The sequence below is a fragment of the Amblyraja radiata genome, chromosome 15 (assembly GCF_010909765.2).
Source record: "Amblyraja radiata isolate CabotCenter1 chromosome 15, sAmbRad1.1.pri, whole genome shotgun sequence".
In the NCBI taxonomy this organism is placed as follows: Eukaryota; Metazoa; Chordata; class Chondrichthyes; order Rajiformes; family Rajidae; genus Amblyraja; species Amblyraja radiata.
The window spans coordinates 57,601,815-57,673,903 of record NC_045970.1 but is presented as its reverse complement, the minus strand read 5'-3'; the positions used below and the strand labels follow the sequence as shown (position 1 = coordinate 57,673,903).

The 72,089-nt window shown below is 47.9% G+C and overlaps 1 protein-coding gene across 1 annotated transcript; it reads right to left on the bottom strand.

Moving 5' to 3' along the window:
• Window positions 1-38,592: 38,592 nt before the first annotated feature.
• Window positions 38,593-48,890, bottom strand: LOC116981471 (zinc finger protein 850-like). The gene is made up of 3 exons (XM_033034523.1): window positions 48,791-48,890; window positions 46,791-47,956; window positions 38,593-40,163 (listed from the first exon to the last, which is right to left on the bottom strand). The coding sequence occupies exons 1-3, from the start codon at window positions 48,888-48,890 to the stop codon at window positions 38,796-38,798; spliced, it is 2,634 nt and encodes an 877-aa protein (XP_032890414.1). The 3' UTR covers window positions 38,593-38,795.
• Between the last annotated feature and the right edge of the window lie 23,199 nt (window positions 48,891-72,089).

The window sequence follows — 72,089 nt, the reverse complement described above, 5'->3', positions numbered from 1 at the left end:
CCTATACAATGCCACGCCGATTCATTCTACACGCACTCCTGTTCCGTGCGCAGCAAGTCATCAGACCCTTCTTCAGACGAAATTAACTTTGCACTTATTTTTTATAAAATTAAAGTATCCAGTAAAACGTATTCTGTGTGGCCGTTGACATCACGAACAGCGCGGAGTAAAACTGTGTCTTGAACTTCCATGAGAAAAATTCTGACTCCCTCCTCAGGAGGTGGAAGGCAAGAACAATAATAAAAAATATAGAAATCAGGACATCAGTGTTCACAATGAGCAAAAACTAATTCGTGGTAGTGCAAGAAGTGGTCTAAAATGTTCCGTTGCCAAGTCAGGGTTAGGGTTATGCAGGTTGGTTCAAACACCTGAAAGTTGTGGGGAAAGTAGCTGGTCTGAAGCTGGTTGTGTGTGAGGCTTCAGCCTGGCGGAAGCAGTAAGAGGTTGGCATGAATGATAGATGGCACATAGAAACATAGAAAATAGGTGCAGGAGGAGGCCATTCGGCCCTTAGAGCCATCATTGTGATCATGGCTGATCGTCCCCTATCAATAACCCGTGCCTGCCTTCTCCCCAGATCCCTTGACTCCACTAGCCCCTAGAGCTCTATCTAACTCTCTCTTAAATCCATCCAGTGATTTGGCCTCCACTGCCCTCTGTGGCAGGGAATTCCATAAATTCACAACTCTGGGTGAAATTTTTTTTCTCACCTCAATCTTAAATGACCTCCCCTTTATTCTAAGACTGTGGCCCCTGGTTCTGGACTCGCCCAACATTGGGAACATTTTTCCTGCTAATTTTCCAAGCTAATGATCAGCTTGTCCAGTCCTTTTATAATTTTATGTTTCTATAAGACCCCTCCCCATTCTTCTAAACTCCAGTGAATACAAGCCTAGTCTTTTTAATCTTTCTCATATGACAGTCCCGCCATCCCAGGGATCAATCTCGTGAACCTACGCTGCACTGCCTCAATCACAAAGATGTCCTTCCTCAAATTAGGAGACCAAAACTGTACACAATACTCCAGATGTGGTCTCACCAGAGCCCGCCAGACTTAATGATACAGTTAAAAGTTAAAAGATGTCTAGTTGTGTAAGAGAGTACAGAGGTTTTGCCATTTAATGTCACGAAAATAAATTTGTCAAATTCAGATTAGTCAAATTCAGATTAGTCAAATTCAGATTAGTTTCTGGTTATATTGTTATAGGTTGCAATTCATTTCCTTCTTCAGATGAAATAACACAGCAATGACCTATAAATATGACAACACATGCAAAGCATCAGATTGGGGAAAAGATCGCTGTACTCTTTGTAGTAGAGCAAAGGCAATCAAAGTGCAATCGTGGAATATCAGGTGGTGTTAAGATTTAAAATATCAGCACCCCTGGAACCTCTAGGGAGTGTGAAATAGGTGGTTGGTTCAGGGGATGAAGCTGTGTTTAAGTCTGTACGATAGGCTTTCAAGCTCCTGTCTCTTCTCCCAGAAGGTAGAAAAGAAACAAAAATATTTCCGGTTTATTATTGTCACTTGGACTAGTGACAAAGTGGGGTTAGGTTAGGTAAGGGGGAGGTGCAGCGAGACCTGGGTGTCCTTGTACACCAGTCACTGAAAGTTGGCGGTACACAAAAATGCTGGAGAAACTCAGCGGGTGCAGCAGCATCTATGGAGCGAAGGAAATAGGCGACGTTTCGGGCCGAAACCCTTCTTCAGACTCCCGGCCCGAAACGTCGCCTATTTCCTTCGCTCCATAGATGCTGCTGCACCCGCTGAGTTTATCCAGCATTTTTGTGTACCTTCGATCTTCAAGCATCTGCAGTTCCTTCTTGAACACTGAAAGTTGGCGTGCAGGTACAGCAGGCAGTGAAGACAGCTAATGGAATGTTGGCCTTCATAGCAAGAGGATTTCAGTATAGGAGTAAAGAGGTTCTTCTGCAGTTGTATAGGGCTCTGGTGAGACCACATCTGGAGTATTGTGTACAGTTTTGGTCTCCTAATTTGAGGAAGGACATCTTTGTGATTGAGGCAGTGCAGCGTAGGTTCACGAGATTGATCCCTGGGATGGCGGGACTGTCATATGAGAAAGATTAAAAAGACTTGGCTTGTATTCACTGGAGTTTAGAAGAATGGGGGGGGGTTCTTATAGAAACATAAAATTATAAAAGGACTGGACAAGCTAATCATTAGCTTGGAAAATTAGCAGGAAAAATGTTCCCAATGTTGGGTGAGTCCAGAACCAGGGGCCACAGTCTTAAAATAAAGGGGAGGTCATTTAAGATTGAGGTGAGAAAAAAAAATTTCACCCAGAGAGTTGTGAATTTATGGAATTCCCTGCCACAAAGGGCAGTGGAGGCCAAATCACTGGATGGATTTAAGAGAGAGTTAGATAGAGCTCTAGGGGCTAGTGGAGTCAAGGGATCTGGGGAGAAGGCAGGCACGGGTTATTGATAGGGGACGATCAGCCATGAACGCAATGATGGCTCTAAGGGCCGAATGGCCTCCTCCTGCACCTATTTTCTATGTTTCTATGTTTCTACAGTGAAAAGCTTTATTTAGATGCGATTCAATCAAATCAGAAAGTACACACATCAGTACAATCGAGCTAAACTCAAGTACAATAAGTAGGATAAAGAATTGGCTTCTCCAATTTAATCTAACACATGTTCCAGAGAAAATTGCATTGTCCAGATTGGCGTAGGTTGGAGAATTGGAACTGTAATCTAGCTAATGAATGGACCGTTCAGAAGCCTAATAGCAGTGGGGAAGTAGCTATTTGTGAGTCTGATGCTGCGCGCTTGCAAGCTTCTATTTCTCCTGCCCAAAACAGAGAGCGGGGCCAGGGTGCTTGATTATGTTGGCTACCTTCCTGAGGTATAGTGAACTGTCGAGTCAATGGTGGGAAGACCGGTCTGTGTGATAGTCTGGGCATCTTCCACAACACTTTGCAACTTTTTGTGGTCTTGGGCAGAGCTGTTCCAAACCAAGCTGTGATGGAAGCCTCCGACAGTTTCATTGGTGCATCTGTGGAAGTTTGTAAGAGCCATTGATGAAGCAGAGGTGTTATTGTGCCTACCTGGTTGTCACTTCAATGAGGTTGGTCCACCACAGCTTTTTGATAATATTTACCCTAAGGAGCTTGAAGCTCTCAACCATTTCCACTTTGGCATCATTGATGCAGATTGGGACATCTACTTCACCACGCCTTCTGCGGTTGATAAATATTTTTTTTGTGGGGATTTCAGAATGGAGTAGTGAAAGTAATGAAAGCTGGTCCATGGAGGCCCTAACAATGTGACTGGAGACTTCATCCAGGCCAGTGGCTTTCTGCTGAATCACTCTCAGGCCGATCTTATGAAATAAATAGTAGAGACATGACTAGTACACAAATTAAAGACAGAATTCAATTCAAAACACAATATGAGGCAATTCAAGCACAGATGAAAAGGGAGGGGGGACGTGGGGCTAAGGATAGGCAGAGGTGAAGAGATGGGTCTTGAGGCGGGACTGGAAGATGGTGAGGGACACGGAATTGCGGAATTACCTTCAATACATTCTACGTTCACTTTGAACAGTGGAATGAATGACCTGCCCACAGTTTCATGAGAACCGGTAAACTGTCACCACAGTCAGCATCAAAGATTATAGAGCAGAGCAAGATGCGCCACTCTGCGGGAAAAATAGTGTAGTATGACATGGGTATGCCATGACGCCATTTTACTGAGCTGCAATATACAATAATATTAATAACATCTACAATAATAACTAAATATGTGAAGTGATCGATGCTCTATAACAGTGGTTCCCAACCTTTTTTAGCTCATGGCCCCCTTGGGATCTTTTTTTATTTTTTTATTTATTTTTATTAGAAGTACAGTAAATTACAATAATACACATCAGATATATCTTATTACATTTGTTGTACCACTTCATTTTTCGAGCTTTAAAAAAGGTAGAAATAAAAGAAGTAAGGAAAGTGAGCAAGAGTCGTGAAGGTGCAGGAAAGTGTTGGGAGAAGAAAGCCCCTTAGGGAAGAAGTTAGAGAAGGAAGTAAAGAAAGGAAATAGACCCTAGAAAGAAAAGAAAAAAAAAGGAGAAACAATCGCTCTATTGTAACACAAAACTCCGCAAAAAAGGATATACCAACCGTGTTTTGTTTTTTTTACCCCCGTTACCAGATCCTGGTACCTTTTTTTTTTTAAATTACTATTGCACCTTATGCTTGTAATAGTTCCATAAATGCAGACCACGTCTTTTGGAAGTGGTCTGCTTTGCCTGCTAGGAGGAGTCTCATCTCTTCCAGGTGTAATGTTTCGAACATGTTTGAAATCCACATTTTTATTGTTGCTATTGGAGCGTTTTTCCAGAATTTGAGTATAAGCTTTTTTCCCATTATTAGCCCGTAATTAAGTAAGTTCTTTTGAAACACGTTTAGTTCGGGGTTACCTTCCGATATTCCAAAAATGATCCATTCTGCTTTTGGTACAAGTTTTATTTTAATTAATTTTGTGAAGATTTCAAATATTTCATTCCAGAATTTTTGGATTTTTATACAAAAAACAAAAGAGTGCGCTATGGTAGCTTCTTGTGACTGACATTTATCACAAATGGGTGAGACATTGGGGAAAAGTTTATTTATTTTGGTTTTTGAATAATATAGTCTATGTAATGTTTTGAATTGAATTAGAGTATGTCGTACGTTGATCGAGCATTTATGCACATATAGTAAGTGTTTATCCCAGCTCTCTTTTGAAATTTTTATAGCTAGTTCTTGTTCCCAGTCTCTTCTAATACCATCAGTTGTAGGTATTTCTATATTTAAAATAATGTTGTATAAGTATGATATTAGATTTGCTGATTCAGCCTTTGTCTTCATGGCTTCATCCAATAAGTCTGGAGCCATGTTATGATAGTCTTTTATGTATTTTTTCAGATAGTCACGGATTTGAAGATATTTAAAATATTGATTATTTTTCAAATTATATTTCAGTTGTAATTGTTGAAATGATAATAATTTTCCCAATTCATATAAGTCTCCTTGGGATCTTTTAATTTTTCTGTGCCCCCCCCCCCCCCCCCTTAACATTATTAGCGGAAAAAAAGTACTTCAATATTATAATACCTTCCATAAGTTTAAATATCAGTGTCTATTAATTGCACATAGGTCTTGTACAGGGTCTTGGTGAGACCACACCTGGTGTATTGCGTACAGTTTTGGTCTCCTAATCTGAGGAAAGACATTCTTGCCATAGAGGGAGTACAGAGAAGGTTCACCAGACTGATTCCTGGGATGTCAGGACTTTCATATGAAGAAAGACTGGATAGACTCGGCTTGTACTCGCTAGAATTTAGAAGATTGAGGGGGGATCTTATAGAAACGTACAAAATTCTTAAGGGGTTGGACAGGCTAGATGCAGGAAGATTGTTCCCGATGTTGGGGAAGTCCAGAACAAGGGGTCACAGTTTAAGGATAAGGAGAAAATCTTTTAGGACCGAGATAAGGAGAACATTTTTTACACAGAGATTGGTGAATCTGTGGAATTCTCTGCCACAGAAGGTAGTTGAGGCCACAGTTCATTGGCTATATTTAAGAGGGAGTTAGATGTGGCCCTTGTGGCTAAAGGGATCAGGGGGTATGGAGAGAAGGCAGGTACAGGATACTGAGTTGGATGATCAGCCATGATCATATTGAATGGCGGTGCAGGCTCGAAGGGCAGAATGGCCTCTACTCCTGCACCTATTTTCTATGTTTCTATATATTCTCTTTTATTCTATTCCACAAACATCAAAACTATTTCAACTACATAGATTTAAATTTATTAAACTGAAATTTCGGAGGCAACAGGGTTGTAGCTCTTTGAACCTCTGGCCCCCTAAATCCCAAATCTTTTCTGTGGCCCCCCTGAAATTTGCCATGGCCCCTTTGGGTTGGGAATCACTGCTCTATAAAACACTGTTCCCTACAACACTGATCACACCAAAGATGTTAGAGTGGATCAATCTTTGGAACGGATTACACCAAAGATACTAGAGGAGCATTGCCCGCTGCCTCCCTCGGGAGCGCCGACCACGGGCAGACGCTTGAGGCTCTCCCGCCGGCCGCCTTCATCTGGTATCGGGGGGACCGACGGAGAATCAGTCCTGGATCAACTCAGTAGTGGAGGAAACGTCCTCTTGCCCCAAAGATACTAGAGCCTCTAGTATCTTTGCTATTCCCTGCGACCTGATGTAAGAGCAGATTGTATAACTGTGGAGTCCATCCCCGCTACTAAAGATGTGGCGTTTGGCATCAACAAATGGCGGCCGTAACGTTCCGTTATGTACTACACGTCAGCCCATTGGATTTCGGAGGAGTGGCCTATCTTGGTCTGCTCTATAATCTTTGGTCAGCATCACGGATATCAAACTGGCCTTTCTGATCGCGGACCTACAGAAAGCAATTGGCCTCTGATGGAACTCCAGCTCTGTCCTCAGAGCCTGCAAGGACCATCTGACAGAAAAAATCATGGAAATCTTTACCTTTCCCTTTTCCATTCTGAGGTTCCCACCTACTTTAAGAAGACCATGATCATACTGATGCCACACTAAAGTAGCATATCTTAAGGACTACCAGCCGGTGGCTCCAGCATACTTTATCGAGAAGTGCTTTGAGAGGCTTGTCACGGAGCACATAAACTCCAGGCTCCGAGAAGGCTTTGACCCACTGCAATTCACCTGCCGTCATAACAGGTCCATGGCAGGCACCTTGTTCCTGGACCTACACTCAACCATGGAACATCTGGTCACAAGGACACCTGTGTCAGACCCAGTGCTGGAGGATTTCAGTAGGTCAGGCAACATCTGTGGAGCATGGCCCTCTGGGTTCCTCCAGCACTGTTTTACTCAAGATTCTAGCATCTGCTGCCTCGTGTCTGTCAGATTTCTCTTTATGGACGATAGCTCTGCCTTCAATAATTCCAACCAAACTCAGCTCCAAATTCAGCTCAACCACCCACCCCCCTACCTGGATCCACAACTTCCCTACCGATAGACCATAATCAGTAAGGATAGGGGCAAAATATCCTCCATAATAATTCTCAACCCTAGTACTCTAGATTGGCTATAGCATGTTAGCCAATTAGAACGCTTAGTAATTATAACCCCACCTAATTATAACATTCATACCAGTCTACCAGTTAGTGTGAACATGTGATGACCTGCTTAGTAGTTGATGACCTGAACAATACAATACAATACCGTTTACATGAAGTTCAAACGAAATTTGGTTTCTGCAGTCATACAAGAAAAGAACCAAGACACACAACCAACACAATTTACACAAACATCCATCACAGTGAATCTCCTCCTCACTGTGATGGAAGGCAAAGTCTTGTCTCTCCCCTGCTCTCCATTCTTCTCCCGATGTCAAAGTCAAAGCCACCAGCGGGCGCTAGCAAGTCCCGCGGCTGTATAAGCCGCCCCGGGCGATGTGAGGCCCCGCTCCAGGTCACCTTCAACCCCGCAATTCGGGCGGGAGAAGTCGCCGTTGCCGGTGCCCCGCAAAGCGGTCTCCCACCGGGGACCCGCGGGCTCCCGGTGTCACCATCCACCGGAGTCGGGTCGCAGCCACGCGCCACCGCAGCTCTCCACGCTCCGAACTCTCCACACTCCGGAAGCCAGCCAGCTCCACGGTGGTAGGTCCGCAGCTCCGCAGGCTCCGTGACTTGAGCCCCCAGCTCGCTCCGGTTGGAGGCCGCTCCACGGTGCTAGGCCCCAACGGCAACGGAGACCCGACAGGGAAAAGGTCGGGTCCCCGTACAGGGAAGAGATTTAAAAGTTTCCCCCATCCACCCCCCGCCCCCCACACATACACAGTCAAAAACCCACAACAAACTATACCCTCAACAGGACAATAAAATTAAAAAAGACAGACGGACTGCAGAGGCCGCTGCGACGTCGGTCGTGCCGCCTACCTAAAGATGCTTGTATTTCAACCTGTGTGAGTTTGACCTCCTTACATGGTGTCAGATGATCGGGTCTACCCCGCATCTGTTTACCGCGATTTATTTTCGTTAATAAATAACAGAGAGCGTTGGGTGCGGAAGGAGGTGTCGGTAGCATCAACACGGTACGAGGAATGCTGACCGGGCCCCATTGATTTAGTGTGAGACTCAGTAAGTTCAGCAATGCGACAAGCATGTTGAGCTCTGACCAGGGTTAGTTCAGTATCACGGAGTAATTCATCACGTACTTTGTCACTGAGGATTCCACCCACCAGTCTGTTACGGACGAGTTAATCACACAGATTCCCAAAACGGCAGCGTGCAGCGATATGTTTTAGACTGCTGATATACGTTTCCACAGGTTCTCCTTGTAGCTGATTACGAGCAAAAAATGTAGTACGTTCCAGTTCTGAGTTAGTGCGAAGGTCAAATAACTGTCTTGAATTTGTTGATCAGGACTTTGGGATCATCTACAGTTTCAGCAGGTACCACAATCTGATTGCTGTGATCCAGGACTGCAGGAGCAAGGTCGAAACGCTCTGCTCATTTGATAACTTCTGGGCCAGCGATGTTGAGAAGGATAGAGGCACGGTGGTCCGATGAGAAGCACAAATGTAAAAGTTAAAGTCGCGCTCGAAAATGCGCCAACGTTCAGCGAGGTCAGAGTCAAAAACCAGAGGATCAGGTTTACGGAATGAATTGGCCATAGCAACACGAGATATGGGACAAAACGGGTGAAATAAAACACTGGAAGGGAAATAAAAACCAATACACTTAAAGGCGGAGTAGGTTGACCACATCTGACACCATGTTGAGTAAGTCACACATACTCACGGATCTGGTACAACAGTATTTATTGAGTAACACATAAAACAGTCAGCAGCAAATCAATTCTACCGTGCTGCATCACCAACTAACATAACCATATAACAATTACAGCATGGAAACAGGCCATCTCGGCCCTTCATGTCCGTGCCGAACACTTATTTCCCCCTAGTCCCATCTACCTGCACTCAGACCATAACCCTCCATTCCTTTCCCATCCATATACATATCCAATTTATTTTTTAATTATAAAATCGAACCTGCCTCCACCACTCCCACTGGAAGCTCATTCCACACAGCTACCACTCTCTGAGTAAAGAAGTTCCCCCTCATGTTACCCCCTAAACTTCTGTCCCTTAATTCTCAAGTCATGTCCTCTTGTTTGAATCTTCCCTACTCTCAATGGGAAAAGCTTGTCCACATCAACTCTGTCTATCCCTCTCATCATTTTAAAGACCTCTATCAAGTCTCCGCTTAACCTTCTGCGCTCCAAAGAATAAAGACTTAACTTGTTCAACCTTTCTCTGTAACTAAGTTGCTGAAACCCAGGCAACATTCTAGTAAATCTCCTCTGTACTCTCTCTATTTTGTTGACATCCTTCCTATAATTAGGCGACCAAAATTGTACACCATACTCCAGAATCGGCCTCACCAATGCCTTGTACAATTTTAGCATTACATCCCAACTTCTATACTCAATGCTCTGATTTATAAAGGCTAGCATACCAAAAGCTTTCTTTACCACCCTATCTACATGAGATTCCACTTTCAGGGAACTGTGCACAGTTATTCCCAGATCCCTCTGTTCAACTGCATTCCTCAATTCCCTACCATTTACCATGTACGTCCTATTTTGATTTGTCCTGCCAAGATGTAGCACCTCAGGTGTCGAGTTGTGATAATATGAATGGACTAGTAGTAAGCAGAGCTAATATTAATAAAGCACCACATTGGTTACATTACTTACTAACCAATCTACAGTATGTTTACCACAAATAGTATACAAGCAGTATACTTTTACACTTACATGTATGTTTTTTTTATCATCAACGACTAGGATGTTCCTGTACTCCTGTGACAACAAGCTTCTCAAACCGAGGTTCAATTTCCTTCTCCAAAGCAACCCACATTGCCGCATCAACATCCCCTCTCTTGAGTCCTGTTCATTTCACTTTATTTCACATATGAACTATTTCCTCCAGAGCTATTTGAAAGCCAAAAAAAAATCAGCAAATTCGAGTCTATATGAGCTGAAAGAGTTCTACTGCAGCCGTCACATACAACAAATAATCCTCCATCAGTTTTGCCACCTCCAACGTGACCCCACCACTCGCCACATCTTCCCATCTCCCCCCATGTCTGCCTTCCGCAAAGATCGCTCCCTCCGTAACTCCCTTGACAATTCTTATCTTCCCTCCCGTACCACCCCCTCCCCGGGCACTTTCCGTTGCAACCGCAAGAGATGCAACACCTGTCCCTTTACCTTCCCCCTCGACCCCATTCAAGGACCCAAGCAGTCGTTCCAGGTGCGACAGAGGTTCACCTGTATCTCCTCCAACCTCATCTATTGCATCCGCTGCTCTAGATGTCAGCCGATCTACATCGGTGAGACTAAGCGGAGGCTGGGCGATCGTTTCGCCGAACACCTCCGCTCGGTCCGCAAGAACCTACCTGACCTCCCGGTGGCTCAGCACTTCAACTCCCCCTCTCATTCCCAATCCGACCTCTCTGTCCTGGGTCTCCTCCATGGACAGAGTGAGCAGCACCGGAAATTGGAGGAACAGCACCTCATATTCCGCTTGGGGAGTCTGCATCCTGCGGGCATGAACATTGAATTCTCCCAATTTTGTTGGCCCTTGCCGTCTCCTCCCCTTCCTCAGCCCTCGGGCTCCTCCTCCTCCTTTTTCCTTTCTTCTCCCCGCCACCCCTAATCAGTCTGAAGAAGGGTTTCGGCCTGAAACGTTGCCTATTTCCTTCGCTCCATAGATGCTGCTGCACCCGCTGAGTTTCTCCAGCATTTTTGTGTCCCTTTGAGTTCTACTGCAGGTTCGATAAACAGAAACTTAACACTGGTACCCCCTCCCCACCTCCCCGACCATGTATGGTATCCAACCTTCTCATTTGCATGCAATCAAAAGGGTGGAACTGTGGCGCAGCTGGTGGAACTGCTGACCTTGGTGTGGATTCAGATTCAGACTTTATTGTCATTGTGCAGTGTACAGTACAGAGACAACAAAATGCAGTTAGCATCTCCCTAGAAGAGCGACATAGAATGTGAGCAATAATAAATATATTACGTGCATAGTCATAGTTGTGCAATTAATGTAACAGCCGCAGGGAAGTAGCTATTCCTGGACCTGCTGGTCTGGCAACGGAGAGAGCTGCAGCGCCTCCCGGATGGTAGGAGGGTAAACAGTCTGTGGTTGGGGTGAGAGCAGTCCTTGACGATGCTGAGCGCCCTTCGCAGACAACGCTTGCTTTGGACAGACTCAATGGAGGGGAGTGAGGAACCGGTGATGCGTTGGGCAATTTTCACCACCCTCTGCAGTGGAGTTTGCACGTTCTCGCTGTGACCGCATGGGATGACTCCCAGCGCTGTGTTTTCCTCCCACATCCAAAATATGTGCAGGTTTGTAGCTGAATTAGTCTCCGTAATTGTCCCTAGTGTGTCGGGAGTGCATCGAACTAGTGTGGGAATGGATGATGGTTGGTCTCAGTGAGCTGAAGGGCCTGTTTCCATGCTGCAGCGTTCTAAAACTAGACTGAATCACTTGTTCCTGAACTACAAATGAACTACAGAACAGTTTAAAAATGAAGAGATTCACCATAGATTTTGGATCTATCAGTTGCTGGATAATTTCATGCGTATACATAGAACATAGAACAGTACAACACAGGAATGGAGATTCACCAGGATGTTGCCTGAGGTGGAACATTTCAGTTATGAGGAGAGGCCGGAGATGCTAGGTCGGTTCTCATTTGAATGGAATAGGTTACAAGAGGATATGTTGCGGTACGGCGCTCCGGTGAGAGCGGCCCGGCTCGGGGCTGAGACGGCGCTCCGGTGAGGGCGGCCCGGCTCGGGGCTGAGACGGTCCTCCGGTGGCTGAGGCGGCGTTCCGGCGGCGGTGACCTGAATCCGGGGCTCGGCCGCGGGCCAGTGGACGACATCGTCGGGAGCTCGCAGGTCACAGGTTGGTGACCTGTGTCTCCGGAGCTCCCGCGGCAACAGCTGCGTCCGCTGGACTGGAGGGCGGCAGCTTCGACCACCCCGGGCCGCGGAGCTTGAACCGGCCCGTTCGCGGAGCTCGGTTGAGCCGCGGGACTGGCTACCATCGCCCGGTGGGGTAATAACATATCGCCTCAGCACAGAGGGAGAATGAGGAGGGAAGAGACAGTAACTTTAAGACTTTTGCCTCCATCACAGTGAGGAGGTGCCTGGTTAACTCACTGTGGTGGATGAGAGGAGGTTTTTTGTTAGCCCTTGATGTCTCCTCCCCTTCCTTAGCCCTCGAGCTGTCTCCTCCCATCCCCCAGCCCTCGGGCTCCTCCTCCCTTTTTCCTTCCTACTCCCCGCCCCCCCCCTATCAGTCTGAAGAAGGGTTTCGGCCCGAAACGTTGCCTATCTCCTTCGCTCCATAGATGCTGCTGCACCCGCTGAGTTTCTCCAGCATTTTTGTGTACCTTCACTGTGGTGGATGTTAATTTGTGTTTATTGTGTGACCTCCAGAACAAGGGGTCACAGTTTACGGATAAGGGGGAAATCATTTAGGACCGAGATGAGGAAAACATTTTTCACACAGAGAGTGGTGAATCTCTGGAATTCTCTGCCACAGAAGATAGTTGAGGCCAGTTCATTGGCTATATTTAAGAGGGAGTTAGATGTGGCCCTTGTGGCTAAAGGGATCAGGGGGTATGGAGAGAAGGCAGGTACGGGATACTGAGTTGGATGATCAGCCATGATCATATTGAATGGCCGTGCAGGCTCGAAGGGCCGAATGGCCTACTCCTGCACCTATTGTCTATGTTTCTATGTTTTGTTGTTTACTATTATATGTATGGCTGCAGGCAACGACATTTCGTTCAGACTGAAAGATCTGATTGACAAATAAAGGATCTAATCTAATCTAATCATAATTTATGCTGATTGTAGAACGGGTAGATTACATGAAACCTTTCCCCGCATCAGAATTGAATAAAACTAGAGGGCATAGAGTTAGGGAGAGAGCTAAGGCATTTAGGGGGAATCTGAGGGAGACCTCTTATTTTAACTCCATGACACCAAGTTTTAGGTTGTCCTCACAAAAGGAAAAATCTCTCCACATTCACCCTGTCCAGAGCATTGAGCATTTGACATGTTTCAATCAAAATTCATGTTAAACACCGGCATCTACAAGCCTAGGCACACAAAAATGCTGGAGAAACTCAGCGGGTGCAGCAGCATCTATGGAGCGAAGGGAATAGGCAACGTTTCGGGCCGAAACCCTTCTTCAGACTGATGGGGGGTAGGGGGGGAAAGGAAAAAGGAGGAGGAGGAGCCCGAGGGCTGAGGGAGAGATAGGAAGGGGAGGAGACAGCAAGGGCTAACAAAATTGGGAGAATTCAATGTTCATGCCCCCAGGATGCAGACTCCCCAAGCGGAATATGAGGTGCTGTTCCTTAAATTTCCGGTGCTGCTCGCTCTGGCCACGGAGGAGACCCAGGACAGAGAGGTCGGATACGGTATAGGAGGGGGAGTTGAAGTGCTGAGCCACCGGGAGGTCAGGTTGATTAATGCGGCCTACAAGCCTAGCCTGTCCAACCATTCCTCATAGAGCAACCTAACCATTCCTGATATTGATTTGGTGAGCATTACCTGAACTGCTTCAAAGGAATTGGCCTCTACTGCCACAGAAGGCCAATTCACTGGATACATTTAAAAGAGAGTTAGATAGAGCTCTAGGTGCCAGCGGAATCAAGGGATATGGGGAGAAGGCAGGCACGGGTTACTGATTGTGGATGATCAGCCATGATCACAATGAATGGTGGTGCTGGCTCGAATGGCCAAATGGCCTCCTCCTGCACCTATTGTCTATCCTTTCGTAAATATGGAGACCAGATCAATGCGCGGTATTCCTGATATGGTCTCACTAACCCCTTATATAACTGAATCATAACCTCCCTTTATTGGTGCTTAATTCCCACAGCAATGAAAAGTGGCAGACTGCTAATTTGCTCATTTACTTTACTCAAATTAGCATATACAGTTGTCCAAACTGTTCTGTTTGCATGTGCTATCGACTCCTGCCGCCCAGAGGCATATGGGCATTGATCCAACCAACATCTAACCAGTGATTTACATACAGTATCACACCATATCCTAGTTTTAGAACAATGGGCCTCAGTTATAAATGATTACATCTGCAGATGCTGGACTTGTCAATATTTACTGTACGTATCCATTTGGAAATATTTACGTATCTGTTAATATTGGCTAAATTAAAGAGGTCACAAAATGGAGGATCTCTGCTTGGCTTCTTTCTGTGAAAGTTGCAAGCTGGGAGTCACGGCTCCAAGGATGGAAGTTGAGGATAAGGTGAGGTCCAGATGTCGTTCCTTTGTTAATATGCATGAGTGTTTTTGCAGAAGAGCTGAGCAGGTCTGCAAATGCATGGTTAGGATTGGTTATAGAGGGGGGTGTATAAAGGTTTTGTGTATTATTTTGCAAAGTGTTCTTGGTTCTTGGTTTCTTGGTCCTCCAAAATATTCCAAATGGAATTTAAACTGGAGGAGTTGGAGGGAGGACTTAAGCCAGAAAGGGTTATTGGGAAGAAAGAGCTACTTTAAATTTAGTTGCATCTGGTTGGGTAACTATAGTTGGGTGGAGATTATTCCATGCTTTAATTGTGCGGGGGAAGAACGAATTGCTGTACACATCTGTCTTTGTAGCTGGGATCACAAATTGGATCGAATGTCCTCGTCTGCTCCTAATTGGTTGGGTTTGGTGTAGGTTTTGTAATCTATGTCGAGCTGACCATTTAACATTTTGTAAAAACAGGTCAAACGGTGAGCTGCACGTCTGTCTTGGAGAGGGTTCCACCCCAGAGAATTCAGAAGTTTGGTAACACTCGCTTCTCTCTCATAGGTGTTAGTAACAAATCGAGCTGCCTGTCTTTGGACACGTTCGATGGAAGAAATGTTTGTGCTGTTATTTGATGATTGGTTAAAGTGTGAAGCCGTGTTCAAATTGTTTATACAACCGAGGAAAATGTTTCTTTTCTTTAGTTAACTGTCTTCTTTCAAGAAGCTTCTGTGGAAACATTGTAATGGGGTACTTTGTAATTGGGTTAGGGAACTGTCAATAACTATAATATGATTGATATGTGTGATTGGCTTGTAAGGGCTGCCCCTCCCCCCCCCCCCCCCCCCCATATAATTTCACGCCACGGTTCCAATGCCCGATAAAAGAAGTTGAGGGCTTAAACTATGTGTATCCATAACACAGTAAATTAAACATTTTCACTAATGCCAGCTTGTTGTAGTCTAAGTCTTTAACATCTAATCTCGGAGCTGCCTGCGATAACTTACCGGGAAAAAGTGCTCCGACCGCAGGGCCTAGGTACTTAATGTAGATCAGTGCATGCTCCTTTAACATAGTGACCTCACCACTACTAACCACTCCCTATTATCTTCAGTATAACTGTAGCCTCCCCACGTCTCTCTCGCTCCAGTAGCAGACCACGGAGAGCTAGGGCACAGTGTGTGTTTTATACCAGTGTCTATAATAAAACATGTAGTGAAGACCACGCGTGTTTGGAAGTCATTACATGGTGTCGAGAAGTCGTACTTCGCGCCTCCTGTCTATCGGGTTTTTTTTTGCTTTTCCCCCAGTTCCAATTTCCCTGTTATTTGCCATGGCTAACTCGTGTCGTAAACCTGACGTGCTGGCGTTTGACTCAGACATCGTGCACCGTTGGGCGGTCTTCAAACGCGATTCCGAGCATTACATCGCGATCGCCCATGCCAATGCCACCCCGGAGGTGCGGGCACATCTGCTACTTAACCTGGCTGGCCCGGAGGCCATGGAACGTTCGGAATCGTTCGAGTACGGTGCTGGTGAGGATGCTGAGGATGAGCGGTTTAAGTTTTTCACCAGACGCCAAAACCCCGGGGAGCACATCGACTCTTTCATTGCCTCGTTGCGTCACCTGGCTCGGCGTTGCCGCCTTGACACGGTGACCCCTGACCAAATGATCAGGGATGTCCTGGTTCACGGTCTACAGGACGAGAAGCTACGGGCTGAGCTCTTAAGGAAGCCCGACCAGGTGGATACCGCGGTGGAAGGGTCAGGGTCTCTGCCTGCTCGACCTGCAACTGCCTCGCTCCCCACCAGCAACGCCAGCCGCTCCTGCAGCAGCCTGCCCCCGCCCTGCCGTGGATGTCGGTCGCCACTGACATTTTTGAGTGGCGTGGCAAACATTTCCTGGTCCTTGTGGACTCCTACTCCAGCTGGTTCGAGGTGGATCAGCTGCCCACCCTCACATCTGCTGCTGTCATCGAGAAGCTGCGCCGCCACTTTGCGACCTTTGGCTCCCCAGTTACTTTGCAGTCTGACAACGGCGGCCAGTTCTCCAGTGCGGAGTTCAGCGCCTTCGCTGCATCCTGGAACTTTCGCCACATCACCAGCAGCCCCGAGTACCCGCAGAGCAACGGCCTTGCTGAGCGCGCCGTCCGCAGTGCTAAGGAGTTGCTGGAGCGTTGCAGACTTTCGCGGTCGGACTTTTACCTGTCCATCCTCAACCTCCGCAATATTTCCCGTGACCCTGCCCTGGGCTCGCCTGCTCAGCGGCTCATGTCCCGCACCACTCGCCCCCCGATCCCTGTCTCCCAGCGATCTCTGCAGCCCGCGGTCCTCAGCCCTGCCACCGTCCAGGAGCTTTTTGCCCAGAAACAGGCCATTCAGAAGCGCTCCCACGACAAGTCCTGTCGTCCCCTTCCGCGTCTCTTCCCGAATCAGGTGGTCCGGATGCGGTCCCCCTCCGGCCACTACCGGCTAGCCGTGGTCGTCGGCTCTGCGGGCTCTCCTCGGTCTTACCTCATTGACTACGAGGGTACCATCTACCGCCGGTCCCGCCAGCATTTGCTCCTGGTCAACGAGCCCGCTCCACCCCCTGCAGCCCCTTTTGCCCCTCCGGTTCCTTCCTCTCTGCCCTCCACTCTTCGCATGCCCAGGACTCTGCCGTCTCAGCTCTGTTTGCCCCGTTCTCCCCCGGCCCCTCCCAGTCCGCCTTCGCCTTCCTCGCCCGCTCCCGTGCCCGCTTCTCCCGCTTCACCTCCCCGCTCTCCTCGTCCTCCCTCTCCCGCAAGTTCTCCTGCCCGTTCCCCTGTCGCCGCCCCGGCTCTCGTCCCTGCTCTTCCTGCGGAGGGAGGGGAGGGTGGGCTGGGCACCCGCTCCGGCCGGTTGGTCAAGCCGCCTGTACGTTACGGGGAGTTTGCGTGAATGTGGTTAACTGTTTCCTGCCGGTGTACGCGCGGAGGGTGTTTCTAGCGTATGAGTCGTGGTCGCACTGTCACTGCCATAATACTTTGTTTCCGAGGGGAAGGATGTAGATCAGTGCATGCTCCTTTAACATAGTGACCTCACCACTATTAACCACTCCCTATTATCTTCAGTATAACTGTAGCCTCCCCACGTCTCTCTCGCTCTCTAGCTCCAGTGACAGACCACGGACAGCTAGGGCACAGTGTGTGTTTTATACCAGTGTCTATAATAAAACATGTAGTGAAGACCACGCGTGTTTGGAAGTCATTACACCTAATATAGTGAAGCCGCGGTCTCAATTAAGAAGCGGCCGATTCACGAACGCGGAGCCGCAGGGTGTGTTTGGATCATCTCCGCGGGGGGGGGGGGGGGCTTTACATAGTGCCGTCCGCAGCAGCCAATTTCCAGGCCCCGACAACGGGAGAAAAACGGAGGGATATTGATCGCACTTTATAGGCTTCCATTGGAGTGAGAAATGGTCAGAAATGGTTGATGTTTCTGTAGAAATGAATTGGTGTATGTGAACTTGAACTATTTTTTCTATGGTTGTAACCTATTGTTATTCTCATTAACATTAAGAAGAGGTTGAAATTTTATGAATTGAAGTCCATGCAGACTTAATGACTATGAGATCTTTTTTTCTGTAGCCTCTGCCTGACCCTCCACTTGAACTTGAACTAACTTATCAATGGTAGTAAATTACAGTGTAAGTCTCATTGACATTAAGAAGAGATTGACATTTTATGAATTGAAGTCCATGCAGACCTAGGTACTATGAGATGTTCCTTTCTCTAGCTATTCTGCAGCCTCTGCTCCTCCACTTGAACTAACTTATCTATGGCAGTAAATTACAGTGTAAGTCTCATTGACATTAAGAAAAGATTGACATTTTATGAATTGAAGTCCATGCAGACCTAAGTAATATGAGATTTTTTTTTCTGCAGCTTCTGCCCCTCCACTCTTCAGAGCCTGTCCACACAAAACACTTTTGTGTGGGCATGCACTGTGCTTTAATGAACACTCATTTGATAATTTGCAGACTTGCCATCCCATCTACCTGGACATGCATACATGTTTAATTTCCTCATTGATATGTCGATATTGTCTTACATAATATAAAACATGAAAAGATGTAAAATTCTCCTTGACACATATTATCTTCTATTATTAGGAGGCAGCAGTGTATCCCGGGTTATCATGCAGAGTGCTATCGTCACTTCAAAAGACTTTGAATCTGATGAAGAATATTCAGATGAAGACCAGATGTAATGTAAACAAAATAATTTGGGGAAATAAATGATTATAGTAAAGTTTTATTTTAATGTCGATCGTTTCACTGTTTATTTGGTCAAATTATTTAAACAACGAGTGAATTACTTATGATATTGGCGTGCTGGTGAATGACTGCGACAGTCCACCCACCGATCCACACACATACACACACACATCCACACACACACATCCATCCGTACGCACACTTCCATGCATGCAAACACACACACATGCACACATAAATCCGCACACACCCACATCCACATCCATTCACAAGCAGACATACATGTACACATCCACACACACATACATCCATCCACACGTACATACACACTTACATCCACAAATCCACAGATACACGTTTGAAAGGTATACACAGACACACACACAAACTAGAGATAAACAATGCAACACTTTTAGGGTTCTTTTAGGTTAAAGGTAATAGCCCTCATTTGCAAAGGCACCATCGGGGGGGGTCTCTAACATAAATATAAGCTCATTGTAGCTTAAAATGAATATTCATCGACGAAACATCAGAGCATTCGATTCTTGGCCAGGATGTAACATTTACATCAGAAATAAGACAGGTCTCTTACAAGCCTGTCACCCAGCCTGGCACTGCCCCAGTCCCGCTACGGCTGTTACCCCCACTCTCCCCACTATGGCAGTCAGCGGGGTTCAGTAAACGGGGAAACCTAGAGGATCTGTCCTGACCCTTTAATTAAGCAGGTTCATGAGCCCTTAAAACCTGGGACCTCTGCTGCAGTCTCATTACATTTCCTATTAAAGCGACTGGAAGATGCCTTGCAGGACTGTCCCCCAGCCTGGCACTGCCCCAGTCCCACTATGGCCATCACCCCCACTCTGCACACTGGCAGTCAGTGGGGTTCAGTAAAGGGAGGAACCCACAAGAACTGCCCTCACCCATTAATTAGGCTGGTTCAGGAGCAGGACCTCTGCGACAGTGTCATTAAAAAAAAATCGCACTCACAATTATATTCATCATATTATTTTTATATAATATAATTATAATTAATTATATATGATTACAGTCATATTCACAAGTTTTATATATATATATATATATATATTCATGTAGTTTGGTGACTTGGGTCACGAAAACTGATTTCTAGACACATTTTTGATGCTCAGCCCACAGCCTCCAGGTAAAGTCAGCAGATGCTCTTCCCTGAAGCTTACAGTCATGGGTTTAGACACCAATGGTAGATAAAAATGCTGGAGAAACTCAGTGGGCGAGGCAGCATCTATGGAGCGAAGGAATAGGTGACGTTTTGTGTCGAGACCCTTCTTCAGACTGATGTGTGGGTGGGGGGGGGTGGGAAGAAAAAAGGAAGAGGCGGAGATAGTGGGCTGTGGGAGAGCTGGGAAGGGGAGGGGAAAGAGGGAGAAAGCAGGGACTACCTGAAATAGCGGTATGAACATCGACCTCCAATTTCAGGTAGTCTTTTCTTTTGACGTCAGCCGCACGCATGGATGCACGTACTACCGGCGCACTGATGTCACCGCCAATCCAAGGGGGGCTGCCGGCCTCACCCCCTGCCATTGTGCAGAGTTACGTGGGGGGTGGCATGCATCCTGGGAAGGTCACATAGTGCTGGAGTAACCCGGCGGGTCGGGCAGCGTCTGTGGAGAGACGGTTTGGGTCGACACCCTTCTTCAGTCTAATGGGAGGTACAGAGATAAGGAAGTGTAAGGAAAGGGAATTAAGTTCAAGGAGAATAGATCATTGTTGGCTAGATCCATGGGAGGCCACCATCGACTCCACAGTCAAAAAAGCCCAACAGAGGATGTACTTCCGGCAGCTGAGAAAACACAATCTGCCGCAAACAATGCTGGTCCAGTTTTATTCTGCCATCGTAGAGTCTGTCCTCACCTTCTCCATCATGGTCTGTGGATCCGTTGGTGCTTACGCAGCCTCCGTGTGCTCTTGAAACAGTGGAAGGAGCCGTTCGCCGGCGTGGGCCCGCCGGTGCTGCCGCAACACCCGCGAGCTGTCAAACGCCTCACCGCATTACGGGCAGTCGTAGGGCTGGCCACTGGTGTGCACGCGCTGGTGAGACAGGGCGGGGGAGGCCATGGCAAAGTGCTCTGCACACACCGGGCTGGGGACGGGACGGTCGCCAGCGTGCACCCGCTGGTGGGACAGCAGGCTGGAGGAGTGGGTGAAGGCCTTGCCGCATTGGGTGCAGGTGTAGGGGCGCTCGCCAGTGTGGGTACGCTGGTGCTCCAGCAGCCTGTTGGAACGGGTGAAGCCCTTGCCACAGTCGCTGCAGGTGTAGGGCCGCTCCCCCGTGTGCAGGCGCCTGTGCACCTTCAGCTCCGTGGACGACTTGAAGCCTTTGCCGCAGTCGAAGCAGGTGAAGGGCCGCACATCGCTGTGCACCCGCCTGTGGACCTTCAGCTCATTCGTCGTCTTGAAGCTCTTGCCGCAGTCGGAGCAGCCATAGGGCATCTCGCCCGTGTGCACCCGCCGGTGAATCTTCAGCTTGTCTGCCCTCTTGAAGTCCTTGCCGCAGTCGGAGCAGACGAAGGACCTATGGTCGACGGCGTGCACCCGCTGGTGGGACAGCAGATAGGTGGAGCAGGTGAAGCCCTTGCCGCATTGGGTGCAGGTGTAGGGGCACTCGTCGGTGTGGGTGTGCTGGTGCTCCAGCAGCCTGTTGGAACGGGTGAAGCCCTTCCCGCAGTCGCTGCAGGTGTAGGGCCGCTCCCCCGTGTGCAGGCGCCTGTGCATCAACAGGTCCGGTGACGATTTGAAGCCTTTGCCGCAGTCGGAACAGGTGAAGGGCCGCTCACTGCTGTGCACCCGCCAGTGCACCCGCAGCCCCGACCACCAGGCAAAGCTCTTGCCGCAGGTGGAGCAGTCATAGGGCTTCTCGCCCGTGTGCATCCGCCGGTGGAGCTCCAGCTGGCTCGGGTGCTGCCACGCCTTGCCACACACGTCGCACACGTAACGCTTCTCCTTGTTGTGCCCCGTCATGTGGTCCTCCATCGAATCTCAGCCCCTCGATGCTCAGCCCGAACACCGAGCAGATGGGGAGGGGGCTCACCGGCACCCTGGTCGCCCTCAATGGCCGCTTACGTCCCCATCTCTCCGTCCACAGCAACGGCTCCTAAACCCTGCAGGAGGAGAACACAGAGGGTCAACAAGTTGGCAAACAGGACATTACTAATGCGTGAACATCACTAATACGTGCAACAAAGGTAAAAGAGTTATAATGGGTGACTTCAATCTACATATAGATTGGGTGAATCAAACTGGCAGGGGTGCTGAGGAAGAGGATTTCTTGGAATGTATGCGGGATAGTTTTCTAAACCAACATGTAGAGGAACCAACGAGAGAGCAGGCTATTCTAGGCTGGGTATTGAGTAATGAGGAAGGGTGCATGACCCCTTGGGCAAGAGTGAATATAATATGGTTGAGTTCTTCATTAGGATGGAGAGTGACATAATTAATTCAGAAACAAGAGTTCTGAACATAAAGAAAGGTAACTTTAAGGGTATGAGATGTGAATTGGCCAAGATAGATTGGCAATTGATTCTTAAAGGGTTGATGGTGGATAGGCAATGGAAGGCATTTAAAGACTGCATGGATGAACTACAACAATTGTTCATCCCAGTTTGGCAAAATAATAAATCAGGGAAGGTAGTGCATCCGTGGATAACAAGGGAAATCAGGGATAGTATCGAAACAAAAGATGAAGCGCACAAATGAACAAGAAAGAGCAGCCTACCAGAGGACTGGGAGAAATTCAGAGTCCAGCAGAGGAGGACAAAGGGCTTAATTAGGAAAGGGAAAATAGATTATGAAAGAAAACTGGCAGGAAACCAGGGGTCAAATGAGATGGAGGAACTGAGTGAAATCCAGGTTAGCCGGGAAGTGGTGTTGGCTAAATTGAATGGATTAAAGGCAGATAAATCTCCAGGGCCAGATAGGCTGCATCCCAGAGTACTTAAGGAAGTAGCCCCAGAAATAGTGGATGCATTAGTGATAATTTTTCAAAACTCTTTAGATTCTGGAGTAGTTCCTGAGGATTGGAGGGTAGCTAATGTAACCCCACTTTTTAAAAAGGGAGGGAGAGAGAAATCGGGGAACTACAGACCCGTTAGTCTAACATCAGTAGTGGGGAAACTGCTAGAATCAGTTATTAAAGATGGGATAGCAACACATTTGGAAAGTGGTGAAATCATTGGACAAAGTCAGCATGGATTTATGAAAGGTGATTCATGTCTAACGAATCTTATAGAATTTTTCGAGGATGTAACTAGTAGAGTGGATAAGGGAGAACCAGTGGATGTGTTATATCTGGACTTTCAGAAGGCTTTCGACAAGGTCCCACAGAAGAGATTAGTATACAAACTTTAAGCACACGGTATTGGGGGTTCAGTATTGATGTGGATAGAGAACTGGCTGGCAGACAGGAAGCAAAGAGTAGGATTAAACGGGTCCTTTTCAGAATGGCAGGCAGTGACTAGTGGGGTACCGCACGGCTAAGTGCTGGGACCCCAGCAATTTACAATATATATTAATGATTTGCACGAGGGAATTGAATGCAACATCTCCAAGTTTGCGGATGACACGAAGCTGGGGGGCAGTGTTAGCTGTGAGGAGGATGCTAGGAGGCTGCAAGGTGACTTGGATAGGCTGAGTGAGTGGGCAAATGCATGGCAGATGCAGTATAATGTGGATAAATGTGAGGTTATCCACTTTGGTGGCAAAAACAGGAAAGTAGACTATTATCTGAATGGTGGCCGATTAGGAAAAGGGGAGATGCAACGAGACCTGGGTGTCATGGTACACCAGTCATTGAAAGTAGGCATGCAGATGCAGCAAGCAGTGAAGAAAGCGAATGGTATGTTAGCATTCATAGCAAAAGGATTTGAGTATAGGAGCAGGGAGGTTCTACTGCAGTTGTACAGGGTCTTCGTGAGACCACACCTGGAGTATTGTGTACAGTTTTGGTCTCCGAATCTGAGGAAAGACATTCTTGCCATAGAGGGAGTACAGAGAAGGTTCACCAGACTGATTCCTGGGATGTCAGGACTTTCATATGAAGAAAGACTGGATAGACTCGGCTTGGGGTTGGACAGGCTAGATGCAGGAAGATTGTTCCCGATGTTGGAGAAGTCCAGAACAAGGGGTCACTGTTTAAGGATAAGGGGGAAATCTTTTAGGACCGAGATGATAAAAACCAGTTTTCACACAGAGAGTGGTGAATCTCTGGAATTCTCTGCCACAGAAGGTAGTTGAGGCCAGTTCATTGGCTATATTTAAGAGGGAGTTAGATGTGGCCCTTGTGGCTAAGGGAATCAGGGGGTATGGAGAGAAGGCAGGTCCAGGATACTGAGTTGGATGATCAGCCATGATCAGGCTCGAAGGGCCGAATGGCCTACTCCTGCATCTATTTTCTATGTTTCTATGTGAAGAGGGGGTGGGGGGAGGGGGGCAGGCTGGCGAGAGTGGGAGAAGAAGAGCGGGGGGGGAGGGGTTTAAGTGGGAGTGAAGCAGGGAGAAGAGGGGGTGAGGGGGAGAAGGGAGGGGGCGAAGGAGCAGAGAGGTGGTGAGGAGGCAAGTGGAGGGGGGAGAGGGGGATGAGGATGGTGGAAGTGAGGGAAGGGGAGAAGGGAAGGGGGGTTAGGAGGCAAGTGGAAAGGGGGAACCACATCGACCTGGGGCGCCGAGCATCCGGGCTCTGCGTCGAGCCGCCCACACGTCCTCCAGCCAGCCCGCGCCCTGACGTCACCCCCAATCCGAGGGGGACTGCCGGGGGGAGGGGGGGGGGTGGCATACATCATGGGAAGAAGGTCACAGAGTGCTGGAATAACTCAGCGGGTCGGGCAGCATCTGTGAGGAATGTGGATAAGTGACGTTTCACAAAAACATAGACAACAGGTGCAGGAGTAGGCCATTCGGCCCTTCGAGACAGCACCGCCATTCAATATGATCATGGCTGATCATCCACAATCTGTACCCCATTCCTGCCTTCTCCCCATATCCCTTGATTCCGTTAGCCCTAAGAGCTAAATTTAACTCTCTCTTGGAAACATCCAGTGAATTGGCCTCCACTGCCGTCTGTGTCAGAGAATTCCACAGATTACACAACACCATTTCCTGACTAATGTGAATTTCCTTCAGTTCCTCCATCACCCTAGGTCCTCTGGCCACGAGTACATCTGGGAGATTTTTTGTGTCTTCCTTAGTGAAGACAGATCTGTTCAACTCGTATGCCATTTCCTCTTTTCCCCATAATAAATTCTGTCATCAAGGGATCCACATATGTCTTAACAAATTTTTTCCTCTTCACAAACCTAAAGAAGCTTTTACTATCCTCCTTTATATTCTTGGCTAGCTTACCCTCGTACTTCATCTTTTCTTTCCCTAATGCCTTTTTAGTTATCTTCTGTTGCTCTTTAAAAGTTTCCCAAACCTCTGGCTTCCCACTCATCTTACTCCCCTTAGAATCTTTCTTCCTCTTTGGAATGAACTGATCCTGCACCTTCTGTATTCTTCCCAGAAATACCTGCCATTGTTGTTCCACTGTCATCCCTGCTAGGGTATCTTTCCAGTCAACTTTGGCCAGCTCCTCCCTCATGGCTCCATCGTCCCCTTTGCTCAACTGTCCCCTTTACCTCCCCCCTCAACTCCATCCAAGGACCCAAACAGTCTTTCCAGATGAGGTTGAAGTTCACCTCTCCTCCAACCACATCTACTGTATCCGCTGTTCCAGGCGTCAAACTTCTCTACATCGGCGAGACCAAGCGCAGGCTCAGTGATGGTTTCGCTGAACACCTCAGCTCAGTTCCTCTTAACCTGGCTGATCTCCCGCTGGGTCAGCACTTCAAATCCCCCTCCCATTCCCAATCTGACCTTTCTGTCCTGGGCCTTCTCCATTGTCAAGAGTGAGGCTCAGTGCAAATTGGAGGAACAGCACCTCATCTTCCAGCATAATGAACATTGACTTCTCTAACTTCAGATAGCCATTGCTTTCTCTCCCCATCCCCTTCCCCTTCCCAGTTCTCCCACTATGCAGTTCTCTCGCCAATGTGCTAAAAGCTGTCATGACCACCCTATCTACCTGTGATGCCACCTTCAGGGAACTATGTACCTGCACTCCTAGATCCCTCTGCTCTATAACATTCCCCCAGCGCCCTGCCATTCACAGTGAAGACCCTGCCCTGGTTTGATTTCTTAAACTGCAACACCCTCCCCACCCCCAAACAATGTGTCCTCCTCCCTGTGGCTCCCTGCCCCCTTACACATGCCGCCTCCTGCTCCTTACCGCTTTTCGCTAATGATTGTTTGCTGTACCATCCAATTAAGTCAGCTGATGATGAAGATGCTCTCCAAGAGGATCTCGATACTATGGTTGAGTGGTCACAAAAATGGGGCATGCAGTTCAACCCTTCCAAATGTGAAACTATGCGTGTCACCGGAAAGAGGAATCCAGGCGAAACATCTTACAATATACTTGGTGCCACCCTTGAAGAATCCAAACGAACCAAGTATCTTGGCATCAAATTGCAGAATGATCTGCGTTGGAATGGTCAGACTCATCATGCAACGGTGAAAGCAACAGGTGTCCTAAACTTTCTGAGGCGCAACTTTCATAATTGTTCAGCTTCTGTCAAGGAGAAGCTATACTTCACCCTCGTTAGACCTCGTTTGGATTACGCAGTTGCAGCATGGGACCCATACACAAATATAAACATTTCTTCCATCAAACGTGTCCAAAGACAGGCAGCTCGATTTGTTACTAACACCTATGAGAGAGAAGCGAGTGTCACCAAACGTCTGAATTCTCTGGGGTGGAACCCTCTCCAGGACAGACGTGAAGCTCACCGTTTGACCTGTTTTTACAAAATGTTAAGTGGTCAGCTCGACATAGACTACAAGACCTACACCAAACCCAAACCAATTAGGAGCAGACGAGGGCATTCGATCCAATTTGTGATCCCAGCTACAAAGACAGATGTGGACAGCAATTCGTTCTTCCCCCGCACAATTAAAGCATGGAATAATCTCCACCCAACTATAGTTACCCAACCAGATGCAACTACATTTAAAGTAGCTCTTAATTCCCAATAACCCTTTCTGGCTTAAGCCCTCCCTTCACCACCTCCAGTTTAAATTTCATTTGGAATATTTTGGAGGACCAAGAAACCAAGAACAAGAACCCCCCCGCCCTAAACAATGTGAACCCCCACCCCCACCTGGCTTCCAGCTCCCTTCCCTGGCTCACTTGACCCCTGCCCCCCATTCATCTCCCTCGGCAAGTATGATGTTGTGGGAATTACAGAGACATGGCTGTACAGGGCCTCTACAGGGCCAGGGCTGGGAACTGGATATTCAAGGGTATACCTCCTATCGAAAAGGCAGACAGGTTGGCAGAGAGGTGGGGTAGCTCTGTTGGTGAGGAATGAAATTCAGTCCTTTGAAAGGGGTGACATTGAATCAGGAGATGTGGAGTCTATGGATAGAACTGAGGAATTGCAAGGGTAAAACTACCCTAATGGGACTTATCTACAGGCCCCCAAACATTAGCCTGGATATAGGGTGCAAGTTGAATCACAAGTTAAAATTGGCATGTCGTACAGGTAATGCTACGTTTGTTATGGGAGATTTCAACATGCAGGTAGACTGGGAAAATCAGGTTGGTACTGGACCCTAAGAAAGGGAGTTTGTGGAGTGCCTCCGTGATGGATTCTTAGAGAAGCTTGTATCGGAGCCAGCCAGGGACAAGGCAATTCTGGATTTAGTGTTATGTAATGAAACAGATTTGATAAAGGAACTCGAGGTTAAGGAGCCATTAGGGGGTGGTGGCCATAATATGGTCAAGTTTAATCTACAATTGGAGAGGGAGAAGGGTAAATTGGAGGTGTCATTATTACATTTGAACAAAGGGGACTATGGGGCCATGAGGGAGGAGCTGGCCAAAGTTGACTGGAAAGATACACTAGCAGGGATGACAGTGGAACAAAAATGGCAGGTATTTCTGGGAATGATACAGAAGGTGCAGGATCACTTCATTCCAAAGAGGAAGAAAGACCCTCCCCCATATCTCACTGACCTCCTCTCCCCCTACCAACCCTCACGGTCCCTCAGATCCACATCAGCCGGTCTCCTCTCCATCCACAAGTCCAACCTCCGCAGTTTTGGGGACAGAGCCTTCTCCAGGGCAGCTCCCAGGCTCTGGAACTCCCTCCCCCAACTGATCCGCAATTCCGTGTCCCTCACCATCTTCCAGTCCCGCCTCAAGACCCATCTCTTCACCTCTGCCTATCCTTAGCCCCACGTCCCCCTCCCTTTTCATCTGTGCATTAATTGCCTCATATTGTGTTTTGTATTGAATTCTGTCTTTACTTTGTGTACTAGTCATGTCTCTACTATTTATTTCATTCCCCTTACATGTTTTTCCTCTACATGCTCAATTTTTGTAAGGTGTCCTTGAGACTCTTGAAAGCGCAAAAATTGACATTTTCGGCGGGTTTTACGCTGGAAACAATGGTAAGTGCTTACCTGCAGTTCATCGCGTGTACTCCACTTGGAGTAGCGTAGCAACAGTACGGGTCATGGGTCGTGACCTCGACTGCCGTGAAACCTCCCTATGGAGAGAAGGCAGGTACAGGATACTGAGTTGGATGATCAGCCATGATCACATTGAATTGCGGTGCTGGCTCGAAGGGCCGAATGGCCTACTCCTGCACCTGTTGTAAATATATAAGCATCTGGAGACGCTGCACCGCGGCCTCCCGCCGTCAGGGGCGCTGCAGCTGGAGGACCAGAGGGCGCCCAGACCTCCCTCGGGCCGCCGGCCGCAGGATCGCCCTCGGGAAGGGAAGGGGAAAGGACGCGAGGCCGGGCGGCGGCGGCGGCTGTTCCTACCTGAGCTCCTCCCCGGCGTTGACCGGAGGCCTCGTCCCGACGGCGGCGACAACGCACCGGCCCCGCCTCACGTGACCGGCGACCAGGCCCCGCCTCCCCCACACTGACGGACAGCGCCAGCGGCCAACGACGTCACACAGGACCAGGTACCGCCCCCTCCCGGCGTCCGGCCAATCAGAGCCGCGTTCCCGCCCCTCCCCAGCGTCGGATAGGTCGAGCCGTAAGCCCCGCCCTTCGGACAGGCAGCTCCCTCCGCCAATGGGAGCCGCACATCCCGCCCTAGCAACGGTTGTCACGACGCGACCGGCCCGCCCCCGCGGCTCCTGCACCACGTGATGGGGGAAGACTATGGGCAACTTTTCAGGTCGGGACACTCGGCTACTTGTCAAACTTTGTTCCAGTTGACAAATGTCATTCTCTGGTTTTAGTTAACTATCCCACATCCTGCCTCCCTTTTATTGATAGCGGTATGAATATTGATTTCTCTAACTTCAAGTAACCCTTACATCCCCTTTCTCTCCATCCCTCCCCCACCCAAGTCAAACCAGCTTCAAAGTCATCTTGTTGAGTCTCATTGTCTGTAACTCGATTTCACCGAGCCCACAGCTAACAATGGCCTGTTTCCTTTAACATCGTCATTTTTTTTGCATATCCTTAGCATTTGCTTTGTTCTGTCATTTTCACACCTCACCCTTCCATATCTTTAGTCTCCCTCTTCCCTGACTCGGTCTGAAGAAGGGTCTCGACCCACAACTTTACCCATTTCTTTTCTCTAGAGATGCCGTCTGACTTATTCCTGCTTTTTGTGTCTATCCCCCTTTTTTCCTCTCTCTTCCCTGCATCCCACCTGAACTGGACCCTCTCTCTCCATTCCTCCCCCACCCAAGTTAAAGTCATTTAGTGTTTAAGACGTAAATGCAGATGCTGGAAAATCGAAGGTAAATCAAAATGCTGCAGAAACTAAGCGGGTGTGGCTAGAGGCAGGAAATATGTTCCCGATGTTGGGGGAGTCCAGAACCAGGGGCACGGTTTAAGAAGGAGTAAGCCATTTAGAACGGAGACGAGGAAACACTTTTTCTCACAGAGCGGTGAGTCTGTGGAATTCTCTGCCTCAGAGGGCGGTGGAGGCCGGTTCTCTGGATACTTTCAAGAGAGAGCTAGATAGGGCTCTTAAAAATAGCGGAGTCAGGGGATATGGGGGGAAGGCAAGAACGGGTACTAATTGGGGATGATCAGCCATGATCACATTGAAAGGCGGTGCTGGCTCGAAGGGCCAAATGGCCTACACCTGCACCTATTGTTTATTGCCTGGGATCGACACTCCAACCGCGGCCTATAGGATTTCGACACCGTGGAGCTCCCAGTCTCGGTTAGAGGCTGAAGTCGGGAAGCTCCAAGTCGCAGGGGGTTCGACTAGCCCCGACGCGGGGTCTGATCATCCGGAGCGGGGGAGCTCAGATCCCCACCGATGCGGGAGCCTGATCGCCCCGACGCGGAAGGCCCAATCGCCGGCTACAGGAGCCAAGATCGCCCTGACAACAGAAGGTTCAAGTGTCCCGACCGCGGAAGAAGAAAGAAGAGAAGAGATTGAACTTTTTTTCTCGCCTTGCATCACAGTGAGGAATGTGGAGGTGTCACTGTGGTGGATTTTTATGTTAAAATGTATTTTGTGTGTCTTGACAGTAGGGGGCTTTAATTAAGTTCGACGTTAAACAGCTGCTATAATAATATGGCCCTATTGTGTGATAAGAAGGCACCACAGGACATTAGCTTCAGACATGTGTTCTTTGAAAAAAGCCACCTTATCTATGCTTCTACTGTTGTGTAGGTCGATCTGCAAAGCCTGCTTTTAGCCCACTCGGCCCCAATATATCTGCTATATCTAAAATAAAATGTCAACTACGGCATTAACCCTGACAGGTGGGAAAGGCAGAGGGTTAGGGGCTAGACGTGGGCATGTGGAACTAGCTTCGATAGGCATGGCTGAGTGTTCCTGCGCTGTGGGACTGACGGGGCTCAACGGGGTAGTAGTTTGATGCTCCAGCCTGCAGCAACCCAGGAGAACTCTTCCAGATGCTTCATTAGTTTGTTGTTCTGCACATCGACCTGGAGGCGATTAAATCACCCGCTCAATTTTACCAAAACTTATACACATCTAAAATTAAAATAGAAGATAGTAAAATTATATTTTTTTTAGATAACTGTAATCTTCCAAAACTGGACCTTTTGGAACAAGAGGAACTTGGAGCTCAAATTACAATTAAAGAAATAGGTGAAACAATAAAACCGTTGAAAAATGGTAAGACACCGGGACCAGATGGTTTTAGTAATGAATTTTATAAAACATTTCATGAGATAACGACCCCTTATTTATTTAATTTATACTCCCATGCTTTTAAAGAAAACAAACTACCTGAAACACTAACAGAATCAACTATTATGCTTATTCCAAAAAAAGATAAAGATTTAGAAGATCCGGGCTCATACAGAGCTATATCACTTTTAAATACAGACCAGAAAATCTTAGCAAAGACTTTAGCAAGAAGATTAAGCAAATATATTAGTAAATTGATAAACCCTGATCAAACGGGGTTTATACCCAAAAGATACTCATTTAATAATTTGAGACGTCTGTTTAATATAATGTACTCGCATAAAGTAGAGTAAGAAGATATATCAATTATTTCTTTGGATGCAGAGAAAGCATTTGATCAGGTAGTGTGGCAATACTTATATAAAGTACTACAAAAATTTAATATGGGAGAGAATTTTATAACATGGGTAAAATTATTGTATGATAAACCGATGGCAAGAATTTTAACTAACATGTTATCTCAAAAATTTCAACTATCAAGGGATAATAGGCAGGGATGTGCGTTATCACCCCTGCTATTTGCCCTTATGATAGAACCCCTGGCTGAAAGTATAAGAATTCATCCGAATATTCAGGGCTATAATACCAGTGACTCAAAGAATAAAATCTCATTATATGCAGACGATATACTTTTATATATTACAGAGTCACAAACGAGCATACCAAATGTATTAAATTTAATAGAGGAATTTGGGTCTTTTTCTGGATATAGAATAAACTGGAATAAAAGTGAAATCATGACATTAAAACCTCAAGAACCTACACACTTATTGAAGTTCCCCTTTAAAATCGCAACAGAAAATTTTAAATATTTGTGTATTCAGATTACTAGAAAATATAAAGCATTATTCAACGCTAATTTCATACCTTTATTAAATAAACTTAATACGCTGATTAAATTTTGGAAAACACTTCCTTTATCATTATTAGGTAGAATAAATGCAATAAAAATGATCTTCCTACCACAATTACTATACCTATTTCAGTCTATACCGGTATATACACCAAAATATATATTTTTTAAATTAGACTCTAATATTACTAATTTTATTTGGGACTATAGATCACATAGAATTACAAAAAAACACTTATGTAAACCAAAAGAGGTCGGGGGACTTTAACTTCCGAATTTTATGTATTATTACTGGGCAGTGCATATTAAGAATATGATTTATTGGCTGGATAGTTCTACCCAACAGACAGAATGGTTAAAATGGAGAAAGAAGATTGTCATCCTTGTAATATAGGAACGATCCTCTTCTCCCCGAAAAAACTGAATAACACAATATATAAGAAGAACCCAATTATATATGGTACAATAAGAATTTGGAAACAAATAAAATTATCTTTATAATTAAGAAATTTATCATTGTTAATGCCAATAGCGAATAACCCTTTATTTAAACCATCTCTTATTGATAAAACATATAACCAATGGGAAAGTCTCGGAATTAGAAGGATCGGGGATATGTACAAAATGGGAAACCTACTATCATTCCAACAATTACAATTAAAATTTAAACTGAAAAACAACCAATATTTTAAATATCTTCAGATTTGCGATTTCATGAAAAAATATATACAAGGATATCAAAAAATAACTCCTGAATTATTGGAAGAAGCAATGAATATTGAAGCTGACTCACAAAAATTAATATCATATTTATATAATAGTATTCTAAATATAGACCTACCATCGACAGAGGTACTTAGAGAAGAGTGGGAACGGGAACTAATGATAAAAATTATGAAGGTTACATGGGAAAAGTATTTGATATATATTCACAAATGTTCAATTAATGTAAGACATAATCTAACTCAATTTAAAATTGTACATAGATTATATTATTCAAAAACAAGATTGAACAAATTTTATCCAAATATATCCCCCATTTGTGATAAATGTCTATCCCAAAACGCAACTATAACACACTCCTTAGTCTCCTGCACAAAACATTATAGATTTTGGAGTGATATTTTCGAAATATTTACAAAATTATTCAAGATAAGAATGGAACCTAATACTGAAATGATTATATTTGGAGTAATGGAAGATGGGAATAAATTGAACACATCTCAAAATTTATTTTTTAACTATGGTTTAATAATAGCAAAAAAATTAACACTTAAATTTTGGAAAAATACATCAATACCAACGCTTAAAATGTGGATTGCAAGTATGTTGGACACCGCACATCTTGAGGAAATGCGATTCCTCCTAATGGATAAATCAGACCAATTCATAACGAGTTGGTCTCCATTTGTCGTCTTCTTGGAATCATATGGTGCAACACAATTGTAAAAACTAACTGTTTCAGGACAGGACGAGGGTTGGTCAAGATTATAAACAATGATCTCCCTTTTTTTTTTTTTCTTTATGCCTTATTCTCTTATTTCTATTTTCTTTTCCTCAACAACTTTCTTCACTCATTCGTCTTTCTTTTTCTTCACACACTATATATCTCACGCTTTTCTATCCTTTACTATCTAATTTCTTTTTCTTATTCTAATCTTTCTTTAATATAACAAAAAAAAAAAGCTGTACATAAAATGTATTATGCAAATATATATTAGGCACTTTGGTGCCATACTTCTTACTTCTGACTTACTTCTAATAAAATAAAATATATATATTTTTTTAATCACCCGTTCACACGTAGCTGCCAGAGCAAACAGTGTATATGCTGTGATGACGAACGCAATAAATGCAATATCTAGTGCAGAACAGTGCAAGACAGCCTGGGGTAGCACGGACGAGAGGGGCCAAAGGGCCTGTCTCCGGGCAGGGCGACCACTGACACTGTCTGTGTAGAGTTTTCACGCTCCCCGTGGTGGACAGGATGCGGGTCGCGGCAGGGGAGGTGAGCTCAGCCTTCCAAGCCTCAATCCGAGCTCTGCCTTCCTCCCGCGCATCCTAGCCCTGACAGGCCGAGTGCCGCCTCCTTCCTCACCAGACAACAACTGAGGGGGAAAACACAGAAGAAACCTCTTCCAACCCCCCGAATCCCCCAGGGAATGTCCCTGCCCTGCCTTTGAAATCAAGCCGTCACAATCGTGCACGATTAGTTAGCATTATTCTTTTTTTAATATATAGAGGAAAGCTGATCAAGTTCAAGTTTGAATTTATTGTCACATGCACCAATTAAGGTACAGTGATATTGGAGTGACCATACAGCCATAGTAAGTAAAAAGCAACAAGACACAGCCACATAAAATAAAATTTAACATCAACATCCACCACAGCGGAATCCACATTCCTCACTGTGATGGAAGGTAATAAAGTTCAATCATCTTCCTCGTTTGTTCACCCGTGGTCGAGGCTGTAGAACCCTCCGCAGTCGCCGCTGCCGACGGTCCGATGTCCGAAGCCCTCGCGTCGGGATGATGGAAACCCCGGCGTCGGGACGGATTGGAACACTCCGCAGCGTGGAGCTCCCGAGTCGGCCTCTTCTTACCGGAGACCGCGGGCTTCGCGGTGTTAAAGTCCACAGGCCCCGCGGTTGGAGCTCTTCACAGGCGATCCTCGGCAAAGGATCACAGGCTCTGTGATGTTAAAGTCCGCGCGCCCGTCGAGGTAGGTGACTGAAAAAAAGTTTCCCCCAATTTCCCCCCCCCCCACCCCCCACATAAAACAAACCAAGAAACACTAAAACATACTTTTAAAACATACTTAAAATAATAAAAACAGTAGAAGGGACAGACAGACTGTTGGCGAGGCAGCCAGTGCTGGTGGCGCTACCCGGTTGACACTGATTATTTGGGGGGCTATCTACTTTTTTTTTTCCCTTAAAAAAAAGACATTTATTTCATTGGAATACAACTTGGCTCCAACGGGTTAACGGGCAAAAACCTTTGTTTACCTCAGCCAGAGTCTTGCGGCCATCCAAGTGCGGAGAGTGAGATCCCAACGTTCGGAGTTGAGGGGGAATGGCCGGGGGAAGGGAAGCGGTGACTCCGGATTAATCCTGATGCCTTTCCCCAGCGAACAGAGAGAGGAATGACGGAGAGATGGCCCATTAGGGGGGGAGGGGGGGGATGATGTCGATGACTGGTCGGCTCGGACCTTGCCTCCCATTCCAAGAATGGACACCTCATTCTCGACAGGGCCAAGGAGGGCTTATAACAGGAACACTTCTCCATCCGTTTCCCACCACGGATGGCTGACTTGCTGAGTTCTACCGGCACTTTGGAGGGGAATGGACAGGCGACGTGTCGGGTCAGGACCCTTCTTTGGACCGATGAAGTCAAGGGAGAAAGCTGGAAAAAAGAGATGGGGTCGGGACAGACTCCAGGACTTGATTACGAAGGGATGGGGGGGGGGGGGGGGGGGGGGAGTCTCCTTAAATTTGGAGAATTCAATGTTCATGTCATTGGGTTGTAAGCTATGAGGTGCTGTTCCTCCAGTTTGCGTGTCACCTTATTCGGGCATTGGAGGAGGCCCAGGACAGAAAGATCAGTGTGGGAGTGGGAAGGTGAGTTAAAATGGTCAGCAACCGGGAAATTCAGCAGGCCTTGGCGGACCGAGCGCAAGTGTAGGGTGAAATGCCCGCCTAGTCTAGATACAGGAACAGCAGATGATGGTTTACAAAAAGTGTCACAATCTCCTGGAGTAACTTGCACCTCTGGAGAGCATGGACAGGCAACATTCTAGGTCAGGACCCTTCTTCGGACTGCTTGGTGTGGGGGGGTGGAGAAAGTTGGAAAGGAGAGGTGGGAGTATTCGCCTTTGATTCCCTTCCCTCTACAGATGCGGCCTGACCCACTGACCTACAGACCCATTCCTCCACTACTTTACAAGGAATGGACAGACGACGTTTTGAGTCAGGACACTTCTTCAGACTGAGTCTGAAGAAGGGTTTCGGCCCGAAACGTCGCCTATTTTCTTCGCTCCATAGATGCTGCTGCACCCGCTGAGTTTCTCCAGCAATTTTGTGTACCTTCTCACTTCTTCAGACTGATTGGAGAGGGTGGGGGAGGAAGCTGTAAAAGAGAGATGGGGGCAGGACAAAGCCTGGCTAGTGATAGGTGGACACAAAATGCTGGAGTAACTCAGCGGGACAGGCAGCATCTCTAGAGAGAAGGAATGGGTGATGTTTCAGGTTGAGACCCTTCTTCAGCACTGATAGGTGGATATAGGTGAGGGAAACACAAGAAACTGAAGATGCTGGAATCTTGCATAGAACACAATTTAGTTAGATGCACAGAATCTCTTGCCCAGAGTAGGGGAATCGAGGACCAGAGGACATGACCAAAAGCAGGCAGGTGGGATGAGTGTAGCCGGGACATATTGGTTGGTGTGGGCAAGTTGGGCCGAAGGACTTGTTTCCACACTGTATCACACTGTGGCTCTAACACGAACTGCTGCAATAACTCGGCGGGTCAGGCAGCATCTGTAGAGAACATGGATAAGTGACGTTTCTCAGAGTGCTGGAATAACCCAGCAGGTCATGCAGCATCTGTGCAGAACATGGAGAGGTGACATGTCGGGTTGGGACCCTTCTTCAGACTGACACTATGTTTACAGATGAGGGGGTGATCGGCAGATGAGTGGAGTAAGTGACAGAGGCGAGAGAAAATGAGGAGATAAAAATGTGTGAGATAAGGAGAGAGGAATGTCTATGTGCAGCTTGAAGGGACATTGGTCAGGTAGCATTTGGAGTATTGCATACAGTTCTGGTCATTCCATTACAGGACTGATGTGGAGGCTTTGGGGAAGGTGCAGAGATGGTTAACCAGAATGGTTTAAAAACAAGGAACTGCACATGCTTGTTAAGAAAAAAGGACACAAAGTGCTGGAGTAACTCAGCGGGACAGGCAGCATCTCATGAGAGAAGAAATGGGTGACATTTCAGGTCAAGACTGAACAAGGGTCTCGACCTGAAACGTTACCCATTCCTTCCAGCATTTTATGTCTACCTAACCAGGCAGGGTGCTGATTACAGCTCAGCTTTTAATACAATCATACCCAGCAAGCTGATCACAAAAATGCTAGACCTTGGCCTCAGCAGTCAACTGTGTCGGTGGATATTGGACTTTCTCAGTGAACGCCCACAGACGGTGAGACTTGGACCCTACACCTCAACATCCCTGACCCTCAGCACAGGAGCACCGCAGGGCTGTGTGCTCAGTCCGCTCCTCTACGCCCTATACACACATGACTGCTTGCCCCATCACCCCGCAAATCTATATTACTAAAACTCTGTTCTTGACCGGTTTTGGCTTTCTGTGCTGCGGTTTCCGAGAGTACGCCGCCACCTACGGCCGTCATTTTTGGCCACCTCGCTCAGAGCCCCCCTCCGCCGCATGTGTGCCGAGGATCTTTCCCGTCGATTAAAATTGACAGAGATATTAATGTTTTTACAACATTCCCCATTCTCTCTGCTGCCCCTGCTGGAGGGAGGGAGAGGGACTATAACACCAGGAAGTGTTGTGCCTCAATCAGTCTCTACAAGTGGTGTGCCTCAATCAGTCTCTGCAAGTGGTGTGCCTCAATCAGAGCTTTGAATGACACTGACAAATGTCTACAGCACTGTGAGTACCCTTAATTTGGTTTGAAAATGAAAATATGGTTAGAGGTAAAAAAAGCACTGCCTGCAAATGGTTGTTTGGGTTTGGGTTGAAGTAAAAAGGCACTCTCTCTCCCCCCCCCCCCCCCTCTCCTCTCCCCCCCCCTCCCTCTCCTCTCCCCCCCCCCTCCCTCTCCTCTCCCCCCCTCCCTCTCCTCCGCTCCTCCTCTCCTCTCCCCCCCCTCTCCTCTTCCCCCCCCCCTCCTTCTCCCCCCCCCCCTCCCTCGCGTATAGAGAGGAGGTGCACAGACTTTCTGAGTGGTGTGCTCACAACAATCTCTCTCTGAACACTAAAAAGACAAAGGAGATCATCACTAATTTCAGGCGACATAGAGCGGAGCTCAGGTCACTGGAGATAGGGGGCAAGGAGGTGAAGAGAGTGCCTAGTTTTAAATTTCTGGGGATCAACATCAGTGAAGATCTTAAATGGTCTGTGAACTCTGCTGTAGTTGTAAAAAAGGCGCAACAGAGACTTTACTTCCACAGAACACTGAGGAAGGCCCACCTGTCTGCTAAACTGCTGGAGTCTTTCTACCGCTGTTCGGTAGAAAGCATACTGACTTACTGCATAACTGCCTGGTTTGGGAACTGTTCAGCAGCTGACAGAGCAGCTCTCCAGAAGGTGATAAAAACTGCCCAGGGTATCATTGGACTCCCCCTGCCCCCTCTGGAGGACATTTACCACTCCAGATGCCGCAGCAGGACCTGTAATATCGTGAAAGACATTACACATCCTTGTCACCACCTTTTCACACTGCTGCCCTCAGGAAAAAGGTACAGGTCGCTAAAGTCACGCACTGCCAGACTCAAGAACAGCTTTTACCCATCAGCAATCTTGGAACTGAACTCTGTCTCGGGAGCGGGTTATGGGGAAGGAGGGGGCGTGGGAGACAGTGTTAATTTATGTAAATGTGAATCCATGGGTGGGTTTGGGGAGGGAGGGAGTGTAAAAAGTATGAGTATGTGAATGTTTGAAGTTCTTTTAAATGGAGAGACACAGTAATCTCGTTGTATGTGACACATGCAATGACAATAAAGCATTCTGAATCTGAATCTGAACCAGCGCCTATCCACGTGTGCCAGCAGGCTGGAGGAGCAGGCAAAGGCCTTGCCACAGAGCGGGCAGGTGATGGGGCGCTGGCCGGTGTGGACTGGCTGGGTATGCAGGTGAAACCCTTGCCACACTCAGCGCACACAAAAGGTCTCTCTCTGGTGTGTATCCGCTGATGCTCCCGCAGCCCCCGTGCTCTCTTGAAACGCTTGCTGCAGTGGGAGCAGCCACTCACCGGCGTGGATCCGCCAGTGCTGCCGCAACACCCGCGAGCTGTCAAACGCCTCACCACAGTATGGACAGTCTTAGGCCTGGCCACTGGTGTGCACGCGCTGGTTAGACATGGCGTGGGAGGCAGTGGCAAATTGCTCTCCACACACCGGGCTGGGGATGGGACGGTCGCCGGCGTGCACCCGCTGGTGGGACAGCAGATAGGTGGAGCGGGTGAAGGCCTTGCCGCACTCGGTGCAGGTGAAGGGGCGCTCGCCGGTGTGGATGCGCTGGTGCAGCTGTAGGCTGCCGGATTGGGTGAAGCCCTTACCGCAGTCGCTGCAGGTGTAGGGCCGATCCCCGGTGTGCAGGCGCATATGGACCTTCAGGTGCGTCGACGACTTGAAGCCTTTGCCGCAGTCGGAGCAGGTGAAGGGCCGCTCCCCGGTGTGGAAGCGTGAGTGCACCTTCAGGTGCGTGGATGATTTGAAGCCTTTGCCGCAGTCGGAGCAGGTGTAGGGCCGTTCCCCGGTGTGCAGACGCCTATGGATGTTCAGGTCCGTGGATGACTTGAAGCCTTTGCCGCAGTCACTGCAGGTGTAGGGCCATTCTCCGGTGTGCAGGTGCCTGTGCGCATTTAGGTCCGTGGACGTCTTGAAGCCTTTGCCGCAGTCGTTGCAGGTGTAGCGCCGCTCTCCGGTGTGCAGGCGCCTGTGCAGATTCAGTTCCGTGGTCGACTTGAAGCCTTTGCCGCAGTCGGAGCAGGTGAAGGGCCGCTCACTGCTGTGCACCCGCCGATGTCTCTTCAGCTCATATGTTGTCTTGAAACTCTTGCCGCAGTCGGAGCAGCCATGGGGCTTCTCGCCCGTGTGCACCCGCCGGTGAATCTTCAACTGGTGTGCCCTCTTGAAGTCCTTGCCACAGTCGGAGCAGCCAAAGGGCCCGTGGATGAGACGGTCATCGGCGTGCATCCGCTGGTGCTCCAGCAGATAGGTGGAGCAGGTGAAGCCCTTGCCGCACAGGGCGCAGGTGTACGGGCGCCCGTCGGTGTGGGTGCGCTGGTGCTCCATCAGGATTTTGGAGCAGGTGAAGCCCTTCCCGCAGTCGCTGCAGGTGTAGGGCCGCTCCCCGGTGTGCAGGCGCCTGTGCATCAACAGGTCCGGCGACGACATGAAGCCTTTGCCGCAGTCGGAGCAGGTGAAGGGCCGCTCACTGCTGTGCAACCGCCGGTGCTGCTGCAGTCCCGACCAACCGGCATAGGTCTTGCCACAGATGGAGCAGATATAGGGCTTCTCACCCGTGTGTACCTGCTGATGGATCTTCAGGGCCTGCGCCGTCTTGAAGCTCTTGCCGCAGTCGGAGCAGTCAAAGGGGCATTCTCCCGTGTGCACCCGCCGGTGGGACTCCAGCTGGAATGGGTGCTGCCAGGCCTTGCCACACATGTCGCACTCATAACGCTTCTCCTTATGCCCCGTCATGAGGTCATTTACCGAAGTTCAGCCCCTTGAAGCTCAGCCCGCACACCGAGCAGATGGGAGGGGCACACCGGCACCCTAGCCGCCCTCAAAGGCCGCTCACAACCCCGTCTCTCCGTCCACAGCAACGGCTCCTAAACCCTGCAGGAGGGGAACACAGAGGGTCAACAAGCTGGCAAACAGGACATTACTAACGTGTGAACAATACTAGTGCTTGAAGGGACGGGGGGGGGGGTGGATGAGCAGGGGGGGAGAGGGTGGGGGGGAAGGGGACGGGAGGAGGGGTTAAGGGGGAGTGAGGGGGGGAGGGGTTAAGGGGAGTGAGGGGGAGAAGAGGGGGTGAGGGGGAGAAGAGGGGGTGAGGGGGAGAAGGGAGGGGACGAAGGAGCATAGAGGTGGTGAGGAGGCAAGTGGAGGGGGGTAAGGAGACAAGTGGGGGAAGGTTGGGGGGCCACATCGATCTGGGGCGCCGAGCATCCGGGCACCGCATCAAGCCGCCCGCACATCTGCCAGCCAGCCGCCCTGCGCTATGACGTCTGCCACACGTACAGCGTGCTGACATCACCCCCAATCCTAGGGAAACTGCCAGCACCGCCATTCAATTTGTTCATGGCTGATCATCCACAATCAGTACCTTGTTCCTGCTTTCTCCCCATATCCCTTGATTCCGTTAGCCCTAAGAGCTAAATCTAACTCTCTCTTGAAAACGTCCAGTGCATTGGCCTCTGTGAATAAGCTGTAGAAGCATCCACTCGCCACTGCCTGCCATTCTGAAAAGGACCCGTTCACTCCTACTCTTTGCGTCCGGTCTGCCAACCAATTGTCTATCCATGTCAACACCTTACCCCCAATACCATGTGCTCTAATTTCAGTCACCAGTCTCCCGTGCAGGACCTTATCAAAGGCTTTCTGAAAGTCTAGATACACTACATCCACTGGCACAGCTTCATCCATTTTACTTGTCACATCCTCAAAAAATTCTAGAAGATTAATCAAGCATGATTTCCCTTTCATATATCCATGTTGACGGACTAATCCTTTTACTGCTATCCAAATGCCCCATTATTACCTCTTTAATAATTGACTCCAGCATCTTTCCCACCACCAAAGTCAGGCTAACTGGTCTGTAAAATCCCCGTTTGCTCTCTCGCTCCTTTCTTGAAAAGTGGGATAACATTAGTTATCCTCCAATCCACAGGAACTGATCCTGAATCCATTGAACATTGGAAAATGATCACCAATGCATCCACTATTTCTAGAGCCACCTCCCTGACGACCCTGGGATGCAGACCATCAGGCCCAGGGGATTTATCATCCTTCAGTCTCATTAGCCTACCCAATACTATTTCTCGCCTAATGAAAATTTCTTTCAGTTCCTCTACCCCCTTAGATCCTCTGTCCTCCAGTACATCTGGGAGATTGTTTGTGTCTTCCTTAGTGAAGACAGATCTGAAGTACCTATTCAACTCTTCTGTCATTTCCTTCTTGCCCATAATAATTTCACCCATGTCTGCCTTCAAGGAACCCACATTTGACTTTGCTACTCTTTTTCCCTTAACATATCTAAAGAAGCTTTTACTGTCCTTCTTTATATTCCTGGCCAGCTTCCCCTCGTACTTCACCTTTTCAGCCCGTATTGCCCGTTTTGTTTCCTTCTGTTGTCCTATGAAAGTTTCCCAATCCACTGGCTTACGGCTACTCTTTGCTGTGTTATACATCTTTTCTTTTAGTTTTATTCTATCCCTAACTTCTCTTGTCAGCTGTCGAAGAACACTAGAATCTTTTGAAAAACGCTATCATCGCCTCCTGTAAGGAACCAATTGGGTTCAAGTCAAAAAAACATTAAGATTGGTTTGACAATGATGACATAAAAATCCAACAACACATCGATTAAAGGAGAAAACCATACAAAATGATCAACAGTCGGCGTACTACCTAAATAATAATAATAATAATGGATGGGATTTATATAGCGCCTTTCTAGAATACTCAAGGCGCTTTACATCGCATTATTCATACATTCCTCAGTCACACTCGGTGGTGGTGAGCTACTTCTGTAGCCACAGCTACCCTGGGGCAGGCTGACGGAAGCGTGGCTGCTAATCTGCGCCTACGGCCCCTCCGACCACCACCAATCACTCACACACATTCACACACAGGCAAAGGTGGGTGAAGTGTCTTGCCCAAGGACACAACGACAGTATGCACTCCAAGCGGGATTCGAACCGGCTACCTTCCGGTCGCCAGACGAACACTTAGCCCATTGTGCCATCTGTCGTCAAGTTGGGAAAATGGCATCAAGTTGGGAAAAGGGGATTTACAACGGGATCTGGGGGTCATTGTTCATCAGTCTATGAAAGTAAGCATGCAGGTACAGCAGGCAGTGAAGAAAGCGAATGGCATGTTGGCCTTTATAACAAGAGGAGTTGAATATAGGAGCAAAGAGGTCCTGCAGTTGTACATGGCCCGAGTGAGACCACACCTGGAGTGTTGTGTGCAGTTTTGGTCCCCTAATTTGAGGAAGGACAGTCTTGCTATTGAGGGAGTGCAGTGTAGGTTTACAAGGTTAATTCCCGGGATGACGGGACTGTCATATTCTGAGAAAATGGAGCGGCTTGGCTTGTATACTGTGGAATTTAGATGGGTGAGAGGGGATCTTATTGAAACAGATAAGATTATTAAGGGTTTGGATACGTTAGAGGCGGGAAACATGTTCCCGATTTTGGGGGAGTCCAGAACCAGGGGACAGTTTAAGAATAAAGGATTGTGACTCTGTGGAATTCTCTGCCTCAGAGGGCGGTGGAGGCAGGTTCTGTGGATGTTTTCAAGAGAGAGCTTGATAGGGCTCTTAAAAATAGCGGAGTCAGGGGATTTCTGAGGAGGCTTAAGAAAGTTCACCTGTCCCCCCAGATCCTGTCCAACTTCTACCGCTGTACCATTGAAAGAATCCTGACCACCTGCTTCACGGTATGGTACAGCAGCTGCACCACAGCTGACAGGAAGGCACTGCAACGGGTGGTGAAAACCGCTCATCACATCATCGGTGCCCCGCTCCCTGCCATGGATGCCCTCCACCGCACACGGTGTCTGAGACGGGCCGGGAAAATCATTAAGGACCCCTCACACCCCAACCATGGACTATTTGCCCTCCTCCCATCAGGGAGGCGGTACAGGAGCCTTAGGTCTCGCACCAGCAGGCTGAGGAACAGCTTCTTCCAAAATACCATTACCCTGCTGAACTCACAGGCCTGACGCTAGCTATCTTTTATGCCCTTTTATCTGTATATATTTATTTGCCTATGTACTAGTTCAATTCATCCACATTGTACATATTGTTTTAAGCAGTATTTTACTACTTTGCACTCTGATTAGATGCTAAACTGCATTTCGTTATACCTGTACTCGTATTTGTGCAATGACAATAAAGTTGAATCTAATCTAATATGGGGAGAAGGCAGGAACGGGGTACTGATTGGGGATGATCAGTCATGATCACATTGAATGGCGGTGCTGGCTCGAAGGGCCGAATGGCCTCTACTCCTGCACCTGTTGTGGAAATATATACAAATACAAGCATGCAGAGACGCTGCACCGCGGCCTCCCGCCGTCAGGGGCGCTGCAACCGGAGGACCAGAGGGCGCCCAGACCTCCCTCACATCCCTCGGGCCGCCGGCCGCAGGATCGCCCTCGGGAAGGGAAGGGGAAAGGACGCGAGGCCGGGCGGCGGCGGCGGCTGTTCCTACCTGAGCTCCTCCCCGGCGCTGACCGGAGGCCTCGTCCCGACGGCGGCGACAACGCACCGGCCCCGCCTCACGTGACCGGCGACCAGGCCCCGCCTCCCCCACACTGACGGACAGCGCCAGCGGCCAACGACGTCACACAGGACCAGGTACCGCCCCCTCCCGGCGTCCGGCCAATCAGAGCCGCGTTCCCGCCCCTCCCCAGCGTCGGATAGGTCGAGCCGTAAGCCCCGCCCTTCGGACAGGCAGCTCCCTTCGCCAATGGGAGCCGCACATCCCGCCCTAGCAACGGTTGTCACAACGCGTCCGGCCCGCCCCCGCGGCTCCTGCACCACGTGATGGGGAAAGACTATGGGCAACTTTTCAGGTCGGGACATTCGGCTACTTGTCAAACTTTGTTCCAGTTGACAAATGTCATTCTCTGGTTTTAGTTAACTATCCCACAACCTGCCTCCCTTTTATTGATAGCGGTATGAATATTGATTTCTCTAACTTCAAGCAACCCTTACATCCCCTTTCTCTCCATCCCTGCCCCACCCAAGTCAAACCAGCTTCAAAGTCATTTAAGAAGGAACTGCAGATGCTGGAAAATCGAAGGTACACAAAAAAGCTGGAGAAACTCAGCGGGTGCAGCAGCATCTATGGAGCGAAGGAAATAGGCAACGTTTCGGGCCCAAACACTTCTTCAGACTTCTTCAAAGTCATCTTGTCCTAGCAAAATTTTGAGATTTTAAAAAACAAGTCTGCAATTTATCCCATCAGATAAAGCATACAAATAAGTTTAATTTGACACCTAATTCACTTTCATATCTTCAGTACTAAAAAGGTTATGGCCATTTTCATACTCAGAAATTAGCATCTTGTTCCCTATTGCTTTTCCATTGACTTAACACAAAAGCTGTGATCGAGGACAGTCAAAAGCCCATAACTTTCTTAAAAATTAAGAGAACTGAATGAAATTTTCAGTTATTATAGATTGAAGCATTCTGAAACAAATATAAAACATCTTACTTGGATGACCTGAAATATAATTAGTTAGTTACCTAATTGTAGCTAATTACAAAATTGACCATTGGAAATAGTAATAAATATCCAGACTACCTTGAAAATTCAAAAATGTGATATTCTCAAGATCAGAACTTTAATATTATTGTATCCGAAAGAACGACCATCATTTTTGGCCACCTGGCCAGTGAACTGCCAGCCCACCAGCCATCAGTGACTGAACTGCCAGCCCAATAATCCATTCAGTCCACCCTCTCCCCCTTCTCTCTCACAGAGTCTGTCACTTGTTTTGGGCAGAATTTCTGCCAGTTTCTCAGCTGCCAGCCTGCCAGGTCTGAGTGACTGTACTGCCTGGCCTCAGTGACTGAGCTGCCAGCCCAAGAATCCATTTGGCCCACAGTGTCCATACTAGCCCTCTGGAAACCAGTTCCTTCGGCCCACAACACCCATACTAGTGCAACAGAAAGTCTCCCCCAGCCCCCACACTGGCCAGCAATATTGGTATTGGTGGAGAGGTGGAATTTTGTGTTGGGTGACCAGCCCTCCCATGTGATGCTGGGACATTTTCTCTTTTCTAAAGGCATGGGTGTGTGATAGTCTCCTAACCTTAACTGTCGTATAATTCAAAGAACACAAGTCTCAGTTAGAAGCTTTTTACTAAAACACCATGGTGGGAGAAGACTCACAGAGACTTGAGTGTGTCGTGGTACTCTCAGTCACCTGCTACCGCCCTCTCAAGGAATACACAGAAGCACAGGCATATTTATACAACTTAAAACAGCTAAAAGCACATCTAGTAAAATCCACTGTAACACAAAAAAAGCAGCCTTTACAAAGAACACAACAGGGTTTTTTAAATTAAGTTTGAGGTTAAACAGCTGCTATAATAATATGGCCCTATTGTGTGATAAGAAGGCACCACAGGATATTAGCTTAGCTTCAGACATTGGAATGTGTGTTCTTTGAGAAAAGCCACTTCTTATCTATGCTTCTACTGCTGTGTATGTCGATCTGCAAAGCCTGCTTTTAGCCCATTCGGCACGGATAGGTGACGTTTCTCATACAAACATAGAAAATAGGTGCAGGAGTAGGCCATTCGGCCCTTCAAGCCCTCACCGCCATTCAATATGATCATGGCTGATCATCCAACTCAGATCTCAGGGTGCTGGAGTAACTCAGCGGGTCAGGCAGCATCTGTGGAGAACATGGAGATGTGACATGTCGGGTCGGGACCCTTCTTCAGACTGACACTATGTTTACAGATGAGGGGGTGATCGGCAGATGAGTGGAGTAAATGACAGAGGCTAGAGAAAATAAGGAGATAAAAAATGTGTGAGATAGGGAGAGAGACATTGGTCAGGTAGCATTTTGGAGTATTGCCTACAGTTCTGGTCACTCCATTACAGGACTGATGTGGAGGCTTTGGGGAAGGTGCAGAGATGGTTAACCAGAATGGTTTAAAAACAAGGAACTGCACATGTTTGTTTACAAAACACGACACAAAGTGCTGGAGTTATTCAGTGGGACAGGGAGCATCTCATGAGAGAAGGAATGGGTGACGTTTCGGGGCGAGACTGAACAAGGGTCTCGACCTGAAACGTTACCCATTCCTTCCAGCATTTTATGTCTACCTAAACAGTGCCTATCCACGTCGTGGTGTGCCAGCAGGCTGGAGGAGCGGGCAAAGGCCTTGCCACAGAGCGGGCAGGTGAAGGGGCGCTGGCCGGTGTGGATTCATCAGTGTTCCAGCAGGTGGTCAAGGTGGGTGAAGCCCTTGCAACAGGACGGGCAGGGGAAGGGACGCTCACTGCTGTGGGTACGCCGGTGCTGCCACAGGCTGAGCATGCAGGTGAAACCCTTGCCACACTCAGCGCACACAAAGGGTCTCTCTCTGGTGTGTATCCGCTGGTGCTTCCTCAGCCTCCGTGCTCTCTTGAAACGCTTGCTGCAGTGGGAGCAGCCGCTCACCGGCGTCGATCCGCCAGTGCTGCTGCAACCCCCGCGAGGTGTCAAACGCCTCACCGCTGTATGGACAGTCGTAGGGCTGACCACTGGTGTGCACGCGCTGGTGAGACAGGGCATGGGAGGCCGTGGCAAAGTGCTCTCCACACACCGGGCTGGGGACGGGACGGTCGCTGGCGTGCACCCGCTGGTGGGACAGCAGATAGTTGGAGCGGGTGAAGGCCTTGCCGCACTGGGTGCAGGTGAAGGGGCGCTCGCCGGTGTGGATGCGCTGGTGCACCTGCAGGCTGCCGGATTGGGTGAAGTCCTTGCCGCAGTCGCTGCAGGTGTAGGGCCGCTCCCCGGTGTGCAGGCGCATATGGGTCTTTAGGTGCGTCGACGACTTGAAGCCTTTGCCGCAGTCGGAGCAGGTGAAGGGCCGCTCCCCGGTGTGCAAGCGTGAGTGCACCTTCAGGTGCGTGGACGACTTGAAGCCTTTGCCGCAGTCGCTGCAGGTGAAGGGCCGCTCCCCGGTGTGCAGACGCCAGTGCACCTTCAGGTCCGTGGTTGACTTGAAACCTTTGCCGCAGTCAATACAGCTGTAGGGCCGCTCCCCGGTGTGCACGCGCCCGTGCACATTCAGTTCCGAGGATGACTTGAAGGCTTTGCCGCAGTCGGAGCAGGTGAAGGGCCGCTCACTGCTGTGCACCCGCCGGTGGCTCTTCAGCTCATACATCGTCTTGAAGCTCTTACCGCAGTCGGAGCAGCCATAGGGCATCTCGCCCGTGTGCAACCGCCGGTGAATCTTCAGCTCACCTGCCCTCTTGAAGTCCTTGTCGCAGTCAGAGCAGCCAAAGGGCCTGTGGATGGGACGGTCGCTGGTGTGCATCCGCTGGTGCACCAGCAGATAGGTGGAGCGGGTGTAACCCTTGCCGCACAGGGCGCAGGTGTACGGGCGCTCGTCGGTGTGGGTGCGCTGGTGCTCCATCAGGATTTTGGAGCGGGTGAAGCCCTTCCCGCAGTCGCTGCATGTGTAGGGCCGCTCCCCGGTGTGCAGGCGCCTGTGTACGTTCAGTTCCGAGGATGACTTGAAGCCTTTGCCGCAGTCGGAGCAGGTGAAAGGCCGCTCACTGCTGTGCACCCGCTGGTGCTGCTGTAGCCCTGGCCAACAGGTATAGCTCTTGCCACAGGTGGAGCAGATATAGGGCTTCTCGCCCGTGTGTACCCGCTGGTGGGTCTTCAGGACCTGCACTGACTTGAAGCTCTTGCCGCAGTCGGAGCAGTCGAAGGGGCATTCTCCCGTGTGCACCCGCCGGTGGGTCCTCAGGACCTGCACTGTCTTGAAGCTCTTGCCGCACTCCGAGCAGTCGAAGGGGCGTTCTCCCGTGTGCACCCGCCGGTGGGTCTCCAGCTGGTACGGGTGCTGCCATGCCTTGCCACACACGTCACACTCATAACGCTTCTCCTTGTTGTGCCCCGCCATGTGGTCATTCACCGAAGCTCAGCCCCTTGAAGCTCAGCCCGCACACCGAGCAGATGGGAGGGGCTTACCGGCATCCTAACCGCACTCACATCCCCGTCTCTTAGTTCACAGCAACGGCTCCTAAACCCTGCAGGATGGGAACACAGAGGGTCAACAAGCTGGCAAACAGGACATTACTAACGCGTGAACATTACTAGTGCTTGAAGGGGGGGGGAATGAGCAAGTGGACAAGGATGGGGGGGGATGGGGATGGGTTAAGGGAGAGTGAGGGGGAGAAGAGGGAGTGAGGGGGAGAAGGGAGGAGGCGAAGGAGCAGAGAGGTGGTGAGGAGGCAAGTGGAGGGGGGAGGGGGATGAGGTCGGGGAGGGGGGTGAGGGGAGGGGAGGGGGGTGAGGTGAGGAGACAAGTGGGAGAAGGGGGGGCCACATCGATCTGGAGCGCCGAGCATTCGGGCACCGCGTCGACCCGCCTGCGCTTCCTCCAGCCAGCTGCCCAGCGGCGTGACGTCTGCCACACGTACGGCGCGCACGACCGGCGCCCTGACATCACCCCCAATCCAAGGGAAACTGCTGGCACGGCCGCGCCAGTGATTGGCACTGAGTCACTTGGGGGGGTGGGTCATGCATCATGGGATGAAGGTCACAGAGTGCTGGAGTAACTCAGCGGGTCGGGCAGCGTCTGTGAGAAACATGGATAAGTGACATTTCATAGAAACATAGATAACAGGTGCAGGAGTAGGCCATTCGGCCCTACGAGACAACACCGCCATTCAAAATGATCATGGCTGATCATCCACAATCAGTACCCTGTTCCTGCCTTCTCCCCATATCCCTTGATTCCATTAGCCCTAAGAGCTAAATCTAACTCTCTCTTGAAAACATCCAGTGAATTGGCCTCCACTGCCTTCTGTGGCAGAGAATTCCACAAATTCACAACTCACTGGGTGAGTTTTTCCTCATCTCAGTCATAAATGGCCTACACCTTATTCTTAAACTGTGACCCCTGATTCTGGACTCCCCCAACATCAGGAGCATTTTTCCTGCATCTACCCTGTCCAATCCTTGAATAATTTTACATGTTTCCATAAGATCTCCTCTCATCCTTCTAAATTCCAGTGAATAGAAGCCCAGACGACCCATTCTTTCATCATATGTCAGTCACGCCATCCCGGGAATTAACCTTGTGAACCTACATGCACTCCCTCAATAACAAGAATATCCTTCCTCAAATTAGACCAAAGCTGCATACAATACTCCAGATGTGGTCTTGATAATATTGGTCAAATACATATGTCATAAAATGGAGGATCTCTGCATTTGCAAAGCCTGCTTGTTCTCTTTCTGTGAAAAGCTGCAGGGCCATGAGTTTCATGGCTCCAGGGTGTCTGGATCCTGGGAGGAAGTTAAGTAAAAGGTGATGTCCAGATGTCCTCCCTATTGATAATATGTATGAGGGTTTTGCAGAAAGAGCTGAGCAGGGTTGCAAATGCAAGATTAGGATTGGTTATAGAATGGGATGTTTTAAAGTATTGTTCATTATGTTGCAGATTGTTTGTGCTGTTATCTTGTGATTGGTCAAAGTATGGAGCCTTGTTCACAATGTTTATACCACCTGGGGAAATGTTTCTTTACTTTGGTGAACTGTCTTCCAACTAGAGCCTTCTGTGGAAACAATGTAATGAGGAACTTTGTGATTGGGTTAGGGAGCTGTCAATAAATGTATTATATGATCGTTATTTATGATTGGCTTGTAATCACAAATTGCCCCCCCCCCCCATGTATTTTCACGTCAAGGGTCCGATACAGTATAAAAGAGGGGACATCACATGGATCAGAGTCGACCTTCTGGACATGCACTTGGGACTGTCTGTAGGTGTGTATTCGCACGAGGCTGAAGGGCTTGGACGAGTAGAGACAAGGATCGGACCCGCGGTGTTTGTTAGGTATCGTATAGGAAGTTTGTTTGTGTGAGTGAGAATAAAGAAGTAGTTGATCCAGTGCTTGACTCAGTGTTTTACTGAACTAGACTAAGGGGGTAAACTGTAGGAGCAGAATTACAGTCTCACCAGGGCCCTGTACAACTGCAGAAATACATCTTTGCTCCAGAACTCAACTCTCGTTATGAAGGCCAACATGCCATTAGCTTTCTTCACTGCCTGCTGTGCCTGCATGCTTACTTTCAGTGACTGATGTACAAGGACACCCAGGTCTCGTTGTACTTCCCATTTTCCTAACCTGACACCATTCAGTTGCTACAGATTGCTGGAGTGCTTTAATTTCGCCCACTAATCTACTATGTGGAACCTTATCAAAGGCTTTCTGAAAGTCAAGGTATACTTCATCCACTGGCTCTCCTTGTCCATTTTCCTAGTTACATCCTCAAAAAATTCCAGAAGATTAGTCAAGCATGATTTCCCCTTCGTAAATCCATCCTGTTACTGTTATACAAATTTACCGCTATTTCATCTTTTATGATAGACTCCAGCATCTTCCCCACCACCAACGTCAGGCTAACTGGTCTATGATTCCCTGTTTTCTCTCTCACTCCTTTCTTAATAAATGGGATAACATTAGCTATCCACCAATTAACAGGAACTGATCCTGAATCTATAGAACATTGGAAAATGATCACCAATGCGTCCACGATTTCTAGAGCCACCTCTTTAAGTACCCTGGAATGCAGACCATCAAGTCCTGGGGATTTATCAGCCTTCAGTCCCATCAGTGTACGCAACACCATTTCCTGACTAATGTGAATTGCCTTCAGTTCCTCCATCACCCTAGGTCCTCTGGCCACGAGTACATCTGGGAGATTGTTTGTGTCTTCCTTAGTGAAGACAGATCCAAAGTACCTGTTCAACTAATCTGCCATTTTTTTGTTCCCCATAATAAATTCACCTGTTTCTGTCATCAAGGGACCCACATTTGTCTTAACTATTTTTTTTCCTCTTCACATTCCTAAAGAAGCTTTTACTATCCTCCTTTATATTCTTGGCTAGCTTACCTTCATACCTCATCTTTTCTCCCTGTATTGCCTTTCCCATTCATCTTACTCCCCATAGAATCTTTCTTCCTCTTTGGAATGAACTGAACCTGCACCTTCTGTATTATTCCCAGAAATACCTGCCATTGTTGTTCCACTGTCATCCCTGCTAGGGTATCTTTCCAGTCAACTTTGGCCAGCTCCTCCCTCATGGCTCCATAGTCCCCTTTGCTCAATTATCCCCTTTACTGCATGCTTACTTTCAGTGACCCAGGTCTCGTTGTACTTCCCCTTTTCCTAACCTGACACCATTCAGATAACAGAGGGCTGGAGTAAAACCTTACACTTCCTTATCTCTGTGTCTCCCTCTCCTGTGACTCTCAGTCTGAAGAAGATTCCTTCTCTCCAGAGATGCTGCCTGACCCGCTGAGTTACTCCAGCACTATGTGAAACGCCACCTATCCATATTCTCCACAGATCCTGCCTCCAGCACTTTGTGTCTTTTTGTGTATGAACCAGCATCTGCAGTTCCTTGTGTCTGACAAAGATAGGCACAAAGTGCTGGGGAAAGAATATGGGCAACGTTTCAGGTCGGGACACTCGGCTACTTGTCAAACTTTGTTCAAGTTGAGAAATGTCATTCTCTGATTTTAGTTAACTATCCAACAACCTAACTCTTATTGAGAGGTATGAATATTGATTTCTCTAACTTCAAGTAACCCTTACATCCCTTCTCTCTCCATCCCTCCCCTACCCGTCACACCAGCTTGAAAGTCATCTTTTATCAATCAAATTTCACAATGTCATCCCTTCCCACACAAAGCACCCCCTCCCCAGGTGCTTCCCACTGCAACCGCAGGAGATACAACACCTGTTCCTTTACCTCTCCTCTCAACTCCATCCAAGGACCCAAACATCCTTTCCAGGTGAGGCTGAAGTTCACTTGCACATCCTAGAATAGAATAGAATAGTTTCTTTATTGTCATTGTAACATGAACCATGTACAACGAAATTGTAAAATGTCAGCCAGTCAGTGCACCATTCAAACATTTCTAAAAGCTAACGATACATACAAGGTAAAATATTAAAAAAGATAAACAACTAAAATAAATATCATAAAAATAGCACGCATAAACACCCAGCCCTACATCCTTCTGTCGATTTCATGTATGTATGTATCGCCCCTGCGTTCCTTGGCGGCTACATTTAGTGCCTTTATAGCAGTGGGGTAAAAACTGTTTTTAAGTCTGTTTGTCCTTGTCCTTGTAGATCTGTACCGTCTGCCTGACGGTAACAGTTCAAACAGGGAGTGTCCGGGGTGGGAAATGTCCTTTATAATACTCTGGGATTTTTTGATGCAGCGGGAACTGTGTAAGTCCTCCAAGGTAAGGAGAGGGCATCCGACAATCCTCTAGGCGTTGTCAATGGCCCTCTGGAGCGCTTTCCTCTGAGCCGCTGTGCAGCTGGTGTACCATACGCATACACAGTATGTTAGGAGGCTCTCAATGGAGCACCGATAAAAGGACAGCAGCAGTCTCTGAGTGATGTTATTCTTCCTGAGCACCCTCAGGAAGTGCAGTCTCTGCTGGACCTTTTTCAGCAGCGCAGAGGTGTTCACGCTCCACGTCAGGTCCTCCTCAATATGGATTCCCAGGAAGCGGAAATCCGCCACCCTCTCCACACAGTCCCCTCTGATAACTAATGGTACCATGTCCGTTTTATTCTTCCTGAAGTCTATTATTATCTCCTTGGTCTTTAAGGTGTTAAGGAGCAGGTTATTTTCTCCACACCACACTGTCAGCTGCTCCACCTCATCCCGGTAGGCGTACTCGTCCCCCCTGGAGATGAGTCCCACCACCGTAGTGTCATCCGCAAATTTGACAATGGTGTTGCTGTGGTGGGCGGGGATGCAGTCATGTGTGTAGATGGTGTAGAGCAGGGGGCTCAGCACGCAGCCCTGTGGAGAGCCGGTACTGAGGCTGAGGGCCGTGGATGTGTGATGGCCCACTCTGACTCTCTGGCTGCGACCCGACAGGAAGCTATTTATCACTGTATCGACTGTTCCAGGTGTCAACTTCCTCCAGTGTCAGAGTGAGGCCCAGCGCAAATTGGAGGAACAGCACCTCATATTCCAGCATAATGAACATTGACTTCTCTAACTTCAGATAGCACTTGCTTACTCTCCCCATCCCTTTCCCCTTCCCAGTTCTCCCACTATGCATTTAAGAAGGAACTGCAGATGCTGGAAAATCGAAGGTACACAAAAATGCTGGAGTAACTCAGCGGGTGCAGCAGCATCTCCCACTATGCAGTTATCTCGCCAATGTGCCAAAAGTTGTCATGACCACCCTATCTACCTGTGACGCCACTTTCATGGAACTATGTACCTGCACTCCTAGATCCCTCTGCTCTACAACATTCCCCCAGCGCCTCGCCATTCACAGTGAAGATCCTGCCCTGGTTTGACTTCCTAAACTGCAACACCCTCCCCACCCCCAAACAATGTGACCTCCTCCCTGTGGCTCCCTGCCCTTTAACCCTGCCTCCTCCTGCCCCTCCTCCCCACCCCAGACAATGTGAACCCCCACCCCTACCTTTCTCCCTGCCACCTTCCTTGGCTCACTTGATCCCTCAGTTCCCTGCCCCCCCATTCATCCCCCTCGGCTCCAGACCACCCCCCTCCTTGAATCCCTCCCCCCTCCCTTTGCTCCATGCTTCCCCCCTCCCCCTGCTACTCACTTCACCCCTTTTCCACCCCCAGCCTCTCACCCCCTCCCTCCTGACTCTCTCCTCTTTCTCTCCCTGAACCTCTCCCCTTATTCCTGTCCCTCTCAGCCTCTCCTCCCCCCCCCCCGATATCTTTCTCTCTCCTGACTCTCTTGAATGAATAGGTTCATTGGCCAAGTATTCACATACAAGGAATTTGCCTTGGTGCTCAGCCCACAAGTGACAACATGACATACAGTGACAGTTAGGAATTACATATAAATCATTAAACATTAACAATAAAACATTATTGATTAAACATGTGAATTAAATAAAATACTAGAGCAAAAGGAGGCTGCAGATTATTGGTTAATGAGTAGAGCGACTACTGGTATTTCCCCTCTATCCCCTCCTGACTTTCTCTCTCCCACCCTCCCACTCTCTCTCTCTCCCTCTTTATATCCTTATCTGTCTCTCTCTCTCTCTCTTTCTCTCTCTCTCTCTGCCTTTCTCTGTCTGTCTCTCTCCCTGTCTCCCTCCCTCTCTCTCTCTCTCCCCCTCTTTATATCCTTATCTGTCTCTCTCTCTCTCCCTCTCTTTCTCTGCCTTTCTGTCTCTCTCTCTCCCTCCCCCTCTCTCTCTCTCCCCTCTTTATATCCTTATCTGTCTCTCTCTCTCTCTCCCTGTCTCCCTCCCTCTCTCTCTCCCCCTCTTTATATCATTATCTGTCTGTCTCTCTCTCTCTCTCCCTCTGTCTCCCTCCCTCTCTCTCTCTCCCCTCTTTATATCCTTATCTGTCTCTCTCTCTCTCCCTCTCTTTCTCTGCCTTTCTGTCTCTCTCTCTCCCTCCCCCTCTCTCTCTCCCCTCTTTATATTCTTATCTCTCTCTCTCTCTCTCCCTCTTTCTCTGCCTTTCTCTGTCTCTCTCTCCCTCTGTCTCCCCCCTCTCTCTCTCTCCCCTCTTTATATCCTTATCTCTCTCTCTCTCTCTCCCTCTTTCTCTGCCTTTCTCTGTCTCTCTCTCCCTCCCTCCCTTCCTCCCTCCATCTCTCTCCCTCAACCTCTCTCTCTCCCCTTCTTTCTCCCCCTCGTCTCTCCTCCCCCTCCCCCCTCTATCTCTCTCCCTCTCCCCTTCACTCTCTCTATCTCCCTCTCCCCTGGGCCTCTCTCCTCCCCCTGGGCCGCCATGGGGCCTGAGCCCCCGCTTACCCGGGCCGGCCAGTGCGAGTCGCCTCCACCAGGTCCAAAGACACTAGAGGAGCCAGACAGACAGACAGACCGACCAATGGACTGACGTGTAGTACGCAACGGAACGTCACCTCCGCCATTTTAGGAATAAGACCCCGATCAAAGATCCTACAGCGGCGCAAGACAGGCCACGCCTGCGCAATGCAATGGGCTGACGTGTAGTAGCCACGGAGGGGATCCTGGGCATTTCTCCCGCCCATTTTAGTAACCGGAGCCTACCTGACCCGACCCGACCCGACTCGCAGTGTAATCAATGTTGCGGGGCAACAGTTTGTGTGTGTGATATAGGGTTAGATTCATAATTCTGTCAGTTCATACTTCTTGTCAAGAATAAAATTTGACTCTGGCAATTGTCTTTTTTTAATGTTTTTTAAATCATTTCTTTTTAATGGCTCATGTGCTGTGTTTGAGTTGATTTTGTATTACACTTGCACTCTGCAATTCGTTCATCTAATCACACTGTTCACAACTGCAGTATTTGGGAAAATAATAGCAATATGAAGATTCCAGTTGCTCTAGCCCTGGAATGTTACTTCATGTTTTTGTGTCTATGGAGTTGTTTCTCAACAATAAAATGCATCTGGTCTTCCCAATAGCCAGAGAGTGGAATGAGATCTGTCTGTAATTATGGGGTTATCTATATTAAGCTTTTCACAAAATTAAATTTGTTTTGAGCAAGATTTAAAAATGATGTATAACTTAAGGATGGTTTTATTCAGCGAGCATACAACTGATTAGATTGTGCTGGAAAGAACACACATACATGAATGTGATATAGATTATATAATCATATAACACACACATTTACATTTCTGATTTTTATATCCAATGATGAATTTTATTTCAGACTAGACAAGGGACAACATTAAGTAAAAAAACATTGTAAACCTCCCCGCAACTTCACTCCCCGCTATATTTAAGAGGGAGTGAAATGTGGCCCTTGTGGCTAAATGGATCAGGGGGTATGGAGAGAAGGCAGGTACGGGATACTGAGTTGGATGATCAGCCATGATCATATTGAATGGCGGTGCAGGCTCGAAGGGCCGAATGGCCTACTCCTGCACCTATTTTCTATGTTTCACTCTGGTGTCTCGGCCGTGCTGATCCAGGTCAGACTCCCCACACGCTGTGGAAGGAACATCTTTTCGCTTTTATTGTGATTTATTTCTCTTTTTAACTGAATATCTGATAACGACACATTAGCAGCATATGGCACCAATATTGCACCAACCCACTCAATTTTAAATAATTCATAATAGAAATCCATTAACATGGTTAACACTTTATTTCTGATATGCATAGTAAGATTTACATAATTTACATTATTCTGTGCACGAGATATACAGGGTTACAGTGTTCAGCCTATCAGCTAACCAGTGAAAGTGATGTACAATTCAACGTATGTAACACAATGATAGCCCCACCCCTGCTTACACCAAAGAGCAAAACGTCCAACGTAGATACAATAATAAATAAATCGGCATTTGCATTGTTTTGTGTAGTTAACAAATCACAATTTCACACAATGTACATAAGATGGCAGTTATTTGACAAATACTCCGCAGTTCAGTGTAGGAGATCATGTCAGCGAGTATTCTGGGCGCACTGTCGACATCTGAAATTACAGAAAATATCATGCAGTCAATATGTTCTTATTCCACATTAAATAACAGAGAGGTAGAAAGAAAATGCTCTTGAAGAGAAGATTTTTACAAGGATGTTGCCATGAGGACTCGACTATCTGAGCTCAATGATCTAACTACAGTGAGAGATTGAACAGGCTAAATAACATTTTCAATATGCCACAGAAGTAATAAATGCTTTCTTACCTTTCCTCCTTAACGGGGAACCTGAAGAAAGACAAGTCAGGTTGCCTACATTACGTAGCGCTATAGGATCTTTGCTTTGGATACGAGTGCGGAGGCGGAAGCAAAGATCCTATCTTTGGGCGGAAGCAAGATGGACAGAAGCTGGTTACGGAAATGGGTCCTATAATTACCCATCAATCTGCCCATGACCGTACTACGTGTTTTTCGCAGGAGTAGTCCATCTATAGGATCTTTGACCCCGATCTCCATTCTGCCTCTCGCAGTTTAATCCACGTCAGTCCATTGGATTTTGCAGTTTACCTTGGCCTTCTATGTTAGACCATTATTATCTTTGTTTATAATAAATAAGGTGCTTCTTTTAAAAAAAATAAAAATAAATAGGGAAACTGTGCAATGTTAGGTCTCTGGACCATATGCATTCTATGATCTTTGGCCTAATCAGTGTTGTGGGGGAACCTTATGTGTGTGTTTCTGTGTGTGAGAGGCAAGATAGAGATAATAGATTTCAAAGTTCCTCATGGATCAGAAGCAACTTTGATTTAAAGCAACTCATGATGTACATGAGCCATTCTCATGATGTACATAAGCCATGAAGGCAATTATATTTGCCTTTATTTTTGTGCCTATAAGATATAAGGAACATAAGCCATAAGCCAATATATGTGCCTATATTTATATATTATAAACACGTATATATATATTTCATATATGATATACACACATATATAAATGTGATATTGCTGTATATAATTAAATAACACACATACATATTCCTCTAGTTTCTTATATATAAACATATATTCATTATATATATCAGAGAACCATAGAAAATAGGTGCAGGAGTAGGCCATTCGGCCCTTCGAGCCTGCACCGCCATTCAATATGATCATGGCTGATCATCCAACTCAGTATCCTGTACCTGCCCTCTCTCCATACCCCCTGATCCCTTTAGCTACAAGGGCCACATCTAACTCCCTCTTAAATATAGCCAGTGAACTGGCCTCAAATACCTTCTGTGGCAGAGAATTCCACAGATTCACCACTCTCTGTGTGAAAAATGTTTTTCTCATCTCGGTCCTAAAATACTTACCCCTTATCCTTAAACTGTGACCCCTTGTTCTGGACTTCCCCAACATCGGGAACAATCTTCCTGCATCTAGCCTGTCCAACCACTTAAGAATTTTGTAAGTTTCTATAAGATCCCCCCTCAACCTTCTAAATTCTTGTGAGTAACGATGATGAATATATATGTGTGATATCTATGTATCTAAATATATAACACACACATATGTATATTTCTCTGAAGTCTGAAGAAGGGTTTCGGCCCGAAACGTCGCCTATTTCCTTCGCTCCATAGATGCTGCTGCACCCGCTGAGTTCCTCCAGCAATTTTGTGTACCTTGTATATTTCTCTAGTTTCTTTCTTGTGATCTCCTTTTTTTTCTTTCATTCAACCTCTCTCTCTGAAATCCTAATATTGTGAATAAAATATAATGAACACATGCCAAGATATTTTTTCATTCTATATTAGTGTAAAGAAATATAGTGTATACATACCTACATTGATGCAGAAGTGCGTGTTTTAGACATGAATACTGTGCATTGCTACCATAGTTTAGTTTTTAAGGGAAATCTACATATATTTGAGGGAAATTAGTTACCGTATTTCCCGGCAATGAAGACGCACCGCCTTTTGAGTCGCTAAATTTAAAAAAAAGGATGGCGGGACAGGATCGAGGGTTTGGTTTACTCCAGGGGTCCGCAGCCTTGTTTGCATAGGGGCCAGGACCCTCCGGGACTAGCTGTAGTTCCCAGGTCACCTGCGAGCTCCGGGTCTAGCTGCGGTTCCACTGTCCGGCCCCGGCAGCCGCTCACAGCCACCCGAGCTCTGAGTGAGTTTGTAAATGTGAATATCTCATGAATAAACATTTGTGGGTTAGCAGTATAGTGCAACAATCCACACAATTTTAAATCATTCTGCAACAAAATTCATAAACAAGGATAACACTTTTTATTTCTGTCATTTATGGTAAGATTTACATAATTTATTGATTTATGTGTGAGATAATTTATTGATTTATGTGTGAGGCTAGATGCAGGAAGATTGTTCCCGGTGTTGGGGAAGTCCAGGACAAGGGGTCACACAGTTTAAGGATAAGGGGGAAATCTTTTAGGACCGAGATGAGGAAAACTTTTTTCACACAGAGATTGGTGAATCTGTGGAATTCTCTCCCGCAGAAGGTAGTTGAGGCCACAGTTCATTGGCTATATTTAAGAGGGAGTTAGATGTGGCCCTTGTGGCTAAAGGGATCAGGGGGTATGGAGAGAAGGCAGGTACAGGATACTGAGTTGGATGATCAGCCATGATCATATTGAATGGCGGTGCAGGCTCGAAGGGCCGAATGGCCTACTCCTGCACCTATTTTCTATGTTTCTATGTTTCTATATACAGGGTGTTCAGAACAAAGACGGCAGTTCTTTGACAAGTACTCCGTAGTTCGCTGTAGGAGATCTTATCAACGAGTATTCTGCACCCACTGTCAATATCTGAAATTACAGTAAAATGTCATATAGAATTAACTTATAAGAATAAATCTGATTATAACCACATAACTGCAGAATAGATGATATGTCACTTATATGCAATTGTTTTCAGGGGTGGGGAGAGACATGTATATTGCAGATGCATTTTCCCTCTAATAGGTCAATTTATGCCTACTGAATACATTCTGTATTCATGCCTACTATATTCTGTTGTGCTGAAGCAAAGCAAGAATTTCATTGTCCTATCTGGGACACATGACAATAAACTCTCTTGACTTGACCTGGAGGACCATCGGAGCCCGGCTCACCCCGCCTGGAGGACCGCTGGCTCCCATCACGGAGTGATATCGCTCTGTATCGTCCCGTATCCTCCACTCTCCCCCTTCCCTCCTCCTGTTTCTTCACTCTCCTCGTCCCTCCCTCCCTCCACCCCACTCCCTCGCCCTCTGCTCCCGTGTTCCCTCACCGCCCTGCTCCTCTCTAGCTCTGCTCCCTCCATCCCTTCACTCCCTCCCTCCTCTCTAGCCCACCTCACTTGTTCCCTCCCTTCCCCCATTCTAGCCATCATCTCTCCACTCCCTCTACTGCCACAGTGTTCCCTCACTCACTACTCCTCTCTAGTCCTCCCCCTCCACCCCTCACTCACTCCTTCTCTAGTCCTCCTCCCTCCACCCCTCACTCGCACCCCCTCTCTAATCCTCCCCCCTCCACCCCTCACTCACCCCCCCCCCCCCCCCACACATATTCCCTCACCCCCTTCAATGACCCGAATCAAAGTCGACTCTAATCGACCAGGAATCGAATATAGGAGCAAAGAGGTCCTTCTGCAGTTGTACAGGGCCCTAGTGAGACCACACCTGCAGTATTGTGTGCAGTTTTGGTCCCCTAATTTGAGGAAGGACATTCTTGCTATTGAGGGAGTGCAGCGTAGGTTCACCAGGTTAATTCCTGGGATGGTGGGACTGTCATATGCTGAGTGAATGGAGCAGCTGGGCTTGTACACTCTGGAGTTTAGAAGGATGAGAGGGTATCTCATTGAAACATATAATATTGTTAAGGGTTTGGACACGCTAGAGGCAGGAAACATGTTCCCGATGTTGGGGGGGTCCAGAACCAGGGGCCACAGTTTAAGAATAAGGGGTAAGCCATTTGGAACGGAGACGAGGAAACACTTTTTCTCACAGAGTCTGTGGAATTCTCTGCCTCAGAGGGCGGTGGAGGCAGGTTCTCTGGATGCTTTCAAGAGAGAGCTAGATAAGGCTCTTAACAATAGCGGAGTCAGGGGATATGGGGGGAAGGCAGGAACGTGGTACTGATTGTGGATGATCAGCCAGGATCACATTAAATGGCGGTGCTGGCTCGAAGGGCCGAATGGCCTAATCCTGCACCTATTGTCTTTTAACTCACTCTGCTTCAGTTTGCAGCTATTTTTTTTTTTTTAAACTTCATTGGAGATAATAAAAATCTGAAATGTATAAAGACAGAATATTCACCAACTTGCACAAGTAGTGAAGTGTTTCCATCGCCATTCTTTGGCAAAAGGAACGCGAATAGGCGGTGGGTTTTAACACAAATTGTAACAGGTTTGTGTGCAGAGACAGGAGGGCGCTCTTCCCCCCCAACCCCCACCCCTCTCTCTTCCCACCCTCTGTCTCTCCCCTTCCCCTGTGTCTCTCCCTTCCCCGCTGTGCCCGCCATCTCTCCCCGTCTCTCCCACCCGTCTCTCCACATCCCCATCACTCCGTCACCCCCACTCCTCTGTCACCCCACCCTCTTCCCTTCCCTTCTCACCACCCCTCATTCTCCCACCCGATCTCTCTCACACTCCTCTCTCCCTCTCCGCCCCCCTCCGCCCCGGCTCCCCTCCCACCCTTCTCTCCACCCTGCTATCTCCCGCCTCCACACTAATCTCTCTCTCCCCCATCCTCCTCCCATCCTCGTCTCTCTCGGCTCTGCAGTGTATTTATATGCAGCATCTTCTCCATGTATTTTCAGGTTTACGACAGATTTGTTGACGCTTAATCCATTCCTCGGGGGGGCGGCGGGGATTCCAACCCCCTGCGCCCACTCACCGGGACACCCGGGTCTGGAGGAAGGGGCTAGTAGCGCCTGGCCCGCGAATGGCCACCATCGCCACCAGGTTCGGTAGCAGACCGACACGAAGCTCCGCTTGGTGACCAGTCTGAGCTCTGCCTTGGGACCGCTCTGAGCTCTGTGACCGAGCCAGTCTTAGCTCTGCCTTGGGACCGCTCTGAGCTCTGTGACCAAGCCAGTCTTAGCTCCGCGAGGAGGAAGAGTCCACAGGGCAGCTCCATGTGGAGACCGAAGATACACACAAAACGCTGGAGTAACTCAGTGGGTCAGGCAGCATCTGTAGAGGGAAGGAATGGGTGACGTTTCGGGTCAAGACACTTCTTCAGACCTCGGGAGAGCGAGATACAAAGATAAGGAAGTGTAAGGTGTGTGAATGAGAGAAAGGGGGTGGAGATCGAGGACAATAGGATAGAGCCTTGTTGGAAAAGAGAGGTGGGGGCTGGATAAAGTCTGGCGAGTGATGGGTGGATACAGGTGAGGGAGGGGGTGATGGGCGGATGGGTGGAGTAAGTGACTAAAGCTGACAAAAAGGGGGTCAGAGAAGGAGGAGAGGGTTAGAGTGATACAGTGCGGAAACAGGCCCTTCGGCCCAACACATCCATGCTGATCAAGATCTCCCATTGGCCCGCGTTTGGTTCATATCTTGCCACGGGTACAGGCCCTTCAGCCCATCGACTTCAATGTGACCACCAAGTACCTATCCCAGGATTGAGCAATGCGGGACAGGAAACCTTGCGCTCATCTAGTTGGTAGTGACCAATAATGAAGAAAGACTGGATAGACTCGGCTTGTACTCCCTAGAATTTAGAAGATTGAGGGGGGATCTTATAGAAATTTACAAAATTCTTAAGGGGTTGGACAGGCTAGATGCAGGAAGATTGTTCCCGATGTTGGGAAAGTCCAGAACAAGGGGTCACAGTTTAAGGATAAATGGGGAAATCTTTTAGGACTGAGATGAGAAAAACATTTTTCACCCAGAGAGTGGTGAATGTGTGGAATTCTCTGCCATAGAATGTAGTTGAGGCCAGTTCATTGGCTATATTTAAGAGGGAGTTAGATGTGGCCCTTGTGGCTAAAGGGATCAGGGGTATGGAGAGAAGGCAGGTACAGGATACTGAGTTGGATGATCAGCCATGATCATATTGAATGGCGGTGCAGGCTCGAAGGGCTGAATGGCCTACTCCTGCACCTATTTTCTATGTTTCTATAAGGCTAACCCAACATTGAGCCATGCCGCAAGGAAATAGGCTCTTCGGCCCTTCGACTTCATGGTGACCACCAATAATCTATCCCATTATGGAGATGTACATCCCTCCCATGTCCACCCGCCTCACATGACCAGCAACACGGTCCCGCCTCCTCCCTTCCCCCCCCCCACTGACGGCCAATGGGAACTGGCCGCGCCTCCTCCCGGCCCTGATGTCACAAAGCACCAAGTGCCGCCCCTCCCGGCGTCCGCCAATCAGAGCCGTGTCCCGCCCCCTTCAGCGCAGGTGACCGCGTCCCACAGGTCGAGCCGCAGACCCACCTCTTGGACGGACAGCACTCTCCGCCAATCCGGGCCGCCCATCCCAACCATAGCAACCAGAGATACTAGATAGCAACTCAGCGGGACGGGCAGCACCTCAATAGACAATAGGTGCAGGAGGAGGCCATTCGCCCCTTCGAGCCAACACCGCCATTCAATGTGATCATGGCTGATCATTCCCCAATCAGTGGCCCCTGGTTCTGGACTCCCCCAACATCGGGAACATAGAAACATAGAAAATAGGTGCAGGAGTAGGCCATTCGGCCCTTCGAGCCTGCACCGCCATTCAATATGATCATGGCTGATCATCCAACTCAGTATCCTGTACCTGCTTTCTCTCCATACCCCCTGATCCCTTTAGCCACAAGGGCCACATCTAACTCCTTCTTAAATATAGCCAATGAACTGGCCTCAACTACCTTCTGTGGCAGAGAATTCCAGAGATTCACCACTCTCTGTGTGAAAAATGTTTTCCTCATCTCGGTCCTAAAAGATTTCCCCCTTATCCTTAAACTGTGACCCCTTGTTCTGGACTTCCCCAACATCGGGAACAATCTTCCTGCATCTAGCCTGTCCAACCTCTTAAGAACATGTTTCCTGCCTCTAGCGTGTCCAAACCCTTAACAATCTTATATGTTTCAATGAGATATCCTCTCATCCTAAACTCCAGAGTGTACAAGCCCAGCTGCTCCATTCTCTCAGCATATGACAGTCCCACCATCCCGGGAATTAACCTTGTAGACCTACGCTGCACTCCCTCAATAGCAAGAATATCCTTCCTCAACTTAGGGAACCAAAACTGCACACAATAGTCCAGGTTCCTCTTGTGATAAAGGCTAACATGCCATTCGCTTTCTTCACTGCCTGCTGTACGTGCATGCTTACTTTCATAGACTGATGTACAAGGACCCCCAGATCCCGTTGTACTTCCCCTTTTCCCAACTTGACGGCATTTAGATAGTAATCTGCCTTCCTGTTTTTGCTACCAAAGTGGATAACCGCACATTTATCTGCATTAAACTTCATCTGCCTTGCATCTGCCCACTCCCCCAACCTGTCCAAGTCACCCTGCATTCTCATAACATCCTCCTCACAGTTCACACTGCCACCCAGCTTTGTGTCATCTGCAAATTTGCTAATGTTACTTTGAATCCCTTCATCCAAATCATTGATGTATATTGTAAATAGCTGTGTTCCCAGCACCGAGCCTTGCGGTACCCCACTAGTCACTGCCTGCCATTCTGAAAGGGACCCGTTAATCCCTACTCTTTGTTTCCTGTCTGCCAACCACTTCTCTACCCATGTCAGCACTCTACCCCCAATACCATGTGCCCTAATTTTGCCTACTATTCTCCTATGTGGGATCTTATCAAATGCTTTCTGAAAGTCCAGGTACACTACATCCACTCTCCCTTGTCCATTTTCCTAGTTACATCTTCAAAAAATTCCAGATTAGTCAAGCATGATTTCCCCTTCGTAAATCCATGCTGACTCGGACCGATCCTGTTACTGCTATCTAAATGTTCGGCTATCTCATCTTTTATAATTGACTCCAGCATCTTCCCCAGCACCAATGTCAGGCTAACCGGTCTCCATAGGTTGTCAATTTCCATCACATGACTACAGAAATGACCAATTATGTTCTGATCTTGACTCGGGCACTAAGAGATTTTCATTCTAGGGTGCGAGCAGCATACGGTGAATTACGGTGAATCAAGCCTGGTGATTTTGTGATGGTGCAGAATTGGGTAAGGAAAGGTTTGGCGGCTCGGTGAGAGGGACCTTATCAGGTTCTCCTGACGACCCCGACTGCTGTTAAGGTACAAGGAAGGAATGCAATCGTATTAGTGGAAGATTTTGAGCTGCTAACTTATTTTCTTCAAGGAATTTTTAGTATAGGAACATCACATCAAGAGTCAAGAATACAGCAAGCTGACGTATTGGATCAAGAGAATTAATTCCCATGTAAACTCGGGAGGTGGAGACTCGTCAGTCAGGAATCTTCGAAACTATGCCCATGAAAACTCGGGAAGTTACTTAGAGTTGTGGCACAACTACATCGCTATCATTGTTGAATTGTAGAACAAGAACAGTTGTCATCTTACCTTGTTAGTTATCAGATATGATAAAAGGGGGGAATGTTAATATCAGAAATTTTGGATACTTGGGAAAATGGAGGATGTCTGTTTAAAAGATTTGTAAAACTTGTTTGACATCTTTGCAGAAAGATGCAGAACCATGTGATACAGTTTTGGTCTCCTAATCTGAGGAAGGACATTCTTGCCATAGAGGGAGTACAGAGAAGGTTCACCAGACTGATTCCTGGGATGGCAGGACTTTCATATGAAGAGAGACTGGATAGACTCGGCTTGTACACGCTAGAATTTAGAAGATTGAGGGGGGATATTATAGAAACTTACAAAATTCTTAAGGGGTTGGACAGGCTAGATGCAGGAAGATTATTCCCGATGATTATTCCCGAAGATTATTCCGTTCCCGACTCTCACAGTCTACCTTGAAGCTTACAAACTCCACCTCACTGACTACAAAGATGCCCTCATTGCTGCAAAATCTGCCTACCTCTCCTCCATATTCACCGATCCCTGCCTAAACCACAGAACCCTCTTCTCCACAGTGGGCAACCTCCTCAAGCCTCGAGCCAACACTCTCCCTGCCTCTACTCCGGTTCTCTGCAACTCATTCCTCCACTTTTTCGCTGATAAAATCAGCACCATCTATCAATCTTTATCCCCTGTACCCGACTCCCCAGCATCTACTCCACCACCTACCAAGGCCCCTCCTTTCAACATCTCCACTGACCTCCTTACCCCTCCTCCACACTGCTTCCTCTCCCAGTTTGACCTGGTCACCCCTATTGAAATCTCCAAACTCATCAGCTCTTCCAAACCCACTACCTGCTCCCTCTCCCCACTCCCCTGTTGATGTCCTGCCTCCCCGTTCTCTGCCCCTACCTCACTAATCTCTTCAACTCCTCATTGTCCCAAGGAATTGTCCCCTCCGCTTTCAAAACTGCTGCCGTTACACCAATCTTAAAGAAACCAGGTCTTGATCCCTCCTCTCTCATTAACTACCGCCCAATCTCAAACCTCCCCTTTCTTTCAAAAACCCTGGAGCGTATCGTTGCGTCGCAACTTCATTCCCACCTCCTTGCGTATAACCTACTTGAACCCCTCCAATCTGGCTTTCGCCCTCTCCATAGCACAGAAACTGCTCTCCTCAAAGTCCTCAACGACCTCCTCACCTCTGCTGACACTGGTTCCCTCAACATCCTCATCCTCCTCGACCTGAGGGCAGCCTTCGAAACAGTGAACCATAACATCCTGCTCACCAGACTCAAAGACCTCGGCATTGAAGGCTCTGCACTCAGCTGGCTCCGTTCCTACCTTTCCAACAGATCCCACTTCATCTCTCTCCACAACCACACCTCTGCTACAGCCGCAGTCACTCAAGGCGTTCCCCAAGGCTCCGTACCTGGCCCCCTCCTCTTCATCATCTACATCCTCCCCCTTGGTCAGATACTCCGCCACTTCATTCTGGACTTCCACTGTTACGCTGATGACACCCAGATTTACCTTGGCACCAAATCCCCACACAACCCTCCCCTCTCCCATATCAACTCCTGTTTGTCAGCTATAAAAACCTGGATGCAACATAATTTCCTCAAACTCAACAGCGATAAGACAGAATTCCTCCTCATAGGCTCCAAAGCCACACTCAGCAAAATCAATAACCCCACTCTCACCATCGACGGCTCCACTGTCTCCCCATCTCCCCAGGCCCGCAACCTTGGCGTGATCTTTGATTCCACCCTCTCCCTTGAGCCTCACATCCGCCATGTCATTAAAACCTCCTTCTTTCATCTCCGCAACATCGCCAAACTCAGACCCTCTCTCACACCTCCCGCTGCTGAAACACTCATCCATGCCTTCATCTCCTCCCGACTGGACTATTGCAACTCACTTCTCCTTGGCATCAGCTCCACCTACATCAACCGACTCCAACTGGTCCAGAACGCAGCCGCCCGACTCATCACCCACACCAAATCCTGGCACTCCAGTCCTCAAAAAACTTCACTGGCTTCCCATCTCCCACCGGATCACATACAAAATCTTGGTTCTCACCTACAAAGCCGTCCACCATCTGCCCCCCCCCCATATCTCACTGACCTCCTCTCCCCCTACCAACCCTCACGGTCCCTCAGATCCACATCAGCCGGTCTCCTCTCCATCCACAAGTCCAACCTCCGCAGTTTTGGGGACAGAGCCTTCTCCAGGGCAGCTCCCAGGCTCTGGAACTCCCTCCCCCAACTGATCCGCAATTCCGTGTCCCTCACCATCTTCCAGTCCTGCCTCAAGACCCATCTCTTCACCTCTGCTTATCCTTAGCCCCACGTCCCCGTCCCTTTCATCTGTGCATTAATTGCCTCATACTGTGTTTTGTATTGAATTCTGTCTTTACTTTGTGTACTAGTCATGTCTCAACTATTTATTTCATTCCCCTTACATGTTTTTCCTCTACATGCTCAATTTTTGTAAGGTGTCCTTGAGACTCTTGAAAGGCGCCCATAAATAAAATTTATTATTATTATTATTGATGTTGGGGAAGTCCAGAACTAGGGGTCACAGTTTAAGGGTAAGAGGGAAGTCTTTTAGGACCGAGATGAGAAATTCATTTTTCACACAGAGAGTGGTGAATCTGTGGAATTCTCTGCCACAGAAGGTAGTTGAGGCCAGTTCATTGGCTATATTTAAGAGGGGGTTAGCTGTGCCCCTTGTGGCTAAAGGGATCAGGGGGTATGGAGAGAAGGCAGGGATGGGATACTGAGTTGGATGATCAGCCGTGATCATATTGAATGGCGGTGCAGGCTCGAAGGGCTGAATGGCCTACTCCTGCACCTATTTTCTATGATTCTATGATACGGAAGGCTCCAGAAATTCTAAATCCTGGGAAGGGATTGTGTGGAGGTTGCTGTCCAGATGGCCTGCGAGTTAATAATAATAATAATAATAATAATAATATCTTTTATTGTCATTGCACGTCAGTGCAACGAGATTTAGTATGCAGCTCCAACCGATGAAAAAGAAAAGTAAAATAAATAAATAAGCTGTGTGTCGTGGCCATCCGATGGAGACAGTCCAGGGGGGGTGGGGGGCACTCAGCAGGGCCGGTTCAGAGTCGCTATAGCTCTTGGAATAAAGCTGTTTCTGAGTCTGGAGGTTCGGGCGTAGAAGGCCTTGTAACGTCTGCCGGAGGGAAGTAGTTCGAACAGTCCGTTACAGGGGTGTGAGGAGTCTTTATGGATGCTGACGGCCTTGCTGAGGCACCGTGTGTGGTAGATGCCCTCCAAGGCTGGTAGCTCTGTCCCAATGATCCTCTGCGCTCTGTGAACGACGTGCTGAAGAGCTCTCCTCTCCGCCTCCGTGCAGCTGAGATACCACAGAGATGCCATACGTTAATATGCTCTCTGTGGTGCAGCGGTAGAAGGTTGTCAGCAGCTGTTGGGGAAGACCAGTCTTTTTTAATGTCCTCAGGAAGAACAGTCGTTGCTGTGCCTTCTTGACCAGCGCAGCGGTGTTGGTGGACCATGTGAGGTCCTCTGAAATGTGAGTGCCCAGAAACTTAAAGCTGGACACTCTCTCCACACTTTCCCCGTAAATGGAGATTGGGGCGTATTCTCCATTATGGGACCTACTGAAGTTGTTAATATGTATGAGGTTTTGCAGAAGGAGCTAGGTCCTGTTGCAAAAGCATGCTTGGGATCGGTTGGGGAAATGTTGGCTTAATTATGTTGCAGAGTCTTCCCGCCGCTAATTGTGATTGGTCCAAGTAAGATTGGAAAAGTAAGCATGCAGGTGCAGCAGGCAGTGAAGAAAGTGAATGGCATGTTGGCCTTTATAACAAGAGGAGGTTGAATATGGGAACAAAGAGGTCCTTCTGCACAGAGCCCTAGTGAGACCACACCTGGAGTATTGTGTGCAGTTTTGGTCCCCTAATTTGAGGAAGGACATTCTTGTTATTGAGGGAGTGCAGCGTAGGTTTACAAGGTTAATTCCCGGGATGGCGGGACTGTCATATGCTGAGAGAATGGAGCGGCTGGGCTTGTACACTCTGGAGTTTAGAAGGATGAGAGGGTATCTTATTGAAACATTGTTAAGGGTTTGGACACAGTAAGGGCAGGATACATGTTCCCGATGTTGGGGGAGTCCAGTACCAGGGGCCACACAGTTTAAGAATAAGGAGTAAGCCATTTAGAATGGAGACGAGGAAACACTATTTCTCACAGAGAGTGGTGAGTCTGTGGAATTCTCTGCCTCAGAGGGTGGTGGACGCAGGTTCCCTGGATGCTTTCAAGAGAGAGCTAGATAGGGCTCTTAAAAAATTGTGGAATCAGGGGATATGGGGAGAAGGCAGGAACGGGGTACTGATTGGGGATGACCAGCCATGATCACATTGATCGAAGGGTCGAATGGCCTACTCCTGCACCTATTGTCTATTGTCCAAGAGTGGCCTCACCAAAGATGTTTCTTTACTTAGTGATAATGTTTCTTAACTTAATATAAGTGTTTCCCAGTAAGTGCTTTGTGTTGAAACTATGTTATGTGCTATTGTATGATTGGGTTAGGGAACTGTCAATCAATGTACTTTGCAGTCCGTGTCGGTAATTGGCTTGTAGGGTTGCCCTGCCCCCATATATTTTCGCGCCTTTGGTCTGCAAGAGTATAAAAGAGTGGGGAGCACATTGGGACGTGCCGATCTTCTGGGGTTTGTTCTATTTCCACGAGGTATAAGTATTGGTATTGGTATAAGTATTGATATTGTGTACAATAAAGGGGAGTTGGATTCCAGTGCTCGTATTTTGTGTTTAACTAAACCAGACTAGGGGTGGGTAAGTTTTAGACCGTAATCTACACAAGTGTGAATGGGTGATCAATAGTCGGAATGGACTCGGTGGGCCGATTTGCCTGATCCATGCTATAACGTTCATTCAATAACTCTGTGAATTTGTGCACCGAATGGCGTTCTCTATGTTCCGTGCTTCTGACGTGTATCTAAAGTTACATATCAAATGATGCCTTAACCCCAAAGTGCCATGAACTGTCATTAAAATCCCATTTAATGGCCACGGGACAATCGCCATCGCCCGCCGGGGGCTTTGACTTTGACTCTGACATCGGGGGGGGGAGTGCAGTGGAGAGATAAGTTTTTTTGGCCTTCCATCACAGCAATGTGATGGATGTTTATGTAAAATATGTTGTGTCTTGGGTCTATTTGTTTGTAATGTATGGCTGCAGAAACAGCATTTCGTTTAGACCTCAAGGGGTCCAAATGACAATAAATTGAATTGAATTGAAAAAAAATTGAATTGAATTCAGAGATTCTCATCTGAGGGACACAAAGTGCTGGAGCAACTCGGCGAGTCATGCAGCGTCTCTGGAGAAGTCCCTGGCATGAACATTGAATTCTCCCAATTTTGCTAGCCCTTGGTGTCTCCTCCCCTTCCTTAACCCTCGAGCTGTCTCCTCCCATCCCCCCGCCCTCGGGCTCCTCCTCCTCCCTTTTTCCTTCCTTCTCCCCCCCCCCACCCCCCATCAGTCTGAAGAAGGATTTTGGCCCGAAACGTCACCTATTTCCTTCGCTCCATAGATGCTGCTGCACCCGCTGAGTTTCTCCAGCATTTTTGTGTACCTTCGATCTTCCAGCATCTGCAGTTCCTTCTTGATCTCTCTGGAGAAGTGTCGGGTCACGACCGAAACGTCACCCATCCATGTTCTCCAGAGATGTTGCCTGACTACAGCACATTGTGTCATTTTGTGGAAATCATAACTTGCTGTCTCTCCACTCGCATCTGCAGTACTTGCACTCGATGACAAATCTGTTATTAAATAAAGAGTGAGATACACAACCGTGTGTTGGAACATCATGCCTCATCAATTCATGAGTTTTTAAGTTGTAGGAGCAGAATGAGGCCAGTCGGCCAATAAAGTCCACTCCGTCAGTCAGTCATGGCTGACCTATTTTTTCCTTTCAACCCAATTCCCCTGCTGTTGAAGAAATTAATTTAGAGGGAACTTAATTGAAAATGAAAAGCGGAAACTTGGCAGATTTGCTTCGAGATTTTATTGCATATCATGGAGAGATGACTGCAGTAAACAGGCATGGTATTAGTATTGGCTGGGGGTCCAGGAGGTCAGTTTGGCCCCCTTGAAAGTGAAAGTGATTCCCAAGCTTTCTACTGGTAGTTTACATAACAGAAGCATAGAATTTTTCGAACACATAACGAGTAAAATAATCTCAAAGATAAATATTTCATGAAATAAATGATTTCGTACAGCCAAAAAAATCTTTACCAAAAGATGTTACCTGAAATGTCTCTTTGCCTAGCACTGTGTGCAAACAGCACAGAAAAAGTGTTGGCTGCAGCCATCTTCTGCTTCAGTAAGGGAAGCTGGTCAGTGATTGGCCGCAACGCCCCTCGGAGACTGTCTGACTGGCCACCGAGCGATCGCCGCATTATGTGATTGGACGCAACGCCCTTGGAAACAGCGGCTGATTGGACGGCAGGAGACCGATTTGTTATTTGGATGGGAATTTTAAGGGAAGCTGGTCGGTGATTGGATGCAACCCCCTTGGAGACAGCGGTTGATTGGCCACCAAATAATCGGACACAAAAAATTGAAAAATGGGAAAATTAAAAAAAATTGTAATTCCGATTTAAATCGGAAGAATATCATGCCTGAGTAAAACTGCTCACAAGTTCTCTGACTTCACAGCAGAATTAGCCGACAGTCTTAC

Bases quoted from the DNA above. Each gene is read 5' to 3' on its own strand.
- LOC116981471 (XM_033034523.1), bottom strand. From the start codon at position 48,890: ATGTCAGGGCGCCGGTCGTGCGCGCCGTACGTGTGGCAGACGTCACGC. The intron at 47,957-48,790 runs GCTCGGCGCTCC...ACTGCGGCAAAG, and splicing joins GGTCGACGCGGTGCCCGAAT to GCTTCAAGTCATCCTCGGAA. The intron at 40,164-46,790 runs TGAGTGTGGCAA...ACGGGGCATAAG, and splicing joins GAGAGACCCTTTGTGTGCGC to GAGAAGCGTTATGAGTGCGA.